The sequence below is a fragment of the Nelumbo nucifera genome, chromosome 1, assembly GCF_055504915.1.
Source record: "Nelumbo nucifera cultivar China Antique chromosome 1, China Antique-T2T, whole genome shotgun sequence".
Classification (NCBI taxonomy): domain Eukaryota; kingdom Viridiplantae; phylum Streptophyta; class Magnoliopsida; order Proteales; family Nelumbonaceae; genus Nelumbo; species Nelumbo nucifera.
The window spans coordinates 203,820,267-203,892,355 of NC_142649.1; the positions used below are offsets into that span (position 1 = coordinate 203,820,267).

At 33.9% G+C, this 72,089-nt stretch overlaps 3 protein-coding genes and 1 long non-coding RNA gene across 13 annotated transcripts in view; 2 read left to right on the plus strand and 2 right to left on the minus strand.

The window, feature by feature from the left end:
• Positions 1–19,997: 19,997 nt before the first annotated feature.
• Positions 19,998–32,700, plus strand: CBL1 (calcineurin B-like protein 1). The gene is made up of 9 exons (XM_010276210.3): positions 19,998–20,177; positions 20,713–20,865; positions 22,271–22,353; positions 24,117–24,176; positions 30,365–30,473; positions 30,569–30,621; positions 31,514–31,594; positions 32,086–32,198; positions 32,318–32,700. Exons 2-9 carry the CDS (start codon positions 20,787–20,789, stop codon positions 32,379–32,381), a joined length of 642 nt encoding a protein of 213 aa, XP_010274512.1. The 5' UTR covers positions 19,998–20,177; positions 20,713–20,786; the 3' UTR covers positions 32,382–32,700.
• A 2,847-nt stretch (positions 32,701–35,547) lies between these two features.
• LOC104609826 (syntaxin-61-like) lies at positions 35,548–53,296 on the minus strand. Of its 2 annotated transcripts, none has more exons than XM_088895893.1 (8): positions 52,917–53,296; positions 40,988–41,062; positions 38,102–38,215; positions 37,670–37,783; positions 37,272–37,462; positions 36,980–37,070; positions 36,184–36,249; positions 35,548–36,030 (listed from the first exon to the last, which is right to left on the minus strand). In XM_088895893.1, exons 2-8 carry the CDS (start codon positions 41,039–41,041, stop codon positions 35,920–35,922), a joined length of 741 nt encoding a protein of 246 aa, XP_088752019.1. In that variant the 5' UTR covers positions 41,042–41,062; positions 52,917–53,296; the 3' UTR covers positions 35,548–35,919. The 2 variants fall into 2 exon arrangements, with proteins under 2 accessions (XP_088752019.1, XP_088752018.1); XM_088895892.1 differs by lacking the exon at positions 52,917–53,296 and adding an exon at positions 42,847–46,501.
• LOC109115612 (uncharacterized) lies at positions 41,864–48,584 on the plus strand. Its single transcript, XR_016080933.1, has 4 exons — positions 41,864–42,506; positions 42,658–42,738; positions 42,860–42,901; positions 47,375–48,584. It is a non-coding gene; the product is annotated as an uncharacterized LOC109115612 (long non-coding RNA).
• Positions 53,297–67,619: 14,323 nt separating the features above from the next.
• LOC104609827 (uncharacterized) overlaps positions 67,620–72,089 on the minus strand; it is a 7,585-nt gene continuing 3,115 nt past the window's right edge. For 2 of the 9 annotated variants that reach the window (XM_010276216.2, XM_088895895.1), the window contains exons 5-12: positions 71,852–72,073; positions 71,458–71,743; positions 71,052–71,371; positions 70,821–70,930; positions 70,614–70,717; positions 70,427–70,503; positions 70,239–70,332; positions 69,693–70,015 (exon numbers count right to left, since the gene is read on the minus strand). In XM_010276216.2, coding sequence (XP_010274518.1) covers positions 70,240–70,332; positions 70,427–70,503; positions 70,614–70,717; positions 70,821–70,930; positions 71,052–71,371; positions 71,458–71,743; positions 71,852–72,073 — 1,212 coding nt within the window. In that variant the 3' untranslated portion in view covers positions 69,693–70,015; position 70,239. Of the gene's footprint in view, positions 67,949–69,692; positions 70,101–70,238; positions 70,333–70,426; positions 70,504–70,613; positions 70,718–70,820; positions 70,931–71,051; positions 71,372–71,457; positions 71,744–71,851; positions 72,074–72,089 lie in introns of those variants that run through there. The other 7 variants (XM_010276214.2, XM_088895894.1, XM_010276217.2 and 4 more) reach the window with 6 other exon arrangements.

The following is a 72,089-nucleotide window of genomic DNA, read 5'->3' on the forward strand; positions in this document are numbered from 1 at the left end:
GAACGATCTACTTGTCAATAGACATCCGAGCTACCCTACAACTAGGAGCATCTAAATCGCACACCATCAATGAAAATAATTGAAAAAAAAAAGTTTTATTTTTTATTTTTCTTTATTTAAATTGTTATATTTTTTAAATTAAATCGGATCATATTAGATTCGAATATCCAACATCCTTGTTGGATTCAAATCTGAATTAATATTTGTGAGATCCAATTGGATCTTCGAATCGGATTTAGATATTCCCTAACTCGAATCCGATCCGATCCGTTGGCATCCCTAGCCGAACTTGTAAGAAGCAAGCTAGATTTTATTATTACCTCTCCAATCTGAACGGGAAAGGGATCTAAACATTCTTAAGACTCGATACTGTGCACAATAACCACAAGAATAGTATTAGGGTTCAAAGCATCAATACATATGATATATATCATATTATCATGCATACAGGCTCTGACTAGTTCGGCCACACCCCAAATTGGACTTGCTCAAAACCCACTAAAAACCGACTAACTAACTGGTTTAACCAGAAAACCAGTGAACCGGTCCCAATTTCATAAAACCGCCCAAGTTCACATAAGTGAATTTTTAAAATGTTGTTACCAAGATTTGAACCCAAGACCTCTTAATTTTGCAAATTACTTAATTACCACTAATCCACCTCTTTCCTTATTCTATTTAATGACTATTTATTGTACATATTACATAATTATGCATATGTTTTAACGAAAATGTAAGTTAAAAGGCTTGAGCCCTAGCCATTTGTTTTAAAAATTAAGAAACTTACCATCCGATCATATTTAAGTATATTAAAGTTATAAAATATAATATATATAGTATTTATATGACCCATAGTATATATGTATATATACCATGTCATCACAGTTTGACCCCGGTCAAACCTCTGACGCATGAATCTCTCCTTTCTCCAGTTCTATGAACGGTCCAGTTCTTTAAACATTATATATAATATCGCTTGCATATTGAGAATATTGTTGCTAATATCGCTCGCATATTGTGAATACTGTTGCTTTAAACCTTTAGGCTGATTTGAAGGACGAAGTAGGGAAAGGAAGAGAAATGTAGGGAAATCTTTACAAACCTTGTATAGGTTTTCTTGCGCTTCCCTTCCTTTCCCTACTTTTTCCTTCAAACCAAACACAGCCTTATTATCATTGTCATGTAAAGTAAGTTGGAAAGAAGAGGAAGAAGGATGTAAAGATGTGTGGTAGGAAGCAAGTCCACATGAAAATACTTTTCTTTTCAATTATAAAAGTATCCTCCAATTTCATTCTATCAGATTTCAAGATGATCCAAGTCAAATGACAAAAAGTTTGTTGGGTTGTTAGGCTAGCTTATCACGAGAAGAAAAGACAGCTCAACCCATCAGTAATCCATATAACTCTCTCTGTGATGATTTCCTTAGAAGTCTAACCTGCAGTGGGTGGGTGGGTCCCAAGAATGACACTCAGCCGACCTCCTTTGATGATGGGCAAGCTGATTAATGGGTGTCTTGATACTATAAGCATGCCCATGTGATGGGCCGTGGGCTGTAATTCAATTATGGGCCACAAACCAACTGAGGATTGACTCTTTGGTGTGTTAGCTGGTTTGTTTCAGCATTGATGTGGAATCTAATCTCATAACTAATACTTTGGGGAAAAGGGGGTCAAGGGGAAATTATTAATGGTGCATGGTACTGAATACAAAAAAAAAAAAAAAAATTATGAACCACGGACCTAGAGCCAAGATTCCTAGAGAAAGTTTCTTAAAACACTTCAAAACCCAATTTAGCTGGTGAAGGTTTTCAATTTTTAACTCAAATGGCAAAGAAAGACTTATGGCCTGTTTAGCTTGCAGGAATGGGAGTCTGGAATCGGAATCAAAATGGGTCATTTCGAATCCAACTGTTTGATTGGGTGAAATTAGAATTTCATTCTCATTCCTGGTGAAATGACATTCCCCCGTTTGAGGGAATGACTATTCTCTCCTCTGCCATTGAAAATAAAATCCCATTCCAATTCTTATATAAACCAAACAGACTATAGAAATAAACCATTATGAGGAATTACAATTCTGATTCCAATTATAAACCAAGGACCGTTACTGATTTGGCCCATTAAAAAATTTATAATTCATACTTTTGAGTAATGAAAGTCCATTAAGAAAAGGATAGAAAGCAACCCCACAAAGTAAACAGCACGCGCAAAGCAAAGAAAGCCCATTCAGACCGAGATAAGCCAAACCATCCAACAGACGACATCCAAGCAGGCTATAGATATAGATTGAGATTGAAGTTGAAGTGTTTGAAAAGAATCGGTGAGATTGACAAATTCCCATGAGATGCTACCGAGCCAGAATCAGATCCATTATAAAATTGATTTGAACGAGTGGATATAGTAGGCTTTTGGAATGGATATAGTAGGCTTTTGGAATGGATCTAGCTTCTCTGCTTGAGCTTGGAGAAGTTTGGATTGTAATTAAAGTTATCAGCTTCATTCAAATTTTGTATAATGTTTGTAGCTTTCAAGCTCATTTATGGAAATTAAAAGAAAATCAATAATATCAAGAGTTTTCGTGTGGTCCAGGGAGTAGGGCGGTCAATGGACCGGATATTGGTCCAATCCAATCTGATCTATTATGAATCCATTACAAATGGACGAGGCCAGTCCAATCCGTTGAATATTTTGAACTATTCTGGATTGGTCTAATTCAATGTAGACCATTCAAATTGTTCAAACTGGTTTCAATTTAGATTGGGTCTAATGCAAATCTTGTCCATTGACACCTGTACTCTTATCTTATGTTAATGGGCCAGATATTGGTTCAATCCTACCCTGTCCAATATAAATCCATTACAAGAGGATCAGGTCCAATTCAATCTAATAAATACTTTGGACCATTATGTCTGAACTGATCTAGTTTAATGTATTTTATTGGTCTGTCCAATTTGTTTACATTGATTTTGATTCAAACATGGTCCAATCCGCATCAGATTCATTGTCACTCCTATTAGGGAAATCCATTACATTGATGGACCATGAATTAAACAAGAATATAAAATAAAAGTTTTTTTGCTCCAATAACTATACAATGGGAGTAGCCCATCCCGACCCAAGTGCAAGCGGAATTCGATCTTAAATCTCTACTGCAACCAACACAAGACCTTACCGATCAGACGATTGGCACTCAAAGAATAAAATATAAAAATTGCACTGCAGCACCATGTGACACAAAAGAAAGCTTTATTGCACTAACTTTGTTAACTTAAGCTATCAATTATCGCCCTATTTTAACAAAGATTACGTCCCTTTATTTCATTGTAAAGGGTCATCCTTGTCATCATCACCAAAGCCTTCTCCCAATTACATGAAGTTGGTTACATGAATCCAATTTTGCTTCTGTTTTGCTTAATTATATTTTGACCTTTCGTGTGTGTTTTTGGGTATTTATTATACAACATGTGTAAGGGGACACCTGCCAAGTTGTCACAAACAAGAGAAGGAAAAAAGTGTACATCCGGAGGCCTTATATGGATAAAACCATCGTTGATTCGGACAATCGGATCATTCGGCCCAGCAAGCAATTGGTTCCATTTTATCTCAAACTCAGTTTCTGGCTAAAAACCATTGAATTAGTCAATGACCTGTTTGACCCATTTAATAGCTTTTTACTATTTTATTTTAATTATTTTTTTAAATTTTTTTATTAGAATGAGATATCCATTTGGACCAGATGGTCGAAACGTCAACCCAAAAACTGGTGGCTAGAACGATTCCAATTCCGAATATTTTTTTAAAACATTGGACAAAAGAGTATTTTTCACAAATTTTATATGAAACTAAATTAAGCCTTGATGTAAACTGCAATTAGGTAATCAAGGCGGTGCATCTAATTGGGGAATCAACTAAACTAACCAGTTTCATTTTCTCTAATTCCCAAGGTCACCAATTTTAATTTACCTTTGGTCACTTAACATTGCTCCATTTGAGGTGGTGGTGTGGCTCGGGTTCAGACCTAAGAAGGGCAGGCCCTCCCCAGTAGATAATAGATATTACCATTATTACCCCTTTGTGGTCATTTAGCATGGCTTAAGAGAGGTGACACTTTTATTTCACCATTGTAATTTTATGTGAACTATGTAACATTTCTTCCACAATTGTAAATTACGTAATATTTCTTCCATACTTGTCCATTGGTGCAAGACTACTCAGCATAAAATGCTCATATGAATCAATTAGTTTATTTATTTTGCATCAAATACAACGGACTGATATAGCAAACCCCATATGATAGGGATAAGGCTTAGATGATGATTATAATATTTTTATTTATTCTTTTAGTATTTCTGGAGTTATGAAATAACAGAATTAGAGTTGACAAAGCATGAGAAGGGCCCATGATTAGGGATGATCATGAAAATTGAAAAAACCAAATCAATGAGACCGAATTGAAAATTCTGATTACTGTTCGGTTTGGATTTGATATTTTTGAAAAACCGAATGTATCAGTTCTGTTTCAATTAACCAATAGAAAAAAGCCAACAGTTAACCAAACTGACTAGTATACATACATACATATATACTAGTAAATTTGTACATGGCAATTTTAGATGATGAAGATAGTAATATACATTCAAATTAATTTAAATTTTGTATATGTTTCTATGTATATAAAATAATTTTATATTAAATATATCCCAAATGTTTTCTACAAATATTATGTATTTTTTATTTTTGTCTTTCTTTATTTTTTATTATTTAATTATGACATCATGGCTTGACCCATTTGACCTAGATGGTTGAATTGCATATTCACCACCTAGACAGAGGACAATTTCATTTTTTTGTTCAACTTTGAAAAAAAAATGAGATTTATTGTTAAAAGTATTGATATATATCTAATAAAGGAATTTATTAGTGAGAAAATATCTTATATATCATTTAATGAGATAGAATAGGCATTGACCCCTCAAATATATGACTTAATGAGAGGGATTTGAATGAGGTGAAAAATAATAGTTCAAAATACATTTTTTGCCCTACTCTTATTTATGACACTTGTTTTTGTTTAATGATGAATATAATACTAGAGATGCAGCCAAATGTTTTTTCTTTTTGCAAAATTTATGTATTTTTTTAGTTTTATTATTTTTTTTTAATTTTTATTGTTTAATTATGACATCAAGTATTGGCACATTTGAATTAAAAGTTGATCTAGACCAAATAGGAAATCAATTTCATTTTTTTGGTTGGTTTTAAAATTTGTGTTTCATTTCCATTATCAATATAAACAATTCTTGTTTATGACACTTATTTTTGTTTATTATGATTAATATAAAATATCAGAGAAATGACCCACATGGATTCACCCAATTGACCCTATATGGTCAAATTGGCTTAGCCACCACTTGGATGGAAGAATGGTTTCATTTTCTTTTTCTTTTTTTTTCTTTTTGTTAAGTTTAGAAAATGATGAATTACTAAAACCTACCTTCAAGTTTCTGACCGTTGCTGAAATCTCCCATGAAGTTTGGTAATTGCAATCTCTTCCATTGAACTTTCTAATTCTAATATAGTTTCAAGCAGACCTCTCTCTTAGAATCCTCTAACAATAGGCATGCAAATGTCCAAAATACCCATGTAGTTACCATTGAGGCTAGTTTTTGCATAGCATAATGCAAACTTTATGAACAACAAAAAAAAAGAAAGTTTAAAATTGTAACTTTTTGAGGGATTCATATGAAGGGAAAATTTATAAAATAAATCAATTTCGAAAAAGAGGTTGGAAGGGTTTGGGGTAGTGATTGATATGAAGGGAAAATTTGGAAAATAAACATTTTAGTCAAAGTAACAAAATGATTATTTTGGACATTTTTATGCCTTTTGTTAAAGGATTATAAGAGAAGGGGTCTACTTGCAGCTGTGTTAAAAAATTCAAAGGAGGTGATTGCAATTACCAAATTTCAAGGGAAGTTTAAGCAATGGTTAGAAACTTTAGGGGGTGATAGCATTTTATCCTTTAAAAACATGGGTTTCATATTGTTAAAAAGTATTTGACAAAGATCTAATTATTAGAATTTATTAAATACAAAATTTAATATGAGAGATTGTGAATTAGTTCAAATAAATTTAATGAAAAGAAACTAAACACAAAAATGCCATTTTTGCCCTTGGTAAAACATGGACAACCATTCTATTCTTCTTTATTTGATAAATTTTGTTTTCTATGCAAAAGTGTTAGGGGTACTTTTAGAATAAACAACCATGGATCCATATCTTAGAACATTTTCCACTCTGTTTAGGGGTGTTTATGGAATAAACAACCATGGAACATTTTCTACTTAGTTTAGGTGACTAAGTCAATAAGTTGCATAAGGGGTGTTTTAGTAAAATGCAAATTATAGGGTAGGTTTAAGTAAATTTGTGACCCTATAAAAAAAGTAAATATACACAAAAAATTTCAACTTCATGTGGATTGAACACTAAATTTTTTACTTATTACACTAAATTTTTGTTTGATATAATTAATATATAACATTAGAGATTTATACATTTTTTATAATTTTTGTATTCCTATGATTATTTGTTTTACTTTTTAAAGATTTATTATTTAACTATGACATCATCAATTAATTCATTTGACCCAAACCAATAACCCACCACCCAAAGAGGACAATAGTTTTCTTTTTTTTTCAAAAAAAGAAAGGAAAATAGGTTGAATTTTAGGTTGACTTTAAATTTTATATTACATTTATATCATTGATATAATTAATTTTTATGTATAATATTTATTTTTGTTCAATATAATGAATGTATAATATTATAGATGTACCCAATATTTTATTTTTCTATAAATATATAACATTAGATATGTGCCCAAAATTTTATCTAGTTTTTTTTTATTTTTGTGATTATTTTTATTTTCTATTTTTAAAAAATTATTATTTGACCATAACATCATTTCATTTATAGGTTGATTTTAGATTTGACATTCCATTTTTATCATTAATAAGAATACTTTTTATATTTTATACTTATTTTTGTTTAGTATAACGAGTATACAATATTAGAGATATGCTTAATTCTTTTTGTTTTTTATATTTTATATTTTATTTATTTTAATTTTTACTATTAAAGTATGACATTGTTGATTAACCCATTTAACCCCAAATTGTTGAATTGCTTACCCACCACTGAGAGGGAAAGAAAATGGTTTTGTTTTCAAATAATTTTTCAAAATATTTATTTTTATAGTAATAAAGTTAATGTTGTGGATTTAATTAGTGGAATTTAATAATGAGAAAAAAATATGTTCAAAATATGATGTAATGAGAGAATAAAACTTAGATATGAGATTTATAGGAGAATAGTTTTATTTCAAATTGGCTTTAAATTTTATATTCCATTTCCATCATTAATAAAAATAATTATTATTTGCCATACTTATTATTGTTTAATATGTCAAATATATGATGTTAAAAGTGTTTTGAATTTTTCTTTAATTTTTATTTTTTGAATTTTACATTATTTAATTGTGGCAACACTATTTTTGGTATTTAACACAACACACTAACTTTTCAACAGGTGGATAATTGTGGCAACATGAATTGACCCATTTGACCCAAAATGGTTTAATTTCTTACCACCACCTAGATGAAAATGCTATATTTTCCATGCAGACTTTAAAAGTATAAGTTTTTATGTTATTGGAATTATTAATTTATTATGTATGGATTTAATTAATGGAATTTAGTGATGAGAATAAATAAAGATGCTTTAAATATATGATTCAATGAGGATGAATGGGAGTTAATACTTTAAATGTATGATTTATGAGAGGGAATTGAATGCATTGAATAATAGCATTCAAATTACATTTCTACCATCACAATTAAAGGGAACATATTTCAAAATAAGGGTATTTTAGTCAAGAAAAAGTCTAGAAATTGAGAGGCTATTCATACCTTTTATATATATATAGATGGTTTGACTATGATACCAGAAAGACATCGTATGGGAAAAGCTTATAGCCAATGAACCAATATCATAAATGAGGTGACCAATCAGGTGGTATTCAACAAATTCACAAGGGTGTTTCAATTGGTCAAATCTCTTCCAATACCATGTCTTTCCGGGTAGATTTTCCCTAATATGTAATATCAAAAAGAAATCATAATTGGTAAGAACCCTAACGTGGAAGAAGAGACAATCCATGTGTGTCTCTTGTGTTCACATTCTCTTTTGACATCCTCAAAGATGAATGTAGGAGTATAGCTTTTGAATAGGGGTGCAAATGGATCTGATCATGATCTAATTTGATCCTATATTATTGGATTCAGGTAACCTCATTTCGAACCTTCAGATCGGATTGGATCGGACAATAGGATCTGATCAGAAATCAGATTGAATTCGGATCACCCCCTTATCCGATTCGTATTTACCAGATCCAATCGGATCGAATATGCAAGTAACATTGTCAAATAGGACTCAGATATACGTTGATTCGAATATGATCTGATCCGTTTGCATCCCTATTATTGAAATGGACTAGTCCAAACTTAATGGTTCAAAATATTTATTGGATTGGATTGGACCCAATGCATTTGTGAGGAATTTATATTGGATTGGATCATATTGAACCAATATCTGATCTATTGATAGAATATAAGAATACAGATGTATATGGACCAGATTTGAGTTGGAACCAATATAAACATGTTGAATGGTGCAGACATTAAATTGGACTCGTCGAAATTAGGGGTGTAAACGGTATTTGAAAATCTGATTTCGAATTCGATATTCAACATAATCGAATCGAATTCGGATAATTAAAATATCTAATCGATCGAATTCGGATATCCTATTCATACCAAATAGTTAATTGGATTAGAATTCAGATATGACCTGATTTGATTCAATAAATATCCGAATTCAACCGATTATTTAATTCTTATATATAATATATAAAATATTTTATATAATTTATATATTTATATACTTTATTAATCAATCAAATTCGAATCAAATATTTGAATATTTAACCGGATTCAAATTTAGATATTAATTTTCAATATCTGTTAGATATCGAATCGAGTTCGGATATCAAATTTTCTAATCGGATTCGAATTCAAATATTGCCCGATCCGATTCGAATTCAGATATTGCCTGATCCGATTCGAATTCCATATGTTTACACCCCTAGTAAAAAATGATGCAAAGTATCCATCGGATTGGATTAGACCCGGTCCATCTGCGATATACTGGACCGGATTCAATTGGCACCCCTAATTGGAAGGCCAAATCTGGACATGGGTGATTCGTTGTGTAAAATGAAAAAATAAATAAATAGACTGGTCAAGAATTAGTAAAAGAGTGTAAAAAAACAGTCAATATATTTGAAAAATTCAAATTTGGGAAAGCTAAGCAGTTGGCTCCTTTTTTTCCATGAATTTTGATTTCCCCTACTTTTTACCTTATACATATTTTTTTCCTATTTATTATTATATTATTAATCTACCATACTCATAATAGAGGTGATAGTCCTGATCAAGTGATCAGGCCCGTAGGCCAGCCCATCCAATATGCTATTTTTCTAAGCCTAGGCCTAAAACATTGTGGGTAGGGGTGGATTCGAGCCGAGCCGAGCCGAGCCGAATAGTACTAGGCTCGAGCTCGGCTCAAGTCAAAAGTTTATAAGCTTGAGCTCGACTCGGCTCGTTTTATATTTTATAAAAATATTTATTATATATTTTATAAATATTTTATAAAAATAAGTTATATATAAAAAAATATTTTATATTTAAAAATTAAGAATTATAATTATAATATTTTTATTATATATATCATTTTCTATAATTTTATTATATGCATATATATTATTATATATATTATATATATTATATATATTCGAGCCGGCTCGCGAGCCTCACGAGCCGAGCTCTAGTAGGCTCGAGCTCGACTTATTTCTTAATCGAGCCACTGAATTGGGCTCGAGCTTGAGCTCGAGCTTGGCTGAAACCGAGCCGAGCCGAGCTTGAGCAACTCGTGAAAAGCTCGGTTCGTTTCCACCCCTAATTGTGGGCGAGGCCAAGCCCAAGCTTGCATGAAGTCTCTTATATTAGGAGACCGGTCTGGCTATGATCACCTTTTTTTTCTTCGAAAATCCTGATCACTTACTTCTTATTATTATTATGTTAATGATATATTCATCTCTACTACTATTACTAATACTTCATGATATACTATATAATATATATGAAAAATCAAAATTAAATTTGACTCAGTCACTTAGCTCGGTCTACAGGTATTAATGGAAAAAACAAAATATCATATTTGTTATCTATTATTTATCAATTTTTCAAAATAAAATTCAATCGGTGAAAATTTTCAAGAGTTGGAATAAACCTATGGTCGTCATCTTTTCCTTAACTGTTCGCTATTCGCAACTACAATATTGAAAAAATGTCCAGAAAAGTTGGGGTGTTTCCGTGAAAGGGTATTGGTGAGTAGGGGCGTTAACGGTTCGGTTAACCGAACCATGACCCTTTTTTGTAAATCAAATCGGTGGTACCGGTTTTTCCAATTCTTCAAACTGAAACCTAACCGGTACCACTGGTTAACCGGTCCGTCGGTTTCAGTTTTTTTGGTTTTTTATATTTATAATACATATTATACAAATATATGTATAATATTATATAATAAATAATAAATGATATATAATATATTATAAATATTTGAAAAATATATAATATATAATATGTTTATAAATAGACCATTATAAATATACTATATAATGAATATATATTTATATATAATACATAGAAAATATGTGACATATATTAAAACTATATATACCGGTCAGTTTGGTTAATTGCATTTTGCGGTTCGGTTTTCTCGGTTTGGTTCGATTTTTTGGTTTTTCAGTTTTTTATGGTCACCCCTATTGGTCAGTCATTTACGGGGATGGCTCCAGTTTTCATTAGACACCAATCTATTCCATGGTTTTCTGGGTTTTAGACGGTGTAGATTGATCGATCAGTATTAAAAATTAGAAAGTTAATTATCTAGAAATTAGTTCTGAAAGTAAGGACCGACATGCCACAAACACAGCCTACACCTAGGGGGTGCTCATGGTTTGGTTAACCGAACCGTGGGCTAATTTTTGAAACTGAACCGAGGTCACTAGTTTTTGGAAAACTGGTAATCGAAACCGAAACGAACCCGATCAGTTAACCGGTTGATCAGTTCAGTTAACCATTGGTTTTTTGTTTTTTATTATTTACAATATTTATTATAGAAAATATATAAATATATAATAAAATACTGGAAATATATATATATATATATATAATATTATATTTTAAATAATAAATAATATATTATATATCATTTCTAGCCCGGCCCAATCTGACCTTTATGTTATTTTATATTATATTAGTCATCATCATCGTTATCATCTAATTAAGGCTATGTTTGGGAGTGTTTAAGTTAAAAATAAATGCTTACAAACAAGTGTTTATTCGAATAAGTACTTATTTGCATTTGGCATGTTTGGTAGTTTTTTTCTCCAATAAACACTTAAATAAACATTTGTGATTATTTTGTCTTTCATTTGCTTTCAAAATTTCAAAATATACCCTTGTGAAAGTATTTTTTTTAATTACTTTTATAAAAACACTTTTGTGAAAGTATTTTTATGAAAACACTTTTATAAAAGTAATTTTGTGAAAACACTTTTATAAAATTCAACTAGGCGTAATTTTAAAATTCAACTAGGAATAATTTTGGAAGAAAATTGAATAAGTGCTTATTGTATAAGCAATTAAAAAAAGCTAGATATTTGGGCTTAAAAAATAAGCACTTATTTCGGGCTTATTTCCCAAATACAAATAAGTGCTTAATGGCCCAAATAAGTACTTATTTCGAATTTTCACTTATTTTTAAGCACTTCCAAACATGGCCTAAGTCTTAGCCCCAACTACAAGGAGTTAGTTACATGAATCCTCTTTTTCTATTTTGTTTATTAATTATAATATGACATGTATATTATATATCATATATAAAATTTTATATTACATGGAGTATAAATAATATATTATATCTCTTATAACGTACAAATATTATATACAATGTAATTAAGGGCCCGTTTGGCGCATCTTTTTGAAAAGATCTTTTGGTAGCTCTGACAGTCAAAAGACACATTGAGATTTTGCATGAAGATCTGAGCAACCCAAAGCTAGTTTGGCAGTATCACGCCTTTCTATGTCTTTCCGTGCGAGAATAAAACGCGAAAAGTTTCCTTTGGAGCTTCCCGAAATCAATCCAAAATAGGCTTTTCACGTCTTTTTAGCTTTCTAGCTTTTTACAGATAGATCTTCTATGAACAAAACAATAATAGACCAAAAATCAATTTGCCCAACTTATAAATAAGCGAAAGACTACACGCAAAGGCATGCCAAACAGGCCCTAAATTTATAGGCTTGGAAACCTGGCCTGGTCTGTCCTCATCCATGACCGGGACTAGATGCAACTAATTGAGTTAATTAGATATAGCCTAGAAATTCACTAACACTATGTTTGGTTTGAAGGAAAAATAGGGAAAGACATTTCCCTACCTTTTCCTTCAAACCAAATACAGCCTAAGAGTAGCATGGTAATGCTTCCTAAAAAGTTCTTATAAAAAAAAAAAATCTTATTATTCTTTTGTTGAAACCATGTGGACTGTCTGCCCCACCCACTAATCTAATGGTATTATATTATTATTAACTGTTTTAGGAACATGCTAAGATACCCTAGTCGGCAAAATTATATTAAGTATGAAAACTAAAATAAGATTTAATTAATTGACATGTTTTCTAAGGTAAGCAAAGGTTTTCTTATACTTTGTCAAATTGTCAACTTCAACCTTACAAAAAGTTACAATAATTGGATATTTTACAATAATTGGATATTTTATAATCAAAATCATCCTTCCACATAAATTATGTGGCATTAATGGTGTTCCAAGTCAGCAAATTAAAATTTAATTTCTTTATTATTATTGTTATTAGTTTATAATAAAATTAATTAAGTGGCATTAATGACGTTCTAAGTCAGCAAATTATGCCATTGGTACAACGAACCCACCTTAGTTTTTATAGGCCCATGTGTTTAGAGAGTTGATCCTATTGACAATCGACTACAATAGCATAGTCTGGTCTAGACAATTGACTTGCCAGAGAGAGGAAACAATATTACCAGATCATTTTTTTTAAAGCAAATTTCACTTTCTTTAGTTGGAGCTAAGCATTGAGCCAATTAATTTTTGTTTTTCATTGGTGGAACCAGGTACTCTAGAGAAGAGAAAAGCATAGCTTCTTGCTGCATTCTATAGCAGCTCTGAATTAGCTAGAGCTTTTTCCCAATTACTTCTATTTCTAGTCACATACAGTGGTGGGAGTGAGAGCAAACCAGTCTTAGAGGTTTCCTTTGTGCCTAAATGCCTTAAAATTATCTTAAATAGATCACCTACAACTAGTGAGTTTCCCATCAACTCTAGGATTAAAACAGCTCCAAACCTTACAGAAAGAGTAAGCATTGAATTATTAGGATAGCCATCACCCACCAAAAAAAGTATTTGGTTTGCAGGAATAGGGGTCTGGAATTGGAATCGGAATGGGCTATTTTGATTCTAAGTGTTTGGTTTGGCAGAATCAGAATTTTATTCATATTCCTGCTTGAATGACATTCCCCCATTTGAGGGAATGGCCATTTTCTGCCGCTTCCTTGGGAATGAAATCTCATTCCTGTTGATTCTAATTCCCATTCCTATTCCTATCTGAATCAAACAGACTTTCCGACTGCAAACCAAACAGATCTTCAAAGACGTGACGACTTCTTCAATTGAGGAGTAGGCATAGTTTCAGCTGGACCGCTAATAACAAGCTAGAAAAACAAAACATGTAGTTTATGCTTAGGCATCAATAAGGTATGAACTGTATAAGCAGGTGCCCTAGGGTTTAGATAGCCTAAAAAGAGTCATAGACTAGTTCATACCATTCGAACAACCTCTTGTAATCCTGTATTGAGAATATCTCCTCATGAAATAAAGCACATAAATACGCGGGCTTTACACTGATACAGAATCCGAACTCCATGGACCAACATTAACCTACTCACTTTTAATGAAGTAAGCTTGTATAAAAAAAGTTAATAGAGTCCCAACAAAATGATATGTGCACAGATCTACAACCACACATTGGAAATATTCTTGTAATATTTATTGTTATTAATGTGATACTGTAGTGTAATGTGCACACGGATGCGGCCAGCATTTTGTGGTCAAAAGATCCATGTTCATTTCAATCAAGAGTTCAGATTGGTTTGGAGGCAGAATTATACCTAATGGGCTGAACAGCCTATCCGGACTGAACATATATACCAATGTTCACATAATAATAAGATGTGGATCCCACGTGGGCCTCATGTGTACAGAATATTGGCATGTTCACAAGTGATCGTTTGTCAATCCCATTGTGCATGATTTTGTCTATTCAAGTAATTTGTTGATTTGTCCCAACCTGTGATTGTACATAGAACAAATGAATTAGTAATTATGCTCATATTTTGGTCCAAGCTCTCGACAAAAAAAAAATCTTGTGCTCATGCATTGTGGACCTATCTTGAATCAACACAAACGAAGAAACATTTAAAAGCATATCTAGAGGTCTACACCATTATCATCCCAAATGAAAAGCACCCCAAAGATAAGTGCTTTTCAGGTTGAAGGAAAAAAGAACATGTTAATGGAAGTTTGACTTTTTTCCGTTCCTTTTGTTTCTTATGCTTTTTTTTTTATATATATTTATCATTATTGGTTAAAGCACTTCTTAATGAGTCAACCACAATGTCATTTGGACTCGTATTAATCGTCTTTTTGCCTCAGTTTGTCTCCGTGCAAATTTCATTTGCATTGGTGTCAATCCGTGGAAATGCAAATATGTATTTGCATTGGTGTAAATTATGGCTTACTTTGGTTCGTAGTTGGCCCTTTCTTTATTGTGAGAATTGAGGGCCAGTTTATGTGAGAAGCAAGGTGATGTGGTCCCAGCCACCTAGGAATGTGGTGTAAATTTTGCATCAGTTATTGAGATGTAAAATTTATAATGGCTCAATTGTTTGCCAATAAGTTGAAGCGGGGGAGTTTATCAATGGAGAAGTTGATCAATTTTCTTATGTTCTTTTGCAATGAAGTGTGTGGAGTTTACGAAAAATGAACTTTTCCTTGGGTAAAATTTGTTACCACTTTTTTGTTTAGTTTTTACCTTTCTCCCAAGTGGGTATATTCGCCCATTGAGGAGGAAAATTGGTCAAATTATTGTGGGATTAAAATGTCCTTATCAATATACAAAAGTTACGACTCTTTTGAAAAATTCCCTCATTTTACGTATTAACATTTCTTAACAAAGAATATGAATAAATGCATTTACCCAAAAAAATTAGCATATTCACAGATAAGAATTGAATATTTTAAATTTATTCTTGTGGAATAATTAGAATGGGAAGCTTTGCAACATGGGTATATCATCATGAGACTCATGGCATGCCCTCTAACCATCAATTTGTCCCATCATCCATTTCTAGAGTACTGGTGACCATTAATAGACAGTTTAGAGATGGCTACAACAGAATGTATTAATTCATGTTTAAGATACATCTAAACTAGGGGTGGCAACGAGCTAAGCTTTTCACAAGCTGCTCAAGCTCAGTTCGACTCGGTTTCAGCCGAGATCGAAATCGAGCCCAATTCAGTGGCTCGATTATTAAACGAGCCGAGCTCGAGCCTATTAGAGCTCGGTTCGTGAGGTTCGTGAGTCGACTCGAATATATATATATATATAATTATTAATTTTTTAAATATAAAATAAAAAATTATATATAATTTTTATTTTATAAATTTTTTTTCTAAATATTTTTATAATAAAATATTTATAAATATATATAATAAAATATTTTTATAAAATATAAAACGAGTCGAGCTCGAGTTTATGAACTCTTGACTCGAGCCGAGCTCGAGCCTAGTACTATTTGGCTCAGCTCGGCTCGAATCCACCCCTAATCCAAACCCACGACTTTTAGGCTATGTTTGGTTTGAAGGAAAAAATAGGAAAAAGAAGGGAAATGCAGGTAAACCTATACAAACATAGCCTTAGTGTTGTGATCAGGACCATCAGTCTAACCCAATAAGATCCAATTACAATTATGTAATTGATACTTTTTCTTTTAATCTGTAATTTGATAGTAAACATGCTTATTTGTTAAATTAATAAGCTCAAATATTAATCATGATATGATAATATTTGTTGAAAAATATGTATGAATGAATTATACCATTTATGTAAATGGAACTTTGACCTGTTTGGTATTTTGATTTGGGAAATTCAGACCTACTATGTATGTTGCGGAATTGGATGAGCATTTTCCTTGATAAACTTTTACTTTGTGAAATTAACTATTGATAATCAGGTTTGGGATGAAAGCACTTTGCCATGATCAAGGCGTGTGAAAGCACTATCTTTGAAAACTTAGGCTCCATTTGGTTTGCGGGAATAGAGGTTTGGAATTGAAATTGGAATGAGTTATTCTGATTCCAACTGTTTAATTTGACGGAATCAAAATTTTCATTTCTATTCCTGTCTGAATCAAACCAACTATAAGAATAGACCATTCCAATTTCAATTATGCTTTTGATTCCAAATGTATTGGCTTTCCAAGATTTGTAGGAAAAAGTGAAACCAAATAAGATAAAATGCATGTGAGGGGTTAGCCCAAAAGTCGAAGGCACTAAAAAAAAAGTAATTTATAAAACACCAATAAATCTTACCAATACATCATAAGAAAAATAGATATTAAACGGGGGAATACAGATCCTGACCCAATTATATTTGGGACATATAATACAAATTCAGACCATGTATTCAGGTTGATTCAATTTTGATATGTGAAGTGTCAAGTTTGCCCTGACCCATTAGTATAGCCTGGAATTGTTTTCTTTAGAATCACTAATTGTGAGTTGTCGGGAATTTTCTTGTTTTTAAATAGATTTTATTGTCACATCACATATGAGAACCACTTCATTTAGAATGATTGGGTTTCACCCGAGCAAAAAACATCACTTTGATGTTTGTAAAAAGAGCCTTCCATTCCAAACAACCTCAAATAATAATTGTAGCCGGTTTATATTTGATCAATCCACCCAAAACGTTTCAAGTAGAAACTAGAGATGCAAACGGATTGGATCGTATTCAAAATTTTAAATTAGGGTATATTCAAGTCCGATCCATAATGTGAACAACAAATCTAATTTGGTCTAAATATCTAATAGACATTGATTTGAATTTGAATCCGATGAGAAAATCGAATATTTAGATCTGATCTGATTTAATTTATTTTTTTTAATTAATAAATTATAAAAAATATAATAATTTAAATAAAAAAAAACACGAGCATCTTTTCAACTATTTTCATCACATATATATATTTATAAAAATGTAATATAAATAATATTATATATATTTATATAAATAAATAAATAACATGTATATATATACATGTAATCAGACCTCGAATCAGATAGGACGGTCCGATCCATTTGCAGAATCAGCGGTTATACCAAATACAAATACAACTTGTTAGGGAGACCAAATCAACCCCCCACTAGATTGCCCCCCACAATGTCTCACAGCACATCCCTGCCGTGTATTAGGAACATCTACCGATGATAATCCCACAAATGATGTCATCATCGGAAGATATTTCCAATCTTGTGGGGGCTGATTTGAAATCCCCGTTTTGCATAGATACGTCAAATAAATGCTTTTAGATACGATTTTTTTTATGAGCAAAAGAAGGGAGAAATCTGCATTGGACCTGTCGGTATTTTTCCGAAAAATTAAAAGGTTCGTTTCTAATTACGTGCGTCGTCAGGGCTATGTCAATGTCATGAATCACTTTTGAAAATCACTTCCTTCCAGGGAAGAAGCTATTGAAAGAATTTGGAAATCAATAATTCTCTACTGTTTTCTTAAGAAACGAGCCTAATAAATGCAATCTACCTGTTTACCAAAAAAGTCAAGTCAGAATTAGAATCGGCTTACCGAATACTGAATATTTGGTCAAGCCAATAGAATATTCCAATCCGACAAAGGAATAAACCCAAAAAAATCCAACAAAGGTATATTGCAAAATTAATGAAGAAGAAGAACCCTTGTAAATAAAGTTTTTTCATGAATCGGACTCTGGATTTTATTATATCGGATGGGTAAAACCTAACCGGATCCGATCATTAATCGGATGCAAGTACTTACATTCAAATCCGGGATAATTGAATATGATGCTGAATTGGGTATTATACTTTTTGAATATTGAAATTAAACACGATTAGATGAAAGTAGCATCAGGTGACCTTCTAGAAAGTCATGATTAAGACTCTTCAGACCATTGTGGTTAATACTTACCAATGTTTTTAACCGTCGTTAATTCAGACATTCAGACCATTTGATCCGATAACCGTTAAAGCAACTGATTCTCTTTTACCCCCTAAATTCATTCCTTGACCAAAAATCATTGATTTGGTCAATGATTCATTGATCTAGGTGATTGAACCATCAATTTATTCGATTTAGGCAATGATTTTTTGTTATTTTTATTTTAATATTTTTTAATTATATATATTTTAATTAAAATGAACTGTTCATTCGAATCATATGATCAGACTACTAACCCAAAAAACTAGTGGCCAAAGTGATTTCACTCCAGATCTATTTTTAAAACATTGATACTAATTAGTTATCACCACTCCCTTCTTCTTAATGGGCTGATCGGGCCTTAGATTGAGCAAGGTACGATTTGAGTTAAATCTGTTTATGGGTTGGGTTTTATTTTTTATTAATAAAAAATATCTAGATATAAAAAAAGTAACTTACCAACAATCTACCAATAATATCTAACGCCATATAACACCGTAAATGTATGAAATGTACCATGTTAGATGAAGTTTATATCTCCATCATACAATACATCCCCGCCATGTATTAGAAACATCTTCCCATGTCATCAGTTTTGGTACTATGATGGGGCGTTGTGGGGCACTGGGGCGAAGATGTGAACTCGACTAAAAAATCATACCTGTAAGACTATAATTGAGATATATTATTAAAATATTATATTTTTATTATATAATATTTTTGGGTTAGTCGAAAAAGTCGGCCTTAGTGGTTAGAGCCTGAACCCGAGAACATAGACCTAAAACTATATCAAGCCCGATAAAGGATGGGGCAGGCTGGGCCAGCCCGTCGAGTACCCGGTCATGAACAGGTCTGATTTGAGCCCACTGACCATAAGAGAGCCAACAGTTCTGCGGATTTGGTATCGCCCTATTTGGAGGAGAACAACTGGGTTCGATTTCCTTTCGGGATCATCTGCAAGCGTCGGCCCTTAGCCCCTTACTATGCAAACCCACCCGACCCGGAAAGGTGTCCACCAAAATTTGTTTTTTTGTGACTTTGGGTTGACCATCCATTTAGCTGATAAATGCGTCCACCTGTGTTCTGGTCCAAAAGTCTCAGTACGTAGCGTCTTCATCCAATGTTGAAGAACACAAAGGGGACGAGGACAACGAGCTTGTGCAACTCTTTAGATGCATCGATCCTCGCATAAGGTAAAGGTAGGGACGGCTTGTGATGTACTTTGGTGGGCCCACCATCGTTGTTGGAGGACAGCCAGTAGTAGTTTTGCTTAGAATTCCTCCGAAACGTTACACCGGCATTGATGACTTGAGCATCGCCATTGCGAACTCGTGGGCTGTGGGGTCGGTAGGGAGTTGGGCTTAGAAACTCCAAAAACAAAAAGTGAAGAGGGAGATGCATAATTCGCACCACGCGTACGTCTGACTATTATTTCCTAGTTCCCACCGGTTCTCGCTTGGCTGGCTATATTTTGCCCATCGATTCTTTTCTTGACACAGGAGATGAATTCGCGGACCGCATTTGTGTTCAGAAAAATCTGAGCCGTTCAAGTGATCCGGTGAAACGCTTTTGGACATCTCACTGTATATCCTCCTCGTAACGACTCAAAACCCTCTCCTGTTTTATCTCAATCCCGTCGGAATCCGGCACTCGCCGGCGATCTCTCCGTCCTGTAAGTTTCGGTCTTTCCGCTTCTACCTTTTGCATTCTCCGTTTGTTTTTGTACTCTTTTTCCTTTCTTTGTTGTGTTTTCTCCTTTTTTGGAACTTTGCTTCCGTTATGACATCTCTTCTGGCGCTTGTTTTGGAGACGATTGTTAATTCAATGGTGGTGGAGGGATATAATTTTCAATTACCTTTTATTTGAATTCTTTGTTGGAGTTCTTCATTTTGTTGTTCTTGTTTAAATTCTGAATATTTTTTTCGCGGGAAATACGCCTCGAGATTGGGAGTTGTTAAAAGCAAGATTTGCTTTTATTGTTTCATTTTAATTTTTATTTGTTATACATATTCATGCTTTTAGAACCGAAACTATCAAGGTTTTCCGTTTTCAATCAATTCTTTTGTATCAAATTCTTGATAATTCCGTGTTTTTTTTCTTTTTTTGATCGAAAATGATTTGAACTTGAGACCTTTTACCTATAATTCCGTGTTATTTATTTAATACTAATAACGATGATGAGGTTCATTTTGGGTTATTTTTGCAAGGATGAGATGCTTTTTAATTAATTACAGTGAAGCCTAGGCTTGTCCGGTAGTGGCCTTTGCTTTGGGTAAAGTAAATGGGCTGCTACACTTCAAAATCTAGAAAACATTTCCGTGGACACGAGGATCCTGTAATTCTCGCATCTCAAACAGCATGTAAGTCATAACAAATCCTTGAAGATTTTTATTTGGGCTGTTCTTGCATGCGTATTTTTTGGCACATTAAATTGCATTATTTCGAGTTGTACACTTTTGTCATCTTATTCAACACAAAATTTTAGTCTTGAATGATTTCTTATTCGCATTGCCAATAGAAGGAAGAGAATAAAAAGAGAGTTTTAAATCACCTTTGCCTGGTGAAAAATGCCGAAGTAGTTGATCATGCTAATGTCTTCATTAATCAAATTAAAGTAGCAATTACCGTGCTGATTTCCTGAAGCACCGGAGATTGCATTGAGGAATTTCCTTTTCCCCCGTGGCCAGAACCAAGAATTATGAGTTAGAAGTCCTTCCTCTTTTCTTCACAAAGTAAACATCCCACATGGGAAGGATTTTGGATGGTCCATTGCCAGTTTGGTAAAATGAAATTGAAGCAAATTATGTACTAAACAAAGAAAATGAAGCAGATCGTTTCATATTTGCATATGAGTGTCAATTCCTGGCTTGTAAATGAATATGCAATTTTTAGGACAACCTTAGAACTTCAAGGGAAGGAAATAATTGCTTTGCATGTCAGAGAAAAGGTTGGCAAAAGACATGGTGATTGTATATCTTTCCCAATAAAAATGAACCATTGCATTCAGCTTCATGTCTTGAAGGATCTCCAACCCCCAGAGCCACCTCCTCTTGCCAACCATTTAACGACTTTTCATTGTTATTACTGTTGGGGTTGCAGATCTTTATTGATTTAAGGACATAAACAACACTGCATTTACCTAATCTTCTGCAATTTTAAGAATGCATTCCTATGATTTAATTAATTGAATGTTTCTCTAAAGCTAGGAGAAAGGTTCTTACTTTGATGAATTGATATAGTTAATATTAAATCAGATGAATCTATAGACATGCTTAGTGGAATAAAAAGATAAGAAAAATTCCCTGGAAATAAAAATAAAATCAACAAAAACCAAGTAAAAGTCTTTACAGTTGTAATATGACTGAATGGGTTGTTGTACAAAAATTCTTTGCACAGAGGACCATGTATACTTTTGATTTTAGTTAATACAATTATACCTTACAGCTGTTATAGTTTTTGTTACATACCTTTTGACTTGTATTACTGCAACATATCCTTTGATTTTTTTCCTGTTACCATCTGAAAATTGGAAAGTTGTTTTTGTGGCTAAAGCTCCTGCAGATATTCCTATCATGGGGACTTGTCTTCGGACAAAATCTTTCTCTAGTACTTATAAACATGAAAAGTCAGTGTTCTTGTTTATCTGTGTCCAATATCAGAAAGTGAGATCTTGTAATCAGTCCTAAGATGAAATGTGGTTATTCTGGTGTTGATTTAATGCTTTAGAAAAACTTGGCCAACTTTGTTTTTATCATAATTTTCCAGTCAGCGTCAGCGAAGTTGAAGCACTCTTTGAACTGTTTAAGAGCATTAGCAGTTCTGTGATTGATGATGGGCTAATAAGTAAGGTAACACACAATAGAGCATTCATATTCATTTTGGTCTTATTTATCTGAGTTATTGTGATTTATGGAGATGTTTTATTGTTTTCCTTTTTCAGACAAGCCATTAAGCTGTAGCTAATTAAAGTCATGCTTATCTAATCTTTTGTTTTTGTTTTGATAAGCAAGAGTAATAATCAACAGTTTTTGTTAATAGATTGATAAAGAAAATTTATCCATTCCATGTTGTTTGATGTGTAGAAGACAAACATAATTGTATTATATCATTTTCTTACAAATAAGCTACCACGCTTATGTAGGTGCCCCTTAAATCAGCAGTTACCTAGTTGCCCTTTCTTTTCCAAGAGCATCAGCTAAACCATTTGCAACCCCTGGAGTCCACCTGAACAAGCACTTAAGATTAAGTCCTATCTTCTTTTATCAACTATTAATTGGTTTTAAAGGCCTTGTTTTTGTATCCTATGCTAATTAGGTTAGAGGTAGGGGAGACTCTGGATGGTTCAAGAATTATTTTGTTTTCCTGCTTGATTTTCCCAGCTAGTCCATAAACCATTGGTTTGCCCATTCTCTTATCAGTGAGGTCTAGTCATTCAGCTATTTCTAAGGAAAAAGATATTTTCTCATAATAAATAAAAAAAGAAAAATTTATTGAAATAGGGTTACAAGAGTGGTGATATAGTATCACCCACAAGAAAATGAAAGCAACCAAGGTTCCCAACCTTACAACAAGCTTTCCATTGCCTCCAACAAGGAATATCATACCAATCAGAATACACAAAAAAACGCTATGAGCACAAAGATCTTAAAATCCCCCCCCCCCTGATAATGACACAACATACTCCATCATCCAAACTATCAACCCCTAAGAGATCAACTGTTCAATTAACATTTCCTGCCTCTTGCACCCAAGTCTCGTTCTTCTTTTACTAAATTCTTTTGTTTTCTTATGGGCCCAACCCCAAAAACTCCCATCTTCAACCTGGCAAACCTATAGTTGGGATACTGCTTCAATGATGATGATGATGACGAAATGGAATCCTGTTAATTATCAATAAAAAAAAAAGGTAGACTACCAATGAAGGAGTTGTCTTGGTGTCCAGGACATGCTACATGGTGCATGACCTCACAACTCATCATTCTCACCATGCAACCTGATGATAAGGAAAATCCAAGCCTACTAGCAGACAAATAAGACTACTTACTGATAGAGAATGTTAGACATGTGGGAAACACACAACACTGGTGATAGGGATATCAATGAATACTCTGCCATCATTTATTTCTCTTTTAGTGGTAGAGGAGACTGGTTAAGGGATTGCATCTTGTCTACTAGTAATATGCTTTGAAGCTCTGAGACAAATGTGTAGATGAGACATTTATAATATTTGTAAAATCACAGACAAGGGTCATTGGAATTGTAGCGAAACATATAGATGTCCTTGGGAGGGAAGTGTCCATTCTGTGTGGTAGTGAATGGTTCTCTTGGATAAGTATTTAGGTAGGATGGAATTATGATCTGTAACATTATGGTGGGCATTGCCACTGTTATAACTCATACAGTGTCTTTGTATTATCATAATTTGTGAACATGGCAGTGAATAGTGTCTCTGGTATTCCATTTGACTTCTGGAATTTGCAGTAATGCCTCCTTGGATTGACATGTCTTGGTAGTATTCTGGCTTTATAAATGAACAGGTTCAAAACTATATTTGTTTATAGTTTTGTTTACCCAACACTCTAGTAATCATTATTTCTTGCTGTACACGCAGGAGGAATTTCAGTTAGCTCTGTTTAAGAACAGAAAGAAGGAGAACCTCTTTGCAAATCGGGTATTATTCTATATCCTTTTCATTTAGTTTAGAAGTATCATATCTTGATTACATGATCTCATATTTAATTGATATTTTGTTAATCAAGCATGTTGGTGACAAGCTAAGAATAAACTGAAAGCACCATTCAACTCAGGGTTAGGTAATTTTAGTTTTTCAAGGCCATCTTTAAGTGGGAATAAAGAACTTTATTAAATAGGAGTAGAAAAGAAGAGAGTGTACAATGGCCGTAGCTTCCAGGGACAAGGGAAGTACATTCTGAAACTCCAACCTACAATGGCCTTTAAAACTGCAAAATATGCAGCAAACAAGAACAGTGTAACTACTTAGGTAAAGAGGCACCCTTATGCAGGAGCTGAAGAGGAAAAATTGGAATTTTGTGAAAATTTTTGTATTTTTATATTTTTGGACAGTAGGGGTATTTTTGTAATTTTTGCAATTTTGTGGGGGGTCCAATAGGGTTTGATTGTTTAGTTATAGTTTGTTTATGTTTAAAATTTCAGAGTCATTGCATAAGTAGGATTAGAGTTATCGAGTCTTCTTTGAATTGAAATAGGATATGACAACTTAGTCTGAATCCTACTAGGATTATTGAGACTAACAGTTTTACTCCTAAGACTATTATGAGTCTAACAGTTTGACTCCTAGGTTTATTATGAGTTTGGAGTCTATAAATATGTATGGACGTTTTACATGAAGGCAATGAAATATATTGAGTTTTCTTCAGCTTATGCTAGCTATGGTGAGTGATTCCAGGTATTTTCTCTCTTCTTTCTCTCCCTTCTTTCTCTTTTATTCCTTCAAGAAGTCATTACAGCCATCAACAGCCATAAAACTTTGATCAAGAAGCATAGTTGTCAAGACGGTGCCTAGGCGGGCGCCTAGGCGACAAGGCGCCCTTGGAGGCTTTGCCTCACCTAATCGCCAAGTAGTTTTCTATAGTGTTATAAGAGACTTTTATATTCTTAATTTTTTGAGGTTATACTTATAAAATAGACATTTTTAAACTAAAATATTCATTTTGTGTGTTTATATACTAATTTCTTTTTATTATTTTCTTATTTGGTAGGGTTTAATCAACATTGTATTGAACCCTTAAAGACTTCAAAAGCTGAACCAATAAGCAAGGAAGAACATAAAGTGTTGTCCAATCAACACATTTTCTTATTTTTCTTTACTAATTGTGTGTTTTTATATACTAATCTCTTCTTATTCTTCTTCCACCTTTTTTTCTTCTTTTCCTATAACAAAAATAGGGGTTCAGCCCCTATATATATATTTTTTTATTTTCTTTTCTTTCTTCTTTTTCTTCTCATGAATATGTTGGAATATGTTGATTTTCTATACTTTAACATGAAGTTTATTTTTTTTTATGAAAATTATGTATATTTATTAAGGAAATATGATTATGGAACCTAGGGAACTACCATAGTATACATGTTTTTACTTAAAAAAATCCATTGCCTAGGCGAAAAGGCGCCTCCCTGTCACTTAGCCTCACCTTGGCGCCTTGAAAACTATGTCAAGAAGACCATTCAACATTTTCTAAGGACTAGAATTGAGCTGGTCCTACATCACACCCTTGACTAGAAAGTCCATCACTGATCAAATTAACAGACCTAATATCCTAGATAAATCATGATGAGATGTTTATTTCGGCAGCTTCTCTAATGAAGTGACTAGATTTCCCTAGGCCACTCTAGTAACAAATTATCCAACCAATAACAACCCAAGAATCTTCACTTCTGTCCTCTCAAATTCCATTTCTAAGAAGAGTCTTCACCCACGCCTGATCAGATTGCAAATGCTACTATGCGAGAGAAAGAGAATCGAATGATGCAGTTAATTTCATTGTTACTGCCACCAAATCATGATTGCCCATCATTTCCCATTGAACACTTCATCATCATTGAAGCCTTTTTCCAACTATATGGGATCAGCTTCACAATAAACACTTGTACTAATTAATTTTAGTGGTTTTTGAGAATAGAGGAAACGGGGGAGTCGATGCCTGTCCAAAGTTCATATGAAAGAATTTGATTTTGAAATCAACCTCCAATATTTATTCTTTTCAATCAACAAGAATTCCTCTTTAATTTCTCAATAAGTGCTGAAATCTTTCCACTGAACAGTTGTAGCGGTTCTGAAAATAATCAACTCAATAAACTCAGCCTTATTCCCAAGTCTTTGGGGTCAATTAAACAAATCATATTCGATCACTTTTCTCTAGAGCCATGTTTTTCTTAAATTGTAAGTCCTTAAATCATTTTTCAACACTTCAGGCCACATTTTCTTTGGTCTTCCTCTTGCTTTTTTAGAACCTTCTACTTGCACCAAGTCACTCTTCATTGGGTGCATTCATTGGTTATTCATGCACAAGACCAATCTTAAAGTCTCCCTCTTCATGGATAATTAATTCAAGGTACCGAAAGTGATTAGCTTGACGTATTTTCTTGTCAATCTTAGTTGCACTACCATTGTTACTAATATTTTTACTAAAGTTGCATTACATGTATCTACCTTAATTCAACCTATCTTGAAACCTTTTGGTCTTGAAGCATCTCCCCATTGTTCTAGCTTTGCATTTAACTCATCTTTAATCTTACCAATCAATACCATATCATTGGTAAACAACATGCTTTATAGGACCTCCTCCTGTTCTGGTTAGTTCATCCATAACTAATTAAAAAGTTACAGATTGCTGACTATTGACTCTTGGTGCAAGTGTTAAATAGTGTGTGCCCTTAGCTTCAATCAAATTGATGTACAGATACATTTATTGTAAATGAATAAAATTACATTATTGTTCCATGTTGATATCGGTATATTTCTATGTAATTGCCCCTTAAACTAGACACTTATGAGACTCGTGTTAGTTTAGAATGTTCTCAGTTGTTGGATAGAATTTGGGAGTTATCCTACCAAGGCTGACACTGATGTTCTACCAAAGAAGTTGGGGCAGCTTATCTCAACTACTAGGGTTAGACCCAAAGCACATGCCTTGTGTGTTTGGATGAAACACTAAACTCGCACCATTTTCCAATTATGTCTTGAACCTTGGAGATTGATGGGCAAAATCAGAAAGTTACACAGCCCCTACACTTGATTATGGTATTGTACTAGGTGTTGGATTGAGTTGTCTTTGATATGCCAATCAGTGAGATTCATCAAGGGTCAAAATTTGGGTATGTTGGGGCAGTTTGAGAATTCACTTGAGTGGGTGATCATAGTGATAGGATCGGCCCCTTTGTCGGACAAAGTGAATGATAGGGTATACACTGTCTTTAATGGAAACCTAAACTACCGGTAGTGTATTTCAATTGTGTTTGATATTTGGTTTTGCAAAATTTATTTATATGATATATATTAATATTTTATGAAAAATGTTTGCAAAAGGTTTTATTCTTGGGATTCATCTAAGTAGAGAGTGACACTGCACTTTACAGCCAGGGGAGAGGCTTATCGAGTAGTGTTTGATCATTATGGGCCGAGAGGTTGTGTAAGAGACCATTACAAAGTTGATTACCTGATGGGCTTTATCTTACTTTAGTCCATTATCCTTGGATCTTCATAGGATTGCTAAATTTAAGGATTATTTAAGTGTAAATGTTGGGCCTATATTGAGCCCATAGTGATGTGCTCAGGGGTTCACTACGTTTAACAGTGAAATCGGCCAAACCTTTTCAAAGAGGTTGGGTCAAACCCATATGAACTTACTTGAGGTCATTGTAGGGTCCCACACCATTCAAATCAGTCCTAATTTGGTCATGCAACACCCTTGGGTCGTGGGCCTTATAGTTGATGGGCCTAAGGCCCATAATTAATATAATTAATTAAGCTGTTACATGACAACTTAATTCCATGGGGCGAATCTAGGGTTGGATCTGGGTATGGAGCACCTAATCTTATAAGAAGGTATATCTCTAATTAGAATCCAGATCTAATTTAAATCTAGATTATTTCCTAATTAGATTAGGAGATAGCTCCATGAGAGATTATAAAAGAGGAGGGGGTGGACTAGTCCAAGACAACTTCATATTTTTGTAGTTTCTGGTTCTCTCTGCACCCTTTTGTCTCTTAGTTTTTTCCTAGTTCGACAGCAACTATCTGTGACTGATTTATATAAGTTTTCTTCTGATTTTTCCAAGAAAAATTCAGAGGAATTTCAGGCTCACCTTCCCTACTTCAACCCAAGCAGTTGGATTGTAGTTTTGCTGAAAATTGTGTTGTTGAATCAGCTTCACCTATAAATTGCGCCATCTTCAGTGGAAGCTGGTTTTAGGACTGATTTGAGCGTGAACTTCCACCTTGGGATCTGCATTTGTGGTATCCATATCAAGTACACATCTCCCACTTTGTTTGGTTTCAAATCTGGTCCAGTTCAATGCAAGAGAGAGCTAACCAGTTCATAACCATGTCATACGGATGATAGGTTATATAAATGCATTTGAGGCTCTTGGCTCCAAACTTGACGATGACACCAAGACTGATGCCGTCCTGAACTCTTTACCCTCGTCCTTCAATCAGTTTGTCATGAACCATAACATAAACAAACTAAAAGTTAGCTTGTAGGAGCTCAACAATATGTTGCAAAGTGTTGAAGAATTGATTAAAAAGGATAAGCGGGTAGCCATGCTTGTTAAAGGTGGTGGAAAATCTAACAGGAAGAAAAGGAAGGGTAAGAAGAAGCCTTAGAAAAAGTGAGGCAAACAAAAGAAGCAGAAGAGAGACAAGTCATCTAATGAATGACACTTTTGTAAGCAAACTGGGCACTGGAAGAGGAATTTTCCTTGATATCTGGAATCCCGCAAAAACAAAGAAGGTAATTTCAAATCTCTTGTCATAGAAACCAATATGTTGGTCATTTTTGCATCCTGGTGTATTGACTCTAGGGCTTCCACTTATGCATGTAATACATTATAGGGGTTCAAGGAAAGCAAAAGGCTAATTGATGACAATGTTGTGCTCTACTTGGGGACAATTGCAACTGTTGTAGTTACTATTATCGGAACACATCCCCAATAAAAGAACACATGATACAATTAATCCTACATGCTTGTGGAATTACCAACTTGGCTATATTAATATAGAACGTATCAAAACTCAGAAATTCATCTTACTTTGTTCCTCTTCTTTATTGGGAGTCAAAACCTAAAAAATCTCTCATCTTTACAAGAAAGAGTAATGTGCCTGATACAACTGTGAAGCATGCTAAGCCATGTCTTATGTAGAGCTGAATAAAGCAAGCGGCTCTAAGTAAGAATTCAAAGTGAAATTTCAATTGGTTAACTTGCTGTTTTAAAAAAAGGAATTTGGTCTGAAATCTTAGAAATTTCAGACTTTGTTCACAGAAAGAAAGCAAGAAACTTCAATAACTTGAGTTCCACAGGAAATTTTGGGCTGAAATTCTGTAGATTTATTTCTATTGGAGTTATGTGGAGGGTGATTCAGTTAGATCGGGGATCTAAATTGTCTGGGTAGGAGTTCTAAAAAGAACAGCTAGGGTTTTAGAGAAAGAAAGTGGAGAAAAATCAGAAGGAAAAATTATAATTTCTGAAATTTCATGTCTATTAACAATCCCAAACTTGAGATTTGGTTGGTTGTTAGATGTGTGCAATAGTTAATATCTTGAAAAACGTTAGAGAAATAAGGAGAAAACCCAATGATTCACTCCAAGGGGACCTATAATCACCCTGGAATGTCGATGTCAATGGAATCACTCTATAAGTGGGATACTGTTCATAATTATGAAAACGCGACTGGACTCCAAAAGTAAGAAAATAACATAATAAACTCCCTATTAGAATGACTGGACAAATGACTCCTACTGAATGGAGCTCATACAATAAATTAAAATGACAAAAATAGCATTGGAGTCCAGTTAGCATAAATCCCAAGAGTTATCAACTTGTCAAATCAAAACTTGTTGATTTTCTTCCACCCAAAATAGTTATTTAAGGGCTTAGAATGATCCCCATCACCATGCCTGTAGGAAGCTTAGTTCTTCTGTTTCCTAATAAAATTATTTCACCTGATCAGTATTTGGATATTGATTGAGCTGAAGAATTGTTCAAAACAGGGTTATAATTAAATCCACCCATTTTTAGTGTGGTTAACAATCTATAAGAAATCAACTATTGTGGTAATCCTCAATTGAATTGCTATGAATTTTAATTTCTGTGACACAGATTTTTGACCTGTTTGATGTCAAGCGAAGGGGAGTGATTGATTTTGGTGACTTTGTTCGGTCCCTTAATGTCTTCCATCCTAATGCTCCTCAAGAAGACAAAATCAACTGTAGGTTTACAAGATTTAGTAATTACCCTTGATTTCCAAATTTCTTTGGTGATGTTTCCATTTTACTAATTCCTAAATTTAATATGGTGTTATAGTTACATTCAAGCTGTATGATTTGGATGGAACAGGATTTATTGAGCGACAGGAGGTAAGTACTATGTATTTATATTTATTGGTTTCTTTTTTATGAGTTGTACAAAACCAGAGGCATGGGAACCCTAACTTTTATCCGTATGAAAATTCTACCCTTACCTTGGTAAGAGAATGGTTATAGTTTTCTCCTAGCACAATACATATATGTTTTGAATGTCTTATGCCTAGGAGTGTGTAATCAAGCTGAGTCGAGCCATGTTCTGGATTGGCTTGAGCTCAAGCTCGACTGAGAAGCTCAAAGCTCAAAACTCAACTGAGTTATGAATTTCATACTCGAAATCAATTTGAGTTGATACTCGCAAGCTACTCAAGCTTGACTCAGCTCAAGCCAATTATAAATAAAAATATATTATGAAACTTGATTATAAACATAAATAAATTAATATAAAAATAATATTTATTTATATTAGAAATAAAAATATATTGAAAATAATATTTTATTAGAAGCTTGATTAGGCTCACAGAGCTACTCAAGCCAGGTATTGCGAAGCTCAAACTCGGCTCGACTAACTACTCGACTCAAGTCAAGCTCAATTGACTCGATAATCTTTGAGCCAAGTTCGAGTATTTATCGAGCCAAGCCCGAGTAACTCGTGAGTTGGCTCGGCTCGCTTGCACCCATACTTACAAGGTTTTTTCCACCCTTTTATGAATTTCATTTTGATCAACCTTCTTATATATTCTTATTGATCTTGATCAAAGTGAAGATATATATCCGTCTTCTATCTCTTCAGATATTCTTTTGGTTTCCTTATCTCCATCATCCTTTTTATGGATGTTTTCTATGCATGCAAAAACTCAATATTACAGCTAGACCAGCTTGAAAGTACCTGTTGAGAGACTATTGAGGATAGTCATTGTTGTTTCATTTTCTTACTTCTTTGCAGGTCAAGCAAATGCTAATTGCACTTCTATGCGAATCAGAAATGAGATTGGCTGATGAGACTATTGAGGCTATACTTGATAAGGTGCATTGTCATTGCTGAAAATATGCCAGTACCCTACCTATTCTATTGGTGATCCATGTCTTTGATGGAAAATTTGATGAATGGTCATCTTATTATGGACTTTCCAATTGATTGACCATAATACCGCCCATATATCTGATTTTTCCAATTAATTGAACATTCAAAAAGGACATGACAGATTAAGCACTTCACCCCATGGAAAACCAAGGTCTAATTGTACAGGTGGTTAAATCATTTAGTTCTATTAAACAAAATATTTTAAAACAAGGATAACGATCATTTGGTTAGTATGATGAATGAGCATACAGCACATCAGTGTTGGTCTGTTGTTTAAATTATTGCCCATTTTGGGAGGGCTTCCACGCTTTGACTTTTGGCTTTGGGAGGTCTGGCCCAACTGGAAAGTCTACAAGGCGATGTTAAGGCTAAGTCCCCCCCCCCCAACCCCCACAGGGTGCTCTCTTGTTTACTGAAATCTTGGATTTTGTCAGACATTCTTGGATGCTGATATAGATCAGGACGGGAAGATTGATAAATCTGAATGGCAGAATTTCGTTTATCGCAACCCATCGTTGATGAAGATTATGACCCTACCTTATCTCAGGTAAGTTGTACCAGAGTACAAATTTTGGTTTATCGCTTCAGGCTTTGCTTCACTTAATTTGCATTTGAAATGAAGAAAACAAAGTAAAACCTAAATATTTTCTGCCATGAACAATGCAGGGACATAACAACAACATTTCCAAGTTTTGTGTTTAACTCAGAAGTCGACGAGATGGCTACATGAGTGATTATACATGCTCAGTACCCAGCAATTGATACGCCATTTTGAAGATAATCGGTTAGTGAAGTTCCTCTTTTACTCTTAGACAAAGACCGAATATATGGAGTACACGTTCCATTCACGGCATAACAGGGGAAAGATTGCCACTGGTGAGTTAACAGATTAAGTTCGAAGAAGGGTTAAAAAAGCCTCTTCTTTTTTGGGTATTAATGTAGGCACAGAAGTTGGTTATGTGTATAGGGTGAAAGCTGTTGCTATAAATTTGCAAAGTTATTTTTATCATCATCAATTAATTAATTTAATTTTAAAGCCATTTTCCTAATTGATCTTTCTTAGCTATATTAAACTGTTCCAATAGAAATGTGTGGCTGCAATTGTTGGTTCATGAGAAAGTTTCCCCAAAAAAAGGTCCAGCCATGTTGCGGGCATGAAATGGGCTGTTAATGCGAAGTATTGCAAAGTCGGGTGCAATGTGCTCAATGCATGCTAATAAATGATGATAATGGTTGTGTTTGGTACTATTGTCACTTGCAATGTTTTGCAAATGTTTTCTCACACCACATCAGATATTGAATTGGGTGTTGACATTTATAATAGAATACTAACTTTGACATGAAGATAGTACTCAATGTTGTATGGATAACTCAAAGCATTTGTGATAAAAATATATATTCTCATAAAATTTGTCCAACCTGAAATATTGCAAGTAAAAATATATATTCTCGGGTGCATTTTTAATGGTCAAGGCTCTGGTACTATGCCCTTTTGGCATTATAGATTTTTCCTAAAATAAAACATAATTTTAGAACCATCAATGACCACGAGAGTTAGGCAGAAGTGTTGGTGCCAATTATCAACCAGAAACAACCCTTCACTTTCATCCAGGATTGGAACAGTGGTGTAAGATCAATGGAATTGGACAAGAGATTTGGATGATGATAATGATGTTATAATAGTTTTATAAGGATTGGGATGGTCAACTCAGTCATGCACTATTTATACAAATCCAAGGCTAATTGCATCCAGGTTTAAAAAAAAAAAATCTCAAACAAAATCTGTTACCACTAATCTCTGTGAATTGTATTGTAAAGAATTTGGCTTTGGTCAGGGCAAAGCCCGAGCAGTCTTTACAGCCTTGCATTGAGAATATCTCCCTGTTTATGTGTTTTATTTCATAGAGATATTCTCAATGCAAGGTTGCAAAAGGCGGTTGGAATGGTGTGGGCACTGGCTTGCTCTGATGGAAAGCCAATCTCTGTGTTATATTAAATACCAAAACAAATCTTTAAAAAAAAAAGTATAATTACTTACCTTTACGTCATTTTTTAATACCGAACTTGCCCCTTCATGTTACCTTCTTCAAACCTGAAGATATCAGTCACCACTGCAACTTCCGTGCCAGTGGTAACAATAAACATGGATGACAATCACCTTGATCTGAAAATTGTCATTGAGTTTTGAAATGGCCGTTGATATTGCATAAAATTTTTTTTATTTAGTCCGAGTTGTTTAGCCTTTATCATCCCACTGGTACCATCGTTCGGGTCATCAGAAGATACAGGGAAAGAAAATAGATAAAAAGGAAAAATCCAGATTGTCAATGCAAGCTCGCCAAGCTGAGTGACGGATTCAGAAACTTTCGTGGAGGTCAGCAGTCCATCAAAGCCGTGGTTTAGGATCTGAATTGAAGTTAGGACCAAGCAAGTGTTCCCTCGGTGATTTGAGTCCTGAATCTCTTCTTGTTGTGGGGTTGGATCAGACCAGGATACATCCCTTACCAGACCAGAACTAAAAATCTGAATCAGAGCTACAAAGATTAAAAGACTCAGAACCCAGAACAGGAAACATCTTCATCTTCTCGGATTGTAGAAACATAATGGTATAGAGAGTACTATCCCCCATTTACAATTGAGGTGACCTATAAACTGCAATTAAAATAGCAGCATGGCGGAGACGAGCTTCTCAATCCCCTGAAATTCCTCCCCTGTACCTCTAGGTTCTTTTTAGTACTCAAAGCTTTCGAATCCCTCTCCATGTCTTTAAAAAAAGTTTCTAGTTCTTGGGATGCAATCCCATGAATGGCACCAAAAGTTTCTTCAACACTCTTCCCAATAATCTAGGGTTTCGGTTGGTTTGAAGAAGAAGATTAACATTAGTTTCGTCTTTTTGTTTTTAGAATAAGAATCTATTTCTTCATGTTAAGAATTAACATATTTGGACTTTAAGCTGTGTTTGGTTGCAGTACAAATGCATGGGAGTTCAAAAGTAAAAAATGCAAATTCTTGTTTAATTTTATTTTGGATTTTGCTTTGTATGTGTTTGGAACCGTGGACGTTTATTCACTAAATTTTTGTATTTGATTTGTTTGTAAAATCGAGAAAAATAATAATAAACCCGTTTATTAACACTTAAGCGCCACTAGACACCACATCAGCAAAACAGTAAATAAACACCTACCTTTTGGGGGAAACATTAAAATGAAACTTCCCCAATAGTAGGCGCACACATAAATCAATGCCTGCTTTTGCAAGTCTTTATGCATACAAATGCCCACGAAAACTGAGCTTAACTTTGAAAAGAGTGCAAATACAAATATCTACAATAAACATGTGCACTGTTGTTCGTATTTGTACTATTCCCAAACTGAGCCTTTTTTTTTTTTTTGTTAATCTCAACTGAATGGTCAACAAGCATGTATAAATTCAAACAGCAATTATCCCTTTCAAGAATTGATATACTTACCGATTGTTGTAGCCATGTCCACACGTATCAGCCATTGCATAGGGAATATATATGATTCAAAGCATCAGTCGTAAGTAGTATACGGTGGAAATATTTCTACAGGGAAAAAAATCAATGGAAATATATGAATTCGTTTAGTTTAGATAAATTCCCACAAATCTAGAGTAGTTCGAAACCCAAAAAGTTGTTTTTCAATTTTCTGAAATCTTCAACGTTTTTCTTTCTTGGTAAGCATCTTCAAAGTTTAAGCACTTCGTGTTTTACATTTTTTCGGTATCTGATGGTTGAAAAAATGAAAGAGAAAAAAGCACTTTTTGCATTGTATATTATCGTGCATATTGTATCGGTAGGTACTAATATTTGAGGGTTAGGAGGCTTTAACAGATTAAATATTAAACTGAAACCAAAAAATAATAATTTGCCGTTAGAAAATCGTTTGTACTGCTAGTTTAAACGCTGGTCCCAGCTATACGGGGTCATGGGAGGGGTAGAGTGAGTACGCATCTAAACCCTCTTAATACTAAAAAAAAGTGTAAAGAAAATGTAAGGAGAGAACAAATCATATTAAGCCTATTTTGAATTTGTCCTTCAACAATATCTGGTTATACCACCAACAAACTTGTTTCCATCCTTTGTGAAAAATGTGGTCGTTGGTCACTCAGAAAGCAGATTTCTGATCGCACACCATTGTAAGGTGGTGACTTGTAAGCCATATCTGCAACCATTTCATATATCCAGCTTCGAATTCTACAATTTCATTGCTACGAAGATCGGCATAAACTGGACTCCCCTTGTTAGGCTAGGTGAAGAAAACCAAAACAAAGAGAATAATGAACAGAACTATCAAAAACAGTATCATCATAATCTGGCCTTTAGCACTCGCCTTCTTCATTACAATAGCTACTTTCTTCTGCAAGAAATGGGAAAAAAAATCCCTTCCATTAGTTTATTAATGACTGTATCTGGTTTAAATAATTGGATAGCTTTTTTTTTTTTTTTGACGCCTAATTATAGTTAACCTCTCACTGCACAAAATTCAAAACAACTAGATGTGAAGAGCAACCTGAACAAAATCAAGACGATTTGAAGTGCTGTCCATTTCCAAGCTTAAATCCTCTAAGATTTTCTCCTGTAACAATAAAAAAAAAAAAATACTAGTCAGGGATAATTTAAAGAAAATTAGTTAACAAGACAGATAATAATAATAACAATAACCGTAACAACAATGATGGTGGTGGTGATGGTGATGAAAGTATGGCTTGCGTAATAGAAAATGCAGTCATTTCTAATTTTCTTTATCTCAATTTTTCTTCTTTTCCTTGTTTTGATTTGTCTTTCTTTTTGCATCTTTCATGTAAAGCATGTGCGTGTGGTTTTGAGGGAGAGCTGTTGTTAATTAATAGTTGTCATGTTGAACTACCAAGTGTCATGCTAAGATACAGAAGGGATGAAACCCTATAAAATAATGTACAGAAGAAGAATATGATGAATATAAGAGTGATCAGCTACACACAAAAATTATACAGCCAAAGGGTGTGAAGGATTGACGTCCCTCCATCAATCTCTAAAACAGAAAAGAAGTTAAGACCATTGAAACTATTCAAAAAAATCTATTTCAAACAAAAGCAAGTGTCCTAGGGGTGACCATGGTTCAGGTCAGACCAGGCCTATAAATGAAATGTATTTTATTAAATAAAATAAAATATTTAATTTATAAACACACACACACTCACACAATCTAGGCCCAAGCCCAGAAATTTGCAGGGCAGACTAGAAATGGTCACCCTTATCCTCTAAGTAAAGAAACTATGCGCCTAGCTAATCTATGGAACTAACTAACAGTCTTTGATAATAATGACCTGTCCAAGGAGTTCCTCATGTATGGTGAGCCCAACACCTCCAATCCTCTGAACACTTGCACTAAGCTCATCCAGTTCTTCATCTTGCTGCCTATAAAACATATTAAAGATCAACTAAATTTATTTTTTGCCAGTTGCATTTAATCTAAGGCATACCTGTGAATGCAGTAACATATCCTTGACGTGGAAGAAAAGAAGAAAGGCAAGAGAGGAAAAGAGTAACAATTTCAACAAAGAAAGATGAAAGGCAAGTAAGGGAAAGTAAAAATAAGGATGGAAGAAAGAATTGTACTTTATGAGAAGCATTTGCCTATCTGATTCTGATGTTATGAAATCATCATCATCTTGAGACATATACTGGGATTTGGCTGTATAACGATCACCTGGAAGCCTCATCAACTCTTGACGTGTTCCATTAAGACCACTGGTTACTGTACTATTTTGCTCCTTCTGAGCTTCAACAGCTTTCCTGACAGTAGCCACCTAATGAAATGTTAGAATCTTTTAGCATCTACAAAACAAAGCTTTGAAATTTAAAAAATAAAATAATGAAGCAAAGAACACATCAAACAACTTGAATCAGATATTCAAATAACTAATGCATATCTTAAGTCCAAGGATTCTTTGGTTCAGATGGACTCAAGAGCTATAACTATTGCATAAAAACAGACAAGAGAATTAGGATTATACTTGAGTGCGAGCCATGCTGGTCCATCTTCTCCGTTTGTCAAGCTCAATTTCATCAATACCATACCAGGCAGGATCTCTAGCTGCTACAGCAATTGCTTTGTCCAATTCATCCACCTTCCTATCAAGAAAATAGGTTTTCAGCAGCCACAAAAGGGGTTTGGTAAATAGAAAAAATAAGCATAAAATGCACACACCCTTTAGGGGGGGGGGTTCTAAGTGGGAAAATAAGAAAGCTCTTAGACATCTAAAGCACAAGTATAATCTTTGATTGTTGGTGAGTTGGATATAGGGTTGGTTAAAGGAATGAAGAAAGATTGCATGCATGTACTTAAGTATATGCCCAATGTTCATATAGTTTATTCAGAGTTCCCCCACTTAAACTGGCAGGAGGTCTGACAACAGCTGAATATATTATGATACTAGCTGAAGTACCTGCCACTCAATGCTTTCACAGCTGGCAAGCAACTCTTTTGTAAGATGAACTTGCTCTCCTGTATTTGAAGGGGCACGTTCCCACTGGTGAAAAGTAGATTGCAGCTTGTCAATCTGATCAAGGACATGGAAAACAATTAGACGCATACCCTTGAAAAAGAATCTTGAAACATGATACCATGAACATTGAGGTACTAATCACCTGAAACCCAAGGAAAATGAACCTAAAATATGCATAATAGGTGAAATCTTAAGACATTCATTATATTGAAATAAACTAAAAGAGACTAAAAGAGAAGTCCAACCGCTTTCAGGGTGATAATGAAATGCATCCTAACAAAATTCATATGTTTCTTCTTATTCTTTACATTCCTGAAAGAAAATTGGGAAGAAACTAACTCAATGTGCCTAGCATAAGAAACCATTGAACCCGTAAAAATACAAACACTAACAGAAATATTGAGTTCCCCAAGGATCAAATTTCTCTCAAGTCCTCAGGAAAAACTCTTGCTCCTAGAGATGCTGCAAACTTATTCACTGAAATATAACTCTCTTGGAACTTTGGAAGTGCTTGGAAATTGATGTACCTGCCCAAACCTCAAAACAATTCAAAATAGCCAACTGCATATTGCTTCATTGCCAAATCCTGAATTCTTGTCAGAAGTAAAGCAGGCATACCTCTTCTTTCATTCATCTCTAATGGCTTTAATATAATAATTGATCTTTTTCCTCATGCATGTTTTGGAGCATAGATGAATGGCTTTTTGTTTCTTGCCCTTTTGTTTCAGATATCTGGTGTTGGTTTTTTTCTTTATTTGGTTGCAGGTGGACCTCCCCTTCTAATGTGCAAAGCTTGTTTAGCTCCACAACAGTGAGGGGATTAAAAAAGAGAGGGAAAATATTGTGGAGTTGTGCTAGAGCTGCTGTTTGTTGGACGGTTTGGGAAGAAAGAAATCAAAGAGTTTTTCATGATAAAGAAAAAAGTAAGGAAGCCATCATAGAACTTATTTATGTTAGGGTGGCTCTTTGGGTCAAGCCTTTGAAGCTCTTTGAAGATTATTCAGTAGGAGATATCATTAGAAAGTGGGATGAAGTGGCTCAGTCAGCTCCCATGTTCACAGCTCTTAGACCTGTTTGGACTCCACCAGTTCCGGGTTTCATCAAATTGAACTTCGATGGTAGCAGTGAAGGAAATCCAGGCCATATTGGTATAGGTGGTATCTTCAGGGATGAGGAAGGTAGAATCATTGCTATGTTCTCAGGACCTATAGGCTGGGGGGGACTCATTGAGAGCTGAAATCTTGGCAGCTCTAGAAGGATTTAAAAGAGCTAAACAACTGAATATTAGTAAGTTGTTGGTGGAAGGAGATTCTCAGTTGACTATTAAATGGTTGCAGAAGGAAGTGTCCAGCTTGTGGAAGTTCTCTAATGAAAGAAAGAAAATTACTCAGTTAACTCAGAATATGTCTGTAAGGGTTCAATGGGCAAGAGATGCACCAACTCCATGGCTGATACCTTGGCCAAACAGGGGGTGGGAAGAACAAATCTTTTTTGGGCTATATTGTAATATGTTTTTTCAGTTCGTTAGGGAGGGTTAAGTCTTTTTACCCCTCCCTCCTGGTTGTAATTTCTCTCTCTCTCTTTTTATAAAATTTCTGTTATTGATCAAAAAAAAAAAAAAAGTATCGCTGATGCATTTACATCCAGTTTTTCATGGTCATGGTCCTGGTCTAGGAGTCTAACTCAGCAAGATGAAAAAATATATTCACAGACACATCTATATACCATTTTTAGTTTTTGAATTCTAGCATTGTATCTACATAGAAAAAGGTCTATAAGCTCGTTTTTGTTACTAAGTAACATTTTTAGGAAAATAGCATTCAACGTGTAAATTTGCCATTCCTTTATGTCAAATAATCTAGGGGGAAAAGTTTAACGTAAAATGTCCTTCACGAATCCATGGATTGTTAGAATCTAAAGCATGCCTAACATGAACACTTGTAACACTGTCCACATCCTACCTCTAACTCTATCCATAAGCCCTGGATTTAGGAAAAACTAAATAAAAATAGAAGCGGACAGTCAAGTGCATGATAAACATAAGTTCTCCACTAGAACAATTAATCAATTATAACCACTCCATTCTACCCTCATGCTCCATTAATTACCTCCAAAAGTTTCTCTTTGCCCTAGAAAATTTAAAATGCCAACTGCTAAAAACCTTAACTCCAAAAGCTTCTCTTTGTCTGTTTTCTATTTTTTATCAGCAGTTTGTCTGTTCTCAATGATATTGACTGTAGTTTTTTTTTTTTTTTTGCCAGTAACAAAACAAATATTTATTGATTATAATGTAAAAATGTCATACAATGGGATAATCCTGAACGTTCCACAGTAACGAGCCAATCCCAGCTGCCCTCCTCCTCCTCCTCATCATTATTATTCTTTGTAGAAGGATACTCTCTTATGGAGAGAATGGAATTGCTAGTATGACCATAGATGGTAAGTCATCAAGGTTAAAAAGTAGCCACTTAGATTATTATATTTAGACCAACTGGAGAAGTTCTCAATGACATTTATTCCTAACCCTCCAAAAGAATATCTGAGATCCAACAAGATCTAAAGTCCATGGTTGACCTACTAGAACTATGGTATACACTTAAATGTTGCATATAATAATAAAAGACCCACCGTTCAATGTGCCTAACTTTTTTTATATGAAATCATGACTCCCTAACTAAGTACATTGATTTTGTAGTAAGGTTGATATGGTAGTACATATCCCACCTATTACATTATATGGTACCAGTACCAGGTAAATGCTATTAACAAAAGGAACAAAATTGTATTACAAATAATGGAGAAACCACATTAACAATTTAGACTTACAGATTCCTGAATCTCCTCTTTAACAATGTAAAATGGATCCTGAGCTGAAGACATGTTGTATGCTGTTACATTATCCTATGGAGGGCAAGAAATTTAAAGTCACAAAAGAGAATTGAATGCATAAAAGCTATGAGGTGCAAAATGAAAACTGACAAAAATATGAATATTAAATATGATTACACAACCAAAGTTTTTTTATTGGTAACAAATACACAACCAAAGCTCAGACACCAAGATACAAATAAAGACAGCTTAAGGCATAAAATGGTGTTTTGGTTGACAGCTTGGCTAGGGCAAGAGTACAGAGAAGAGATCTGTATTGGGTTCATTGGAAACAAATATACAACCAAAGCTTAGACATCAAGATACAAGTAAAGACAGATTAAGACATAATATGGTGTTTTGGTTGATAGCTTGGCTGGGGCAGGAGTACAGAGAAGAGATATGTATTGGAGTTCATTGCTCCCAGGGTGGTTTGGTTATCTTTTGATGTGTATGATCAATTTTTAGTTTCTTTGGTTGGCTCCCTGGAGGTTTTCATTGTGGTATTGTCTCTCTTCTAGACTTTGACTCTCATTATTAATAAAATCTTAATGTGTGTATATCTACGATACCTGCATATCTATACATGCCTAGGATACAGGGATCATATCCAATACTCATAATTGTCAAGGTGAATCTGGGCAGGTGCCTAGGTGACATGGAGGGTTGCCTCAATCACCAAGCTATATGGCACTATGAAATACTTTTATATTCTTAATTTTTTTGAGATTATAACAATAAAATATACACTATTAAATTAAAATACCCATTTTGTGGGTTTACATACTAGTTCCTTTTAATTACATTCTTATTTGTTAAGGTTCAAACAACACATATGTTGGTGTTTGCTGTCTTAAACACTTGAAAACCAGAACCAATAAGCAAGGAAGTTTCTTTTCTTCTTTTCCTGGGACAAAAACAGGGGCCTGTCCTAGGGGTGTAAGTGAGTCGAGCCTACTCGTGAGCTACGTGGGTTCAGCTCACAAACTTGGTTTGAAGTAATTGAGCTCAAGCTGAGCTCAACTCAAGTTAAGTATTAGGTCGAGCCAAGTTCGAGCTTTGCAATACCTGGCTCGAATGGCTCAAGAGCTTAATTGAGCTCATAATAAAAATACTTTTTAATATATTGTATTTATAATATAAATAATAAATTTATAATTGATTTCCATAAGGGTCTGCTTGATTGCTGAGAAAGGGATGGGAAAAGAGGAATATTCTTTAATGATTCCTCTTTCCTATATTTGTTTACTGGTATACAATGCTTTGGGATGAGAAATGAGGGGGACGTGGGATCCCAAAAACAAGTGAATGGGATCGCACCAAAACAGTGCGACCCAGTAGGAAAAGAAAAGTTTAAGACACGTTTGAGAAAATTTATCGGGCTTTGTCAGAACAGGAGATTGACAGTCTTGTCTCCCTTGCAAGTAGCACCCAACGCTTGTATCTCCGATGACTTCTCCGAACATCTCTTTGGAAGGTAAGACAAGATCCATGAACAGCTTGATTTGGTGATTCTATTTTACCCATTTTTTATTTTTTTTTTCAGTCCATTATTCCTTCTTTTCCATCTCCATGTTTTTCCCCTCATTGCCTACAAGCTCAGTTGGTGTCTTAATTGTCTCTGGCAGAGGTTTTGTCAGAATGAAACCGCATTCTTCACAAGCATTCATCTAGCCCTTTTTTATTTTTCTTCTCATTTTAACCCAAAGGTGAGATCTGGTCACACTGGGGTTTTTATCGTTCTTTATGCCTTATATGTGATTTCCCTTTGTAAAACGTCCAAATACACATGGGTTTTCCAGATCTGATATTTTCACCTCATTTGTGCAGATATGTGCCAAATCCAGGAACGTATTTGTTCCCAAGCTTGAGGTAACGCCCCTACTCTCTCTCCCATTGTTTCCCATGTATCTTCATTCTATTTTGGTTGTTCTTTTCTCTGCTTTTGTTTTCTATTCCCTCCGACCTCTGCAAAATTGGTAATAATGCTTGCAAGGTTAAATATAATCTCTGTTTTTTGTTTTTATTCCCTCCAATCTCTGCAAAATCAGTAGTAATGCTTGAAAGGTTAAATATAACCTCTGTTTTTTGTTTTTATTCCCTCTAATATCTGCAAAATTAGTAATAATGCTTGCAAAGGTTAAACATACCTCTGTTTTTGTTTTTATTCCTTCCAATCTCTGCAAAATCAGTAATAATGTTTGCATGGGTTAAATATAATCTCTGTTTCTTATTTCCTCCAATAATAATGCTTGCACATGTTAAATATAATCTTTGATTTTTTTTGTATTTCATCCAATCTCTGCAAAATCTGTATTTTTTTTTTGTGCTACCAATCTACCACACAGTGGTCACCTACATTCATTTTCTTAACCTTAGGAAATTCATTTGATACCCTTCAAACAGCCTAGATCATGAGGCCTGAACTGATAAATTGATTAGTTATCAGTTTTTCAGAAAACTGTATAAGAATTTCTAAGTAGCTTTTACAGTATCAATTGATTAGTTATTAGTTTTTACAGTATCAAACCTTTTGGTATCATTTCACACTCTTTGGTATCATTTCTATGCGGCTTACCTCAAGGCCAACTAAAATTTAGTTATTTTCCTATTGTGATGTTAATGCTTATTAAAGTATAGTGTATAGGTTAAATTCCTTATTTATTTACTTAACAAGGATTTATTAATGAAAGATCGACATGAGGAAAAATCAGATATATGAGAACGCTTTTGAAACTTGATAACATATTCTATGCTTGATTCTTGAATTTTATTACTAACTCTTTGTTATTATTCATATAAATTTTTCCATGCCTAAGTTAACCAACATAATTTCATATGATATAATCCCTTTGATCCCACTCTATTCCACCCCTATGTTCTACTCTAATCAGCAAGTAGGCAGTTTTAAATTGCATTGTCATACATCATATCCTTTATGTAGCAAAAGGGATGTATATGAACATGTAGAAGAGGTTGGTTACTTCAAACATGACAAATGACATTCAATCAAACAATGACAAAATGTTAGCCATAAAACCCCTTTAATTTTCCCAGATTAGGCCTTCTACACACCATCATGGATAAGTAAAGTCAAAGGATCCTCAAACCTTTCCATGTAGCCTGTTAGTTCAAGAGCACCTTCATCTTTAGATATTTCAGAAATTATAAAAAAAAAGTTAACAACGCTGTGTGATAAGTCATAGAATAGCATGCAAATAAGTTCAAAAGGATTATTTATGGAACATTTCCCCTATAAAGGCTCTGACACATGAATTAGCCACTAAAAAAGACAAAAAAAGATCAAGAAAACTGGATTTTATAGTTTATGTTGATCTATAAAATACAAGTTTAAATGAATTTTTTACCATTCAAGGTCCTTTCTTCCTAGGTAACCATTCATATGAAGAGTTACTAAAACCAATATTAGAACCACACATGCAGTAGCTACAAGACCAGAAATAGCCCCAACAGATAGCCTAGTATTAGGGTTGAAGTCTACAACATGAAAATTATCATTACGAAAAAGTTTTATAGAAAGCAAGGGGCCAACAAGCAAATGTATACACGTACTTGGTGTCACTGTAATAGATGATATTCTATAAACCTTTTTTAAGGTAAAATATTGTATTATATTACTGAAAAAGGAGAGAATCTCTCAAACTATGATGGTCAAGCCACAACCGAAGATTGCAGATCACTTGATGAACATCTACAGGAGATAGCACCAAATATGACATGAGACTGGGCACCAAATCAAGAGATGAGTAACATCTTCAACTTCAGCCCGGCATAAGATATATTGTTTAATAATTGCCAGACCCCTGGAAACAATTTCCAGGAGGTTGATTTTACAACAATGTATCAGTCCAAAAAGCAATCCGATCATCCTTACCTGGTTTGAAAATGACTTTCCTCCATAACATCTGATTCAACTTCTATGTGCCCTTCCATGTGCTGAACCCATAAGAGAACTCAACCTCATATGTGGTCCAAAATTGATTTTCCTGTCCATGTTTCCCTTGAATCACTCAACCTCAGCTTTGTTTACTACTGTAAGAGGTTAATAAGTTACTCTACCCCCTTGTAATTTAGGTAAACAAACTTGGTGCCAAGGCACAAGATGCAAGTACTTCTCACCATCAAAACCATGCCAAAGGAAATCTCTTTGGATTTTTGTTCTAGAGATTTCAGAACTGAAACAGGGGCTATGTGAAGTGAAAATACTAAACCATTGATAGACCCTCGTTGGAAACACCAATCCAATTTGAAACCAAATTGGGTGAGGTCAGGTTGGAAAATCCCAATATGTGTTGAAACTAGATTGAGGTTGGGATGAAGCCTTAGGTAATCCAACACAATTCAAGTTTTTTACGAAAAAAAAAAGAAAGAAAAAGAAAAAAATAATCCAATCCTGATGTGTTGTACTTGTATGTGTTTTTTCTTAATATTTTATCAATATATTAGGTGAATATAAGTAGGAATGAGGGAAGGAAAAAGGGGAATAGGGTGTTTTGTATCCAAATCTGAGTTAGAAACCTATAAACTTTCAAAATTTCAGATTTATAAATCTACATTTATTCAAAATTTAAGATTAAAGAAAGCTGAAATAAAATTTTAAGAGAGTAGTACACACTTAAACTTATTCATCGTTGATATATATTTTTTTTTTTCTAGCACGCAAATTATATGGCATTCTAGAATGAGTCCCCCAGTTTATTTATTTATTTATTGTCTATAGACTATAGATAAATGGACCAAAATTTGCTTCATGCAATTGTTGGGACTGCAACTGCTATGGTTGTGGTTACATTCTCAATGTTGCAAGAATATGTGGATTACATTGATAGGGAATCATCAGTAAACCGGGATTTAGAACAGAGGGATTTATTGAATAGACTATATGGACAAAAAAGAAATAGATTGTTATAATCAATTGAGAATGGGAAAAGCAACCTTTGCAAAGCTATGCAAGATTATTTGTGAGACATGATACATTGAATTGCACAGTAGAAGAACAAGTGACATGCTTCCTATACATACTAGCACACAATGTTAAGAATAGAACAATGGGTTTTCATTTCAATCGATTTGGTGAGACTGTAAGCCATCATTTCAACAATGTATTGAATGCATTGTTGAGATTAGATGATAGGTACTTGATTCAACCAAGTGTTACTGAAACACCTCCAGAAATTAGAAACCGACCTGATTTTGGCCATATTTCAAGGTAACATAAGTCACAATGTCTTCTTTATGACATATACGCCCATAATAATGCATAATAAAATATATACAGATAATGGCAAGATTGCATTGGGACAATTGATGGCTCACACCTCCCTGTGAAAGTCCCTTCTGCTAATGTTGCTAGGTTCCGAGGTTGTAAATCTTACCCCACACAAAACATCCTTGTTGCATGCTCTTTCAATTTGTGGTTCACATATGTATTACCTGGTTGGGAGGTTGTTGCATCAGGCTCTCACATGCTTAACAACGCTCTGAGGAGGGAGCATAAATCAAAGGTCCCTCAAGGTATTAATAAACTCTCACAAAAGACATTTTTATTTAATAGGTAAGTATATATGCGTTTTCTAACTTCTCATATTTAAAATAGGTAAATATTATCTCATAGACAAGATTTTCATTAAAGACTGGATTTTTTACACCATATCAAAACCCACAATACCATTTGAAGGAATGGGGTGCACATCAACCTGAGAACCCAAAAGAACTGTTTAACCTTTGGCACTCATCACTTAGAAATCCCATTGACCAGATCTTTGGGGTATTGAAGAAACACCTTCCAATTTTGGTATCTCAACAACATTATCCTTTTAAGTCTCAAGTGAAGATTGCGTCTGCATGTTGTGTCTTGCACAACCATGTCATGGGTATGGATCCATATGATTTCATCATGCGTCAGTATGTTCAAGAAGCAGTTGATACTAAGGATGATACAGGAATGGATGATTTAAATGATGACATAGTAGACAATACACAACTCTCCCAAGCCTCTCAACGAGCTAGCAGAAATGAACAATCAAGGGAAGGAATTCGTCTCAGAGATGAATTAGCTACCCAGATGTGGGCTGATTATGTCTTGTATTGATCTAGGACTCGACATTAATTTTCTTCATGTTGTCTAACCCGTTCTTTATGATATAACTTTTGTTGAGCTCTTTTTGTATTACTTTTTTCTGTGTGCACTCTCCTTTATTAAATGATTATGATGTTTGAGTTTAGTAATTGCATATTTCTATTTATATAAAAATACCTTGTGCTAATTAGTGTTATGGATATATGTTGTTGAATTGCATTGTTCATTCTATTGGCATAAAACAGAAATGGACTCTCCAAGCTCTCAACCTGAAAACAAGAATGGAAAATCAAACATGAGTTGGACCCAAGATATGGATAAGGTTGACAAAAGTTTCAAAGCACCTGCCTACACTACAGCGGCACATGCTATTAGCACGGAGTTTTCAATTGACTATATACAAAGACACATACGGAATAGGCTGAAAACAATCAAGCGGAACTTTGTCATATTAAAAAAAACTTTTGAATCAAAGTGGCTTTGCATGGAATGATTCAACCAAGACAACAGATGCAACACCTGATGCTTGGGCTACATATATTGAGGTAAAATAGATTAATAACACTCTCTTTAAGCACTTAATTTTCGAATTAGTATGAAAGATGACTTATAATGAAACTCCCATGGTAACTGAGCAAGCACATCCAAAGGCAAAGCAATTTAGACGAAAAAGCATTCCCAACTATGACCAATTGGCATTGGTCCGTGGAAATGATCAAGTGACTTGAAATGGTGCTTTCACAGCCAAGGAGCTAAACGAGCAAGATGCAATTTCCACAACTGCTAGTGCAACACCGAATGCTGAGCATGTGTTTAATGACATTGATGAGGTAGAGAATTTTGGAGATCTTAACCTTTAGGAAAGGCCAGTGGAGACAAGTAGTTCTGTAGAGGGAAGAGTTTTAGGAAAACAAAAGTCATATGCTTCAATTGTCATTGAACAAGTGCTAGATATTGCTACACATCTTGGGAAACTTGCATCTACAGTTGAGAGAGGGTTTGGTTTATTCAACAAGGAGAAAGTGTATGCAAATGTTATAAGTCTAGAAGGATGTTCGGTGGAATTTCTAATGAAAGCATATGACTTCTTAGTTGAATCTAAGAGTTGAGTTATGACATTTTATGGAGTGGAGCCACATCTGAGTAAGACGTGGTTTCAAATGAAGTTGGGGCCTCCATATTGAAGGAAGGAATGAGAGACTTGAACTTTACAACTAACAAACTAGGTATTAAGTATTAAACTATATATGACAAAAACTTATTTTGATGGTTAAGCTTTTGCATCCATTTTGTATATTTTTTTGGGATGCATTAGCAATTTGATGGTTGTCCCCTTTTTGTGATGGTTAATCTACTTTATTTTGATGATTATTAAACTATACTTGTGTTAAGTGGAATGTATGGTTATATTCTACATCAATGAATTTATTGGTATATGGGGTGATTATGAGTGCATGGAATGGACAAGTTGAACTAGTGGCATTGAATGAACTAATTACAAGTTAAAAACAACTTCAGTTGATTTAGTGATGTATGGATGATTTTTTTTATGAAATAGGTTATTGAATGCATGAACAGGTTTTTCATGGATACATGAACAACTTCTTCAATGAATGAACAGGTCCAAATAATGGAGCACTTTTAACTCCCAGTATAATTTTTTTATGAATGCATTAACAGGTTTTTTGATGAATGAATAGGATTTTGGTGAATGATGAATGTATGAGTAGGTTCTTTGATGAATGAACAAATCCAAATAAGGGAGCATTTCTTTGATGATTGAACAGCTTATTGGAATATTTTCTCATATAAATTTTCTTGTAAAAAAAACAATGGAAAATGGATTTTCTCACAAAAAATTTTCTCAGCAAACAAACGCACTATGACTAACTGAGAAAATAATTTTTCCTTTTCTCATCCCATCCTTTCTTAGCAATGAAACAGACCCTAATATATTTTCTATTTGTAATATTTATAATATTAATTTATCTATAAGTTGTTAATATATTTTATTTTTAGTATTTTTAATATGCTTAATATTAATGTATTTATAGTTTTTAATACTAATTTATTTATAATCAGCTTGAGTCGAGTTCATTTTCAAAAAAAAAAAACATTTTCATTTTCAAAAAAAAAAAAGCTTGAGTCGAGTTAAGCTCAAGTAGCTCGCAAGGATCAACTCGAGTCAAGTTCGAGCCAAAAACATGAAAATCAATCAAGCTTGAGTTGAGTTTTGAACTTTGTGCTTTTGAGTCGAGCTTGAGCTTGAGTAACCTAATACTAGGCTCAACTTGACTCAATTACACCCCTAGACCAACCCCTATATTTCTAAATTTTCTTTTCTTTCTTTTTTTCCTTCTCATGAATATGTTGATTTTTTATATTTTGATATGAAGTTTATACTTTTTTATGAAGATTATAGATAATCATTAATGTAAGATGGTTGCTAATTGCTATAGAACCTAGGAAACTAGGCATCCCCTCGTTACCTAGTCTCACCTTGGTGCCTTGAAAACTATGCCAATACTTATTACATACATATGCTGCACGGATGCTTCTACATTGTACTCTATTGCATTAACACTTTTAAATATGTGAATTGGTGTTTTTAACAAGTTATGTCATAAAAATATCTCTACATGTTAGTAATTATATTAGACATAAATCTTGAGAAAGGACATTTAGCTTTAAAAAAAAAAAAAAACTAGATATAAATGCATGAGACAAGGATATTACATGGGATACCTGTTTACATATGTCCACATACATAACACAGATGTCAAGAACGAAAGATGGTCATGTTCCTCTATTATATAAAAAGGGTTCTCTTTATCAGAATTAGTTCATAAGTGGTTTAAAATTAGAGGTTTTTAAGGACTCCTATTATGATTTTTTTTATGAGTAACTCCTATAAGATTTGGGGAAGGGCTAGTTGAAAGGAGCTTTATAGGTCTTCTATACAGTTGAACTATGTTGGTCAGCTGGTGGAATATCAAATTTCAAAATGAAGGGGGAAAAGTTGATATTGTTTGGGCAAATGCTAGATTTAAGGAATTTTTTACATCATATATGCAAGTTTGTTTGGTATGCTTTAATCATAGTGGCTATCTAAGTAATAAGATCATAAAATGGTGCTTAAATTCCTTTTTGATAATTAAAATGGTGCTTAAGTTTTAAGTAAAACAAAACCATCAGATACTAGTATTGGAAGCTCCAAGTTCTGGTAAGCATATTTAATTTAAATCTTCATGATAGAGGGATGAAGAGGGCATGGAACTTTTTTTGGTACTAAGGGGTGGGGGATTTGATGATGCAGGAAAGAGATGGAGAATGAGGAGTGATGTTTGAGAGAGAGTGAGGGGACTTATCAATGATGACAGGGAGTATTTTCGAATTCAGATGATAAAAAGTATGTAACATAATGAGATTCATTCTATTATCTAAAGTCAAACTCTTTTTTTTTTATGAATAATAATAAGTTTATTGATTCAGAAGCAACTTTAGAGTGAGTTCATACATCATCCCAATGAGAGGCACAAGCTGCAGCCCCTCCTTGAGTCTTACAAGTAAACTAGGAAAGAAAAACAATAATCACAACTGAGGCCAAAATAATTCTTCCCTATTTACCCCTTGCTTAGCTAACACATCTGACAAAGTATTTGCTGATCTCCCCACCCACTGTACAGTGACCAACATATTCCTTGTCAACCAACTAAATTTCTTCATTTCATTCTTGTATCGCCACATAGCCTCTTCAGAATTTTTTAACCAACCCACCACCACTTTGGAATCCCCCTCGATTATTAGGTATTGTACCCCCACCTGGTTTGCAAATTGCACCCCCCTTGTACAGCAGCTAAGAGTTCTGCCCTGATGGAGTTCCCAATTCCCAAGGAACCTGAGTAGAGCAACAAAATCTCTCCCTTCTCATTTCTCAAAGCACCCCCCACTCCGGATAATCCTGGATTGCCCATGCTGCTTCCATCAAAGTTCAACTTTATTGAGCCTTCGGGTGGAGGAGACCAGCTTGTAATTGATTTGTTCTTTAAAGATGAGCACCTTGCTACTGTTGACCAATTTCTCCAAAGGTCGTTAAAGGAGAATTGATGGAAGATTTCCAAGGTCTTCAACCAATGCATTGCCCTGTTTAACACACAGTCTTTCAAATCTAAAGTCAAACTCTTTCTGAACAAAGAATATCAACTCCATTCAGCTCTACAATTGTGAATGGTGATTCAATTTTTTGAATTTCCAGAATCATTTCAGTTGCATTCAAAGCATGAAATATAGCTATATTATGGAGGTTCTGGGTACTAAGGTATACATGATATGGTATTTTCTCAATGGACCCAAGCCTAGAGAAAGAGTTTTCTAATCAAATATCAAATAAATTCCTGGGTTCATAGTCGTATCCCCGGGCCAAGAAATTAAATGGTCATTAATGAGGATCTTGTTCAAGACCAAACTCCAAAGATCACGGAAAAAAATGATATCTTAGAATGTGCAGGGGCCAAGCCTGTCTCGATTGAAAAGGCTGTTAAAACTCAAAACCAGGTCTTTGTAAAATGATTCAGCTAATAAGGATCCCCTGCTGAATCATTCCAAAACCTTCTAACATCATGCAGAACTGTATTTCTTGTTTGTTGCAAACAAACATGCAAATCCACATGGAAGGCTACCTTTGAATTATTCACATGAAGCCTTCATAAATATGGTTTAAATGGGTCAACATCATAATGTTGAAGAAATTTATGTCATAAACATAAAGCTACTGTACAGGAAGTGGAAAAGTGGTCGAGTAAAACAGTATAACTGGGGGAAAATGTTAAGATTAGCTTTTTGTGTAATCTTTTTGCAGGTTTTACTATGCAAGCACCTCTGTCTGCACCCAAGACATGACCTCAGGTTATTGTTAAATCCATGTCTCCAAATCTTTGGGGCAATCAACAAATCTCTCCCTGAATAACCCCTAGGCCCTAGTTAACTATAGAAGACAGACAATCAAATTTTATCTGATCGTAATATTGATAAAACTAATTCATACTAATACTAGAAGCAAGAAATAGGAGTACAAAATTCAGTCCCAAAAAGTTAAAAGGTGAAATTCCAAAAATGTGTTTGATATTTTGAATTATGTAATAGTCCAAAAAACTAAAATCTAGTGAACTGCAACATGAATAAAAATTATAGCGGCAGGGGATGCAAAGACTCAAGCAGGTGGAATAGTTCAGATGATAAAGGGACACAAAAAAAAAGTCCAGTTTCAGCAGGGAAAGTATTTTTCCCACTGATAAATCTCACAAAAGATCCAAGTTTTTCCCCATTGATAAATCTCATAAAGCAAATACCAATCCGTGCACCTCGTTCTACCTCTAATTGTGGCTTTCGTCTAAGAAGAGAATGGAAAGAAAATAATCTGCAAACAATATTCAGAATTGCACGCAATTATCAACCTCATTTGAGTAGTTTACGACAACCGTTTCCCCTACTTCTCCATATCTGCCTGATAAGATGGCAGAATCCTTCAGGAAGACGCATCCTTTTTATTCAAACCATAACTTCCAAAGGAAGAAAACACAAAGAAATGGTGGATCTAATAGAAACTCTAGAAAAACAGTCGAAACTGGCAACAGAAGAACCGATCTACAACAAAGGTGAATCAGATCGAACATGCTACAAACAAATACAACTTGAATGACAGTCTCATATAAGATTTCATGCTAAAATTTAAGTTTATCATTCACGAAATTAAGAAAAAGAATGTAAATTTTTGTAGATCACACTTACAGTGACACGATTCAGTTGTTTTCGGCCTTCATCATCCCACGTCCACCAAAGAAAATCACGAAACTTCTGTTTTTTTTCGCAGGGTCTATGTTTAACCACGAGAGAAACACCGAAGAAACAGAGTTACGTATAAAATGGTAATAGGATTGTGATCGTGGCAGATTACGACCTCCACCTCCAAATAATCTAAATTAATAATCTAAATTGGGATATGCTCTTCACACAGGCGCCTCACAACCACATTGTGCATTGAGAATATCTCCCGTAAATAATGTATTCCAGACATCGAACCCAGCTCATTGGATAACTGTTGAGTGGGTATATTTATCAAGTTTAGATCTTCTACCCATGCCTCATTAGAGCTGTACATTGAGAACATCTCACATATCTATCTATCTATCTATCTATCTATATATATATATATATATATATATATATATATATATATATATATTGATCTATCCACGTTATCATACCCCTCCTTGCTTCAAATCCCCCTTCTTAATTTTCTATTTTTTAAATTTTTTTATTTTTTTAATTCTACATAATTACCAATTAAACCAATAAAGAAATCACATATAATTTAACTATTTCTAACAACCATAAAAAAAGAGGGATTTGCTTTTCTAATGTTTAACAAGTGGCACCACTTTCCCCCACTTCTCCTAAATTGTCTCTAATTCCTATTTATCTCGTAAATTATCTCTAACTCCTATTTATCTCGTAAATTATCTCTAATTCCTATTTATCTCTTAAATTATCTCTAATTTAGTAGAGAGATTCTCTCCAAAACTATCTCTAATTCCTATTTATCCTCTCCCCCACTTTTATCTAATATCTATGTAAAGAAAATTTCAATTAAAAAATTTAAGAACTATTTAAATGTTATAATGAAATTATATACTAAATTTAAAATATTTATTTAAAACACAAAAAATAATAGATTTAATAATATTCATATTATTAATAATTCAATTTATTTTACAAAATTCAACATGAAATTATGTAATAACAATATAAATTATAATTTTACAAATTATTCAATTTAAATGTTATTCAAATAATAAAAAGTTAACATTAAAAAATAAAACATTATTTAAATATTTCAATAACTAAAATTGTTGAAAAAAAAACATTAAAAATAGCTAAATAACAAAATATTTAATATTATGTAATAACATTAAAATAAATAAAATTCAAATAATGAAAATTTAAATATTTTGCATATTATTTAAACATTTAAATAAAAAATATTTAACATGACAAAATTTTAAATAGTTAAAATAACGAAATTATGTAATAAATTTAAAAAAAAAATCTTAAAAGTAGAAAAATAATTATAATAGAATTCATAATATTCATATTAATAATAATTTAATATTTTACAAAATTAATAACGAATTATGTAACAATAGTACAATTATAATTTTATGGATTATTAAACTCAATAAATAATTAATATTTCAAGAATTTAAATAACAATATTATTTCAATAACTAAATAATATTGTAAATAACTAATTTCACTTATATCAATTAATAATTATATAAAATAACAATCAACAAAATTATATTTATTAGTAATAATTTTACAATAATAGTGTATATTCATTATATATTTATATATACTATAATTAATATTTATTTTATTTTCAGTAATTATTTATTGTTTTTTATAAATATGATTTCAATAATTATTTATAAATGTATTTTTATTTTTGTTATATAATAGAAAATTATCAATAATTAATGGAGATTAAGCAACTATTATTTAACTTTTGAGATTTAATTTATCGTATTTATTGTATTTTTGTTATAAAATTATTTTTAGTAATTATACATTTTTTATAATTTATAGATTAACTAGTGGGAACATGTTCAATGCACGGAATTTGGTAAAAAATGTGAAATAAAATAATGTAACAAAAAAAAAACATCACTAATGTATTAGTGTAATTAATGTAACAAAATAATAGACTTAATTAATGTAATTTCTATGCAAAAAAAAAATACTTTAAACTCTCCACGTTTTATAATAATGTTGAACCATCTTGACTACTTACTCATTGTCATCAAACCTGTAATGTAAACAAATAAATATTAAATTAACTCATAGGAATAGTTTAACTATATCAATTATTATTAAATGTTATTTACCATGATCGAAGTAATTCTTCCTATGTAGTGAAGGAATTGAAAGACAATCTCGTTTTCTTTACAATCGTTATAGTTTGTCATATTGTCAAATTCTTTAATGTAAGAGAAAATTATATTATTTTTATTTTTAAATTTATTAAGATATAAAGTTACCTTTAGAATGCACCACTTTTACGCAACTTCCAATAATAATTATAAATTCTTCTTTTATTTTTGAAGCACGTTATTAATTGTGGCTTTCGTCTAAGAAGAGAATGGAAAGAAAATAATCTGCAAACAATATTCAGAATTGCACGCAATTATCAACCTCATTTGATTAGTTTACGACAACCGTTTCCCTTACTTCTCCATATCTGCCTGATAAGATGGCAGAATCCTTCAGGAAGACGCATCCTTTTTATTCAAACCATAACTTCTAAAGGAAGAAAACACAAAGAAATGGTAGATCTAATAGAAACTCTAGAAAAACAGTCGAAACTGGCAACAGAAGAACCGATCTACAACAAAGGTGAATCAGATCGAACATGCTACAAACAAATACAACTCGAATGACAGTCTCATATAAGATTTCAGGCTAAAATTTAAGTTTATCATTCACAAAATTAAGAAAAAGAATGTAAATTGTTGTAGATCACACTTACAGTGACACGATTCAGTTGTTTTCGGCCTTCATCATCCCACGTCCACCAAAGAAAATCACGAAACTTCTGTTTTTTTTCGCAGGGTCTATGTTTAACCACGAGAGAAACACCGAAGAAACAGAGTTACGTATAAAATGGTAATAGGATTGTGATCGTGGTAGATTACGACCTCTACCTCCAAATAATCTAAATTAATAATCTAAATTGGGATATGCTCTTCACACAGGCGCCTCACAACCACATTGTGCATTGAGAATATCTCCCGTAAATAATGTATCCCAAACATCGAACCCAGCTCATTGGATAACTATTGAGTGGGTATATTTATCAAGTTTAGATCTTCTACCCATGCCTCATTAGAGTTGTACATTGAGAACATCTCACATATCTATCTATCTATCTATCTATCTATCTATCTATCTATCTATATATATATACATATTGATCTATCCACATTATCATACCCCTCCTTACTTCAAATCCCCTTTCTTAATTTTCTATTTCACTAATACATTGCCTATAGAAAAACAAAATGATGTGATATTTGCTAAGTATCTTGATGATTAAAATGACTTAAGTTACGTTCAATTTCTTCAGTCGCAGCGATCATGGCCTCATCATCAAAATCCATCAAAAAATCTAATAAATCATGAAAATCATATAGTATCTGCTCTGCAATGTATTGCAAACCCACTTCTGATAACGGTGGTAGTAATGTAGATACAAATGCATGGTAAAAAAATGTCTAATGTCACTAAGAGAGATGCCCTTCTTATTTCGGCATTTATTCGAACTCGATCCATAACCTATTGACATCCCGTTCTTCTTCCATCAATAGATCCGTTAATGCCAATGGATCATCTGGACTATTGTGTGAATATATATTATCAATTGCACCATTCCATTATGGTTCAAAAGTATTGATAATGGCATTAATTATAGCCTGAGGAGGTATGTCGAAACCATTTTCAATAAACTTTAGGTAGAGGAGGCTTCATTCTAAAATTAAAAGAAAATGTTATAATTAATAATCAACAAAGAAATAATGCATTAAAAGTAAAACTTAAATAATTTAAGAAGATTATATTTTTTATTAAACATATGTATGATACCTGTTGTTGCAATTTATCTTAGAAGACTTCGTTATAAACAATATTTTGTCTGAAATCATCAAGTTCATTGCCTTTATTTTGCATTAAGATTTTCAATCCAGATGGAGAAGTTGCACGGGATATAACAACATATAATTGTCCATGAGAGAATACTGGTTTTGTCAAATAAACACATACATGTTGCATTGTTTGTCCTTGACTTTTATTAATGCTCATAGCAAAAGCCAACCGTAAAGGAAATTGTCTTCGTTTTATCACAAATGGCTACTCTTTATTAGTATGTGAAGAAGTAATCCTTGTAATAAATACGGTATTCCCCACATGAGTCCCTGTAATTACTTTGGCTTCAATGATCCGATTCCACATCTTTTGAACAATTAAGCGGGTCCCATTATACAGGCTAATTAACGGATTCGAATTTTATAAAAGCACAACAGGGGCTCCAACTTTAAGCTTTAAACTGTGATTTGAAAGTCTAAGAAAATTGAGAGAGTGTAACAACTCTAGAGGATTCATATTTTGCTTGTTATCACCACGATTTACTAGAACTAAACTGTCAACACTTAAGTATGTTTACACATTTCCTAGCAGTTTTGTGAGCATAATTGAATTTATTTCATCAACATCAACATTTCTTGGGGCCAAAATACCACGTTGTTGTAAATATGACAAATCAGTATATCTTTCCTCAAAGCATGGATATATCGTATCAAGAAGTTATATTCATTCATTATTGTTGTCAATAACATTCTTGGAAATTGTATCTAATTTGACTCTTTACCTTGAACAAAAGATATAAGCGGCACCTTACCATCTCCAATCTATAAAAATCAATCTACAAATTCTTGTAATTATAGACGATCTTCTTCTATAATGTTCGGAAATAGAATATGTATATTGGTTTTAAGTGTAAGACCTTGGCAATGATCCCATAGGTATGATCTCTGAATCGCAAACGCAACAATTTGTTCTCTTCAACATTTCCTAATTAGTAAAAGTTGACGAAAATCACCTCCAAGAATAACCAAGCAAATTCTTCAACATTTTGAATCAATTTAGCTAAATATGTTTGTTAGTTGATTGAGCAAAATGATGATTCATGTAAATCTAAAAGAATCTTGAACCTTGAATGAATTGTCCTTCCTCAGATAATAATAAAGCAACAATTCCCGAAAAAAGCAATTGACAGAACAATTTTATTCTCAGCCTTAAACTTGACAGTCATTGTTTTCCAAAGGTAAGTTTCCCTGTCCAACCACTCCTATAAACAAAAAATGGACCACCATGTTCATTGTTATGTGCTTCCATTATCTTGTCAAAAATCGATTTTTTATCTACATTTAAGCCTTCATATCATGTAGCAAAGTTTTGAGCTTCCACCGCACTGTCATAAATCAATTCTTCACAAATTAACCTATTGCGCAAGAGTTGAAAATAATGATTGGATGGCATTGGCATGGGTGGGAATTCTTTTAAAGACCTTTCATTTTCATTCAAAAAATTTTCAATCTAATAAAGTGCCATGTCTTTCAATGTGGGTGCATCTAATTCTAACGTAAGATCATTAATATGTCTTCTCATGGTTGCTTAAAGATCATTTGCAAGGTCTTCCCAATGTTGTTCTCAAAGCTCCAATGAATTTGTAATTTCACTAAACATTAAAATCTCACAAAATAAATTTTGTAATTGACCCCGATGCCCATAATGATGCCTCAGATATTGCTTCATGCCATTCATTATCATCATCAAGCAACTTAAAAGTCGAGCAAGCCTCCTTAAAATGCACAACATTATTAACTACCCTTAAATCCTCAAAACACATTGCTTCTTTTATTTTATGAAGCAACATACGCAAATAATACTTTTCACCCAAATTTGCATGTGCATAATATACTCTCCCTATACATATTTGTCATTTTCTTCTTGTCCACTCTTTTCTATTTTTGTTCCACACCCATTATGTAAGAAATTCTGCATACGTTAAGGTTCTTGCATTTTCATGATTCCAATTTGCTTCAAACCATTTTGTCGGCATACTATCTCTAACACTTAGGCAAGCAAGAATTATGTTGAGGTCATCAGAATCTGAAAATGAGTATTTGTTGGTTCGACAAATGATATTATAAGCACTCAACTACTGGAAAGTGTTCTTGAATTTCAAATTTAAAAATCATCCAACATAACTCAATTGAAGATATGTAACGACAATCACAATATTGTTTGACTACATCCAATTATTGATATTGTTGCATTCCACCATTTGTAATGGGCATATTGTTTTTTTTCAATTACTATATTTGTTCAGTCTGAGCCCTTGTATATGTACTTATTTAAGTACTCAATGGCTTTTGTCTGTGCACATCATTCAACATTGATATATGCATCATATTTTAACAATAAATCTAGATTATACGAAATGACCCATCGATTGTCAATCTCAATCCCATTTATCATAACTTTTTTTTCCATCATTTTGCCTTCAATATGCAACAAATCCATTTTTGCCTATAATGGTCTCACTACAAAATGGTTTTGAGTTATCCTTCGAACAGTTCCCATCGACCATACATGGACTATTTGGATTATGCTCACCACATGGACCATGTATTATACATCGGACCACTGTTTCATAAAGAAGATGATAATTTTCCTTATTAGGTATTCCTGCACATATAATTGTATCGATATCATTAGCTGCTACAAGCTTATCTTATTTTGCTAGGGTTATGAGTATGTGACAATGTGAAAGCCCTCTTTTTTGAAATTCAACTAAATAAACATATGTAATTTAAAAAGAAAAATTAATTATTATATGACAATAATTATTACATTTTTTATGATGAAATTTAATTAAATATGTAAGTACCTACAATAACTTCTCCAAATAGTTTATTCTTCTTTAAGCCTAAAAGTAATTGCTTCAATTTAATACGAAAGACTCTAGCAACCAAATCAGGCCTATCTTTCGCTCGTTGCCATGGTATTCTGTTTAATTCTTCTTGGATTTCAGGTTATTTTGGAGTACAGGTGAAAGTAATGAAAAGATCAAAGACCCTGCCCATCTACAAATTGTCATTGCATCTTAATATTTTTGTATCATATATCGTAGCCCTCCTGTAAAGGTCGACGACAATATAAATCTTCTTCTAACTACAGACGCATTGATATCTCCAACTGTAATAGCATCTTGTAAACCTTAATACAGATAAGATCGCAACTTTTCTTGATTATTTATGACATATTTCAAACGATTATGTTCAGTTGTTGCATAAGAGTCAACTACAAATTGTTGGAACAACTTTCCTCCCCTCAAAAGTGTCAATCCTTCCATTTCTCTGTGTTGCAATCTTGGTGAAACAAATGCTCTCATTAAAACGTTAGACCCAGTTACAGATGATATGTTTAGTTCCACCCATTAGTACCATGTGGAAACAATAGAGGGTATTGTAATGGCATGTATGATGGATGTATCTCATCAATCTCTGTAAAATACCTTTATTTGTTTGGACAATGATATCTCAATTTCTAACATTTTCATTTCCATCACCGACTATAAGTGCAGCTATTTCATTTGTTGTGGGCATTATATATTGTCTTCCTTGCCTTGATTCTATGATTCTTATACGCAAATCACGAACTTCCTCTTGAAAAAGCATATCTCTAACTCTACGAAAAAACTTGTACATATGAATTAATGAGACCAAGCATACTTTGTAAACCTTGAACAATTTATGTATCAACATGTGATGCACTACCATTGCTATTGATTGCATGTATTCTATTTTGAACTTCATGTTTTGTATCATGAATATACAATTGAGCAAACTTAAGTCTTCTATCGGGTTGTGGTAGTAATGATCCTATTTTGTGAAAATTTTCTCCATTAATCCTGAAACAATACGAACCGCTTCCATCTAAAACACTATGATCAATTCTTCTTCTCATTGATGTAAATGACAATATAGAATTATAGTTCTATATCTAATCTCTAAATTTGTTGTCATTAAAAAGCGTCAAACTTGATATTATTTCTCAAAGACTTAAAAAGTTTCTCCTCCATCCATATAAGTGCAAAACAATGTCTACATCTTACAAATTTCTTACCAAAATTCCATCATTCCATGAATTTCCTTTGGGATCGACATAAAAAAATTAGATGTTCTAAAGTAGAATGAGGACATGTTACTTGAATTGAACGATTGGCAATGACATTATTTTCATTCCCATCTTGTAATTGATGTATGTCCACAACCACACCCGTAGCAACACTCGAATGTTCATTTAATATTGTAGAAGATCTCATAAAAAAAAAAAAAAAAAAACATTGGTATGACTAATCAAAAAGTTGACAATTTAGGTTTGTGTTTCTGTTTTTGATATCTCCATTGATATTCTCCTATGAAGCATGCTCGCTACTCTCATAGATCGGTAATTTTATGTTTCATAGATATGTCAGGCTTTTTCCTCACTATAATCATCTTAAGCTTTCTAATCCTTTGAGAGAGCCTATAGCAAATAACTTTTCTATATGACATTGTTCTAAATTCCTATAGGCATCAAGTATATAGATTCCTATGAGCTAATGAGACAATAAAATTAGATTAATAATTATGTCATTGTTATGGTTTCCTATAACCATTAAGTATATAGATTCATATGAGCTATTGAGATAATCCAATTAAGATAATAATTATGACATCGTTATGATTTCATATAGGCATTAGGTATACAAATTCCTATGAGGTAACGAGCTAATCCAATAAGAATAATAGAAAAAGAAATTTTAATTAAATTTAAATATTGTATTTATTAAAATACTTATCTATATATATAAATATATATATATTACTACTAATTAATAAAAAACTATTAATTATTAAAAATTATGAAAAATTCTACAATTATAAATACTTCTAATCAAATATTGTAATTAATAATGTTAATTAATTAATAAAGTAAAAATAACAACAATTATTAATATTACTATAAATTATTAATAAAACTAAATTTATGAAAAAAAATTTGTTCATATTAAATTAACAATAATTATTTTCTATAAATCAACATTAAATGAAAATACAATTATTAAAATTTAAGATATTAACAATAACTTTGAATACTTTTAGTTAATTAATAATAAATTTCGATTATTAAGTTAATATTAATTAATAGTAAATAAAATTATTAAATCTTTCAGATTTTCCCGTGCATTGCACGGGTCCCCGCTAATTTACATGTTACAATTGATGAAAAGATGTTTTCAATGCATAGCTATCATGTGGGTACGTGTGGGTAGGATTCTTATAATTAGGAAATCCGAATTCATATTTATAGGCCCAACACGCAAATGGCCTAAACAGCAACTTCGATGGACCATGTTGGAGTTAGGGATGACAATTTTTCCATTTATTTGATCACTGTTATGACCCACCCCAAAAGGGTCTCCACCTTGTGGCATTATCCATATGGAGATTCCTCCATAGTAATATATACTTGTATTAACAATTTTTTTAATTTGTGGTGATATTTTAAAAATATGTTTGAATGTATTTGAGGTTTGGATTTAGTTCGATAGTACTATAAACTGTGATTATTTTATTTAAAAATTGGAATAAAATAAAAATAAAAATAAAACGAATTTAACATCATAAAAAATGATGGGAAATTAGGATCTCCATGGGGATGGAGATGGGGTCAACTACGTGAGGCCGGTTCACCTTAGATCAAGTTAGAGGGTTGGAATGTGTTTTGTTGGCAGATCTCAATTCAAACTACCCCCGATTGATGGGAAGGATAGGGATGGGAATTTTTGTGGGGATGAGAATTGGAAGTGGCTCCTCACATTGCCCCCATTGTCATTCGAGTACGGCTTCAGTCAGGGCATGCTTTATATGTGCATTGTTCACACAAAAGGAGGATGTGTCGTGCGTCCTTAACTTCATGTGACCTGACTGAAGTGTGCAGGCTATAGGAAACAACATCTCCTATCAATGTTGTTACATTATTTCAAAAAAATGTCAAGAATTTTTAACACTTCTCACTCCTCTATCGCTCGTAGGGTTGTTTCCTCCCTCTCTTCCCTTCCAACTAGTGGCGACCAACAACCATCACTGGAGGTGATCAACAATCATCACTGGCGACCAAGGGTCAACCTTAGGTATTGATTCTTTTCAAGTTTTTTTTTCTTCCCCTTTGCATCTCTTCCATGAAAAAAGTAACCCTAAATGGTTTGGATGGAAACCATCAGCGACTGTTTCACTAGATAGTAGCAACCAACAACTATCACCAGCGATCGGAGCTCAACCTTAGGTATTGATTCTTTTCAAGTTTTTTTCTTCCCCTTTGCATGCCTTTCATGAAAAAACTAACCCTAACCGGTTTGGATGACAACCATCAACAACTATTTCACCGAATACCGATGACAATCAGTTTCAGGTACGTACATCTTCCTTCGTTTTGACTTCCCCAAAACCAAAACTTGTTAATGGTTGTTGGTCACTACCAGTTGAAAGGGGAAAGAGAGGAAACAACCCTATGAGCGAGAGAGAGAGAGAGAGAGCGGGAAGTATCAAAAACTCTTCACATTTTTTTGAATATTGTAACGGCGTTGATAGGAGACGTTGTTTCCTATAGCCCACATGCTTCAGTCAGGTCATACGAAGTTAAGGACGCGTGGAATGTCCTTTTTCATGAACAGTGCACGTATAGAGTGTACCCTGACTGAAGCTGAAGTCTTGTCATTCCAAGTTTGAGTCGATTCAACTGGAGATAGGGTTCGACGAGTTGGGTCACCTACCAACAAAATACGTTCCCACACCCAACCAACTTACATCTCACTATGAAACTCGCCACATATGAGATGTGCAGTAACAGATGAAGTTGGTAGAGTGTTACAACAAATTTCGTTGGTAGGTGATCTGGACTTGGGTCCAACAGCCAAAAAAGCATCATCGCATATATGATGTTTGTCAAGATGAGCCTTCATTTTTTAACATTTTTATCTACTTGAGCAACCTTTACGGCCTTGAATCAGGAATATCCCTGTACTTATGTGCTCTATTTCGTGGAGAGATATTCCCGATGTAAAGTAGTTGCAAGAGGCTATTGGGACGGTGTGAGCACGAGCTTGCCCTAACTAAAGCTAATCTCAATTTAAACTTTGTTGATATCAAGGCACAGGTTCAAGCCCATGTCAGTAAACTACATATGTACCCTGTTAGAAAGTCGAACGAGTTGTTTAGTTCTTATAATCTACAGTTCAATGACCAAAACGGTTAAGGTTGGACCAAGTCTGAAAATAATAGATAGGCATATCACTGAATTATTTAGGGAAAATTTCATTTTAGTACCCTGAATTTTGGGGGTACTGTCAACTATCAAGTTAGTACCTGACCTTTCAAACGTGTCATTACAGTACCCAAACGTTCAAAAAGTGTCAAGTTGGTCCAAAACCCATAAGTATCATGTAAAAGGATAAAAGTGTCATTCACCTATCATCTAATTTTCTTATGATTCATATCCAATCTCTCACCAGTAACCACCTCCAATATCAAGCTGGTTATGGATTCAGGTATTCACGTCAAGCATTTAGTAGGGGAGTGAAGAGTCTTGAGCCCCAAAAGCTACCTTTTACGATTACTTTCTGACTCTCGTTCAAGAAGACAAGCATTATTACTCTGGGTCTTCTTGTTCTGCTGATGTCAGAGCAGTCGCTCTTCTTTGCTACATTGCTCGGAAGGAAAGCTCCTCAAGATGAAGTTCAAGCCATACAACCCCGACTTCAAATTGGCTTTCGAGCATTTCTGTATTCGTGCAGGTGGAAGCGTTGTTCTGGATGAATTACAGAAGAACTCGCAGCTATCCGAATGGCACATGGAACCATCAAGGATGACACTTTAGCGGTTTGGCAACACCTCGAGCAGCTCTCTGTGGTACGAATTGGCTTACACAGAGGCTAAGGTAAGGATGAGGAGGGGAGACAGATTATGGCAGATTGCATTTGCGTCAGGGTTCAAAGTCTGGAAGGCTTTGAGGACCATAAACCCGATGGATGAGATCCACAAGTTGCCAGTGGATGTTCCAAGGGTAGCAGCTCTCTGAACTCCAATCAAGCTTGAATAGTTCATCTTTTCTTCTGTTCTGGGCCAGTACTTTTTACATGGAATTGGGTTGAAATGTTGAGTTTGTACTTTAAGAAGATGGATTTGGAGCGGTGGTGCCATTCAGGATTTTCTATGAGCAGGATGGTTAGATTAGTTTCGAGGTGGTTAGGCTTATCCAAAAAGAAAATGGTTTGGATCAAGAGGAGGTTGGCCTGTTGGGTATTTTCATGCTGACTTCTTCATGACTTGGGATTATGGGATCCATTGGAACTAATTCACATTTGCTGGAATGTTATTCCTACATTCATAACTTCTTCATGATTCTTTGATTCTCCATACTCTTATACTTGCAAAATGACCCATAATTATTGAGAAGATAGCTTTTAAGTAATTCTCAAGTGTCAAAGGTTCGTCCAATTAAGCAAGAAGCTCTGGTGGGCTTGATCTGAACTTTCACATCATATTTGTTTCTTGACATTGGTTTATGGATGGGATTTCTTTGCACCAAGAAAATGGAATGAGGTGACCAGAGTTCCCCGCTTCACAGGCAAGGTTTTTTAGAACCAAACCGGACAACAAATCAGTTAGGGGTCCGGTTTTTGGGTCGAGTGGTATGACCGTTCGAACTGAATGAATGGCCCATTCTAAAAAAAAATAAAAATCGGTCAAACTATTGAATGGTTCAAACAGTGACTGCCCGGATCAGCGGTTTGCTAACCAAATCAATGGTTACTGGGAATATAGCAGTTCTAGAGTAAAATGGAACCGGTCACCTGACCGATTTCGGTTTTTCCGGTCCGGTCCAGTTTTAAAAACCATGTTCCCATGTGGAGAAGAGAGTTCCAGGCTTCCAGCCTCCCAGGTCCCAGGTGAGGGGGCACACCACTTTTGTATTTTTGGTAATAAATAAATATTGAATAATAACATGGTTGTTGAGGATGGCGGTACAATTTTGGACTCGCATTTCCCAATGTTGTCTTTTCCTTTCCCCCCTACAGAACCAGGAGGTGCAAATGGTCTCAAGCAAGAGGCGTTCTGCAATCTGCATCAGCACCGGCGCAATGTGGAGAATTCTGTTATGTCTAGTGCCTATGCCCACTGGAGAATTCTGCAATCTGCATCCCCCATCCCTGAAGGCTGAAGATCCCTCTCTGTAAAAAAGCTTGCATAGTTGCATAGCTCAAAGTCTTGTATCAATGAAACTTTTTTATATTTCCAGCATTGCTTTGCTGTCTAGTGCCTATTTCCAACATTGTTTGAATTTTGAAGTTTATTGAACTCTATGCTTATACGAACTAAATATTTTCTATTTTTTTCTGTATTTTTTTGCAATTTTTTGTTTTTTCCTGCTTTTTTGCAATTTCCTGTTTTATTTCTGTTTTTCTCTATATTTACCTGCACTTTTTTATGTTTTGTTTTTCTGTTTTTCTGTTTTTCTTTATGTATTTATTTGTAATTTTCTGTTTTTTTTTTCTGTATAGTTTTGCAATTTTCAATTTTATTTCAGTATTTTTTCTATACCTATTTTGCACTTATATGTTTTTTTCTGAATTTGTTTTGCAATTTTTATTTTATTTTTGTTTTTTCTCTTTATTTGCAAACTCCCTTTTTTCTGTATTTTTTTGCAATTTTCTGTTTTATTTTTTTGTATGTCTGAATTTTTTTGTTTTATTTTTGTGTTTTTGTTTCAGTTTTTCTGTATTTATTTGTAATTTTTGTTTTTTCTGTATTTTTTGAAATTTTCTGTATTATTTTGTATTTATTTTGTACTTTTATGTTTTATTTTTCCTTTTCTGTATTTTTCTGTACTTATTTGCGCTTTTCTGTATTTTTCTGAAATCATTTTGCACTTTCATGTATTTTTCTGTACATATTTGCACCTTTCTGTATTTTTTTGTATTTTCCTCTATTTGCAATTTTCTGTTTTATTTTTCTGTTTTTCTGTATTTTCTGTACTTTTCTTTTTCTGTTTTTTTGATATTTTTTGAATTTTTGTTTTCTGTATTTTAAGAGTTTTTCTGTATTCTTTTTTATATTTTTGTGTTTTATAGTGTGTTATTTTTAATTAGATAGTTTTATTTCTATATTTTTCAGTTTTTATTTAATTCTGTATCTTTCTATATTCATTTAAACTTTTATGTTTTTTGTATTTATTTGCAATTTTAGGTATTTTTCGGTATTTTCCTCTATTTTATTTGCAATTTTCTGTTTTATTTTTCTCTTTGTGTTTTTTCAGTCTTTTATGAAATCTTCTACTTCTGTTTTTTCCGTATTTTTCCCAAGTGGGCCATCGGGCACCGGTTAAGTGGTAAAAAAGTAGTCAGGGCCTTGCAACCGATGGCCGTCATTTTACTACGACGAAATCCCAAGAGTAGAGCATATACTTTTTATGTTTTTATTTAAAAAAGACAAAATCTGAAAATCAAGCTATAGCCTGGGCTCACAAAAGACCAGAGAGGAGTTGCAAATAAAAATAAAAACAAAAATAAACAGACACACAACTTTAGAAGTGAGAACATTCTTCAATCGTTTTTGCCGTGAGACGCATCTCTATCACTGTCAATTGAATTCAAGTGTTTTTTTCCTACAACTTCAAAAAACGTTTAACTAACCTTCTTCCATCATCAATCGTTTGTGCCAAGACATTCAGCACAAACTTAAGCAGATATGATCGCATTGAGACACACGAGTATTTCTCATCACATAATTTATTATTGATCAAATAAATTTGTTTTCCAACTACAATTAAGACTTGAGAGCTAAGTTCCAAGTTATGTTTACAAAGTCTTCAACATTCCCACAGTACAATGTCAAAAACAAACAATGAAAGTAGTGAAATCAGCAAAGCCTTGTATCCCAACTACATGTGATATGAGTGGCACACGCTTGCTGAGTTGCAGCTCTAACTAATAACAGAAAACAAACTATCACAAAGATCAAAATGTCAAATAGAATTTTCAACGACTAGGCTTTGCGATGTATACAAATTGAGGTTAACCAGGGAACACACCTAAAACGTCACTACAACACCGACATTAACAAAACCATCACACATGGTACACAAAATTATTATCAATTGAAATTTGAAATGCCAAAGAATGAGATAAAAGAAGAATGCAATAAAATCAAGGAGAACCAAAGCCACCTTTTCATCAGTCTTGATCCGAGGTCTGACCCGAAATAAAAACTTGGCCTTCCCAGACCAATGTTAATTTTAATCAATTCAAAAAAAAAAAAAAGATTGACTGCATAAGATGGGAAAATAATGGCAGGAGAATACCTAGTCTACCTAATACTACGATAAGCTTTTAACAAGGACTTGAAACTACCGTTCCATATTCAAAATCTCCACTTGCGCTATATTCTATTTTTCTAGAAAGCACATCTTTATCAAACCCTGTCCAGACTAAAAACCATAAGAGCACACTTAACAACCCACTCCAATAACTCCTGTGTATTTTTGCTTTCCTCCAGTTCAATTCAGAAACCTTCATGTTCAGATGGAAACTGCGCTAATAAAAAAATGATGCCTAAATACTACCCAAGAAGACTACAAGCAAACACTTCTCTAGGTTATTTTAATCCTTTTTTTCTGTTATGTCCTTTAGGGAATTCACCATCACACCACTAAAATACAGCTCCAGCTTGTAACACCACTAAAAGACAGCTCCTGATATGTTATATGTAATTTCCAAATCATTACTTCTCAATTACAAAGTACTTAAAAAGATATCATAACAGACTTGTCAACCAAGCTCATTTGAAGCATTCAGTCCTTAACAGAAAATTCAGGTACTTCAAGTGCTGCAAATGATAATCATTATCCATGCCCAGTATAAAATGTTAGAGATCCAACTAAACTTAACTAGTACAATTATTACTACTAATATTATCACACAAGACCCCTGACAGAGTAGAAAACCAACCTTCCAAATAACTACAAATAAAAAACCATCTACTTCTAGCTAACGGAAGAAGATAACTCCAATCTATAGTTCTTATAGAATGATGTATAAAATGGTATACCCTCTGTTTCCATCTCTTTGATAGTACACAGAAATACCAACTAACGGTTGTAAGGGAATTCCAGTGTTCACATTACCAAACAAACTCACTCTATATGGTCCTCCATTCCAATGTAATTAGCCTCCTGAGCCCAAAAATAAAGAAAAACATGATAGAATGCACAGCACGTTGTACTTATGAAGTCAAAAGTACTTCCTAGAATCCATGTATTTTTCAGGATCAAATTTCAAGAGAGTTGCATGTTTCACAAGCCATGATCTTCAAGCATGAATTCCACTGTTAAAACCATTATCTTCTTGTTAGCAATTTACCCTTGCCACCAGCAAGAAGGGCAAGCCTGATTAAGGGTGAGCTTGCAAACTCTGTAAGATTAATGTTGGACCAACCAAAAGATAGTATGATTATAATACACCAAACTTCAGACAAGAAAGCCTTTGTAACCAATAGGTGGTCTTATTTGGCACTTAAACATGATAAACATCAATGCATGATTCCATTTACCAAAGGATAATTCACCGAGTGTTTCCTTCATGTTAGGTCTGGACTGTAGCATTGATGCTAATACTTAATCAGCCTTTGCAATAATGCCTCCTGGCATTCCAAGCTAATCCTTTACCCAGGAATTTAGGGAATAAAATCATCCAAAAGGACTTGAAACTCATTCTGAAGCTCCTAACTCATCAAGCTTTCATGTATGCCAGAAATTTTTGCCCATTGCTAGAACACAGCATACAACCTCTTTGCCCGTCAAATGTAGTTCTTATAAGGAGAGAATTAAATATGCATGTCATACATAACAGACAGTACGGCTTGTTCTATAACTCCAACTCAAAGATCCTTACAGTGAAATAAGACTGGAAAGAAACCCACATTTATAGCCCAACCATGACCCAAATTGCAGCTATTGCATTGTACAACTCAATGCTTAAACCCCCACTTCTATCTGGCAAATTGATAGGCCAATTAACACTCAATAATATGCGTCTTTCCAAGATTGTAGGCATCATTATGCATAAAGCTCCAATAATCCACGGCCTATAGCATGCTCTCCTCAAGTTAAATCTGTGTCAGATACAAATTCCTGTGACCACCACGCTCAATCATCACCAATCATACTGCTACAGGAAAACCAAAGCAATGTCTCCTACTTATGAAGAAATAAAAAAAGAACATGAAAGAAAAAAGGCCAACAATACATGATTACAAGGCATGAGAAGTCAAGTGTCGTCAAACACACAATTATCTAAAAGCACAAAAAGACAGAGTGCACAGAACAGTGACTTACCTCAATAATAAGATCCAGAACCACTACTGCCCAAGTAACCACTGCCACCCAACCCACGGCTTGAATATAACGATGAATATGAGCCACCACCAACCTACAATCAGTGCTTAATAATTTTATTAGATGGCATTTAAAATTTTCCAACTCAATATTAACATTACTGACAAAATGAAAACTTCATGACATACATCAGGCCCACGAGACATATAGTCACTGCCATAACTTGATGAATACATTCCACCAACATCACTGCTACCATAAGAACCTAGAAACCACCACAATAACAGAATAATTGAGCTTTAAACAGCAATCAAAGCCACAATGGGATTTCAAATGAACGAGTGGAAATGAACCTATCAGATATATTTGACGTACCTCCACCATAACCCATACCCTGGCGACCACCATAGAGTCCATGTGATTCCTGACCTGAGAGAGAACTCCGGCTGCTGCCGTATCCTAATTGAGATCTCCCAAGCCTTGCAACAGCAAGAGAATGGGTTTGTTTTGTTACAAGTTCTAAATATAAAACAAAAAAAAAAACATATCATACAGCTTGGATTTCTAAAAGTTCTATCTAACCTGTCACCATATGCATCCCCGTATTGGGAGGCACTGCTACTAACTCCATAGTCTAAGCGAGCTCTTGACTGACGAACACCAGCATCAGAATAACGTGGAGGAACATCATCCTTTGACAATAAATCATTATCAGAAAACTTCGTGGTCTTGACAGAGAAGAGAACAATAGTATAAAAGAAGAAGAATATGTAAGTGCCAAAGCAAATAATAAATAATAAATAAAATACTAACCAATGCAGAATATGAACGTTTTGCCCCAGATAGTGAATCATATTCACGTGCACGGCCTTCACGATAACTTGGTGGAGGCCTTTCAAACCTCCGTGCATAGCCTTCATCCATATAGGGCCTCCTTGCTGCAGTTCGTGAAGCGCTTCGTGGTGGAACATCGTCAGCATAGCCAGGTCCACGGGAAGGATAGTCATCCCTGTAGGATGACCGCCTCTCAGTAACAACCCTGGAACCATAATCTGCAGCCGCTCTACTTCTTGGAGGAAGCTCTTCACGCCTACCATAATCCCTCTTTGAACTGCTCTTTGGGTAGGAAGGAACTGTTCGGAAAATCATGGCATCAAGATACATTTAAGGGGCCCAGTTGGAGAAACTAAAACAGTGATAGGGTAAGGAAGGGGCATACCAGGAGCTCTTCGAGGGGGAGGAGGCAAGGGCCTAACTCTTGCAGGTGCAGCCATAACAGGACGTCTATCTCTAAATCCTACTGGCCTCTTTAGTCCACGACCACTAACTGGGGGTAGACGTGCCCCAATTCCTCTTGGCCCACGTCCAGATAGGCCACGCAATGGACGACCCCAGGCACCCCTGACAACTCGTGAAGAACCTCGCCCATACCTGGAATCACCACGAAGGGCACGCTTACCTTTACCTTTCCGATGTGGCCTTGATAATCTAGCCCTTACTTTTGCCTGAAACATGTCATATTACCATCAAACAAATGAATAACAAAGAAACTACACCCTATATCATCCTGGTGCAGAAATAAAAGGAACAACGTCTTAAAAACAACAGCTGACCTTATTGTCTCCCTCGCCCAGCTCTGCATTGTTAATGCCTTCAGCACAAGCCACTGCTGCATCATGGGTTCCAAAAGTTACAAAGCCAAAATCCTTTCTCCTGGCCGATGGCATATTACGAGCAAGTTCGATCTTTTCAATCTCTCCAAATTTCTTGAGACATTCCTTTACACGATCTTCATCCCATGAAGCAGGCAAACCATCCACAAACACAGTTTTAACCTGAAGGAAATAGTAA

Excerpts from the sequence above, each read along its gene's own strand:
- CBL1 (XM_010276210.3), top strand. The coding sequence starts at position 20,787 with ATGGGCTGCTACACTTCAAAATCTAGAAAACATTTCCGTGGACACGAG. Across the intron at positions 24,177-30,364 it reads AGAACCTCTTTGCAAATCGG|ATTTTTGACCTGTTTGATGT; the intron begins GTATTATTCTAT and ends TCTGTGACACAG. Across the intron at positions 32,199-32,317 it reads ATGACCCTACCTTATCTCAG|GGACATAACAACAACATTTC; the intron begins GTAAGTTGTACC and ends TGAACAATGCAG.
- LOC104609826 (XM_088895892.1), bottom strand. The coding sequence starts at position 42,936 with ATGGGAAACAATGGGAGAGAGAGTAGGGGCGTTACCTCAAGCTTGGGA. Across the intron at positions 37,463-37,669 it reads CCAGCATGGCTCGCACTCAA|GTGGCTACTGTCAGGAAAGC; the intron begins GTATAATCCTAA and ends ACATTTCATTAG. Across the intron at positions 37,071-37,271 it reads AGGCAAATGCTTCTCATAAA|GCAGCAAGATGAAGAACTGG; the intron begins GTACAATTCTTT and ends TATGTTTTATAG.